The sequence below is a fragment of the Triticum urartu genome, chromosome 5A (genome assembly GCF_056163025.1).
Source record: "Triticum urartu cultivar PI428250 chromosome 5A, HENAU_Tu73, whole genome shotgun sequence".
Classification (NCBI taxonomy): domain Eukaryota; kingdom Viridiplantae; phylum Streptophyta; class Magnoliopsida; order Poales; family Poaceae; genus Triticum; species Triticum urartu.
In genome coordinates this window covers 48750520-48822608 of record NC_141877.1, presented here as the reverse complement: position 1 = coordinate 48822608, position 72089 = coordinate 48750520, and the positions used below count along the sequence as shown (strand labels likewise).

Genomic DNA, 72089 nt, shown 5'->3' with positions numbered 1-72089 from the left:
CAGTGTCAAAGCTTGCATCAACGTAACCATTTACGATGAGCTCTTTGTCACCTCCATATACAAGAAACATATCCTTAGTCCTTTTCAGGTATTTCAGGATGTTCTTGACCGCTGTCCAGTGATCCACTCCTGGATTACTTTGGTACCTCCCTGCTAGACTTATAGCAAGGCACACATCAGGTCTGGTACACAGCATTGCATACATGATAGAGCCTATGGCTGAAGCATAGGGAACATCTTTCATTTTCTCTCTATCTTCTGCGGTGGTTGGACATTGAGTCTTACTCAACTTCACACCTTGTAACACAGGCAAGAACCCTTTCTTTGCTTGATCCATTTTGAACTTCTTCAAAACCTTGTCAAGGTATGTGCTTTGTGAAAGTCCAATTAAGCGTCTTGATCTATCTCTATAGATCTTAATGCCCAATATGAAGCAGCCTCACCGAGGTCTTTCATTGAAAAACTCTTATTCAAGTATCCCTTTATGCTATCCAGAAATTCTATATAATTTCCAATCAATAATATGTCATCCACATATAATATCAGAAATGCTACAGAGCTCCCACTCACTTTCTTGTAAATACAGGCTTCTCCAAAAGTCTGTACAAAACCAAATGCTTTGATCACACTATCAAAGCGTTTATTCCAACTCCGAGAGGCTTGCACCAGTCCATAAATGGATCGCTGGAGCTTGCACACTTTGTTAGCTCCCTTTGGATCGACAAAACCTTCTGGTTGCATCATATACAACTCTTCTTCTAGAAATCCATTCAGGAATGCAGTTTTGACATCCATTTGCCAAATTTCATAATCATAAAATGTGGCAATTGCTAACATGATTCGGACAGACTTAAGCATCACTACGGGTGAGAAGGTCTCATCGTAGTCAATCCCTTGAACTTGTCGAAAACCTTTTGCAACAAGTCGACCTTTATAGATAGTAACATTACCGTCAGCGTCAGTCTTCTTCTTGAAGATCCATTTATTCTCAATTGCTTGCCGATCAACGGGCAAGTCAACCAAAGTCCACACTTTGTTCTCATACATGGATCCCATCTCAGATTTCATGGCTTCTAGCCATTTTGCGGAATCTGGGCTCACCATCGCTTCTTCATAGTTCGCAGGTTCATCATGATCTAGTAGCATGACTTCCAGAACAGGATTACCGTACCACTCTGGTGCGGATCTTACTGTGGTTGATCTACGAGGTTCGGTAGTAACTTGATCTGAAGTTTCATGATCATTATCATTAGCTTCCTCACTAATTGGTGTAGGTGTCACAGAAAACGGTTTCTGTGATGTACTACTTTCCAATAAGGGAGCAGGTACAGTTACCTCATCAAGTTCTACTTTTCTCCCACTCACTTCTTTCGAGAGAAACTCCTTCTCTAGAAAAACTCTGAATTTAGCAACAAAAGTCTTGCCTTCGGATCTGTGATAAAAGGTGTACCCAATAGTCTCCTTTGGGTATCCTATGAAGACAAATTTCTCCGATTTGGGTTCGAGCTTATCAGGTTGAAGCTTTTTCACATAAGCATTGCAGCCCCAAACTTTCAGAAACAACAACTTTGGTTTCTTGCCAAACCATGGTTCATAAGGCGTCGTCTCAATGGATTTCGATGGTGTCCTATTTAACGTGAATGGAGCCGTCTCTAAAGCATAACCCCAAAACGATAACGGTAAATCAGTAAGAGACATCATAGATCGCACCATATCTAATAAAGTACGATTACGACGTTCAAACACACCATTACGCTGTGGTGTTCCGGGTGGCGTGAGTTGCGAAACTATTCCACGTTGTTTCAAATGTAGACCAAACTCGTAACTCAAATATTCTCCTCCACGATCAGATCGTAGAAACTTTATTTTCTTGTTACGATGATTTTCAACTTCACACTGAAATTCTTTGAACTTTTCAAATGTTTCAGACTTATGTTTCATTAAGTAGATATACCCATATCTGCTTAAATCATCTATGAAGGTGAGAAAATAACGATATCCGCCACGAGCCTCAACATTCATTGGACCACATACATCTGTATGTATGATTTCCAACAAATCCGTTGCTCTCTCCATAGTACCGGAGAATGGTGTTTTAGTCATCTTACCCATGAGGCACGGTTCGCAAGTACCAAGTGATTCATAATCAAGTGGTTCCAAAAGTCCATCAGTATGGAGTTTCTTCATGCGCTTTACACCGATATGACCTAAACGGCAGTGCCACAAATAAGTTGCACTATCATTATCAACTCTGCATCTTTTGATTTCAACATTATGAATATGTGTATCACTACTATCGAGATTCATCAAAAATAGACCACTCTTCAAGGGTGCATGACCATAAAAGATATTACTCATATAAATAGAACAACCATTATTCTTTGATTTAAATGAATAACCGTCTCGCATCAAACAAGATCCAGATATAATGTTCATGCTCAACGCTGGTACCAAATAACAATTATTTAGGTCTAATACTAATCCTGAAGGTAGATGTAGAGGTAGCGTGCCGACCGCGATCACATCGACTTTGGAACCATTTCCCACGCGCATCATCACCTCGTCCTTAGCCAATCTCCGCTTAATCCGTAGCCCCTGTTTCGAGTTGAAAATGTTAGCAACAGAACCAGTATCAAATACCCAGGTGCTACTGCGAGCATTAGTAAGGTACACATCAATAACATGTATATCACATATACCTTTGTTCACTTTGCCATCCTTCTTATCCGCCAAATACTTGGGGCAGTTCCGCTTCTAGTGACCAGTCTGCTTGCAGTAGAAGCACTCAGTCTTAGGCTTAGGTCCAGACTTGGGTTTCTTCTCCTGAGCAGCAACTTGTTTGCTGTTCTTCTTGAAGTTCCCTTTCTTCTTCCCTTTGCCCTTTTTCTTGAAACTGGTGGTCTTATTGACCATCAACACTTGATGCTCCTTCTTGATTTCTACCTCCGCGGCTTTTAGCATTGCGAAGAGCTCAGGAATAGTCTTATTCATCCCTTGCATATTATAGTTCATCATGAAGCTTTTGTAGCTTGGTGGCAGTGATTGAAGAACTCTGTCAATGACACTATCAACAGGAAGATTAACCCCAATTGAGTCAAGTGATTATGATACCCAGACATTTTGAGTATATGTTCACTGACAGAACTATTCTCCTCCATCTTGCAGCTATAGAACTTATTGGAGACTTCATATCTCTCAATCCAGGCATTTGCTTGAAATATTAACTTCAACTCCTGGAACATCTCATATGCTCCATGATGTTCAAAACGTCGTTGAAGACCCGGTTCTAAGCCGTAAAGCATGGCACACTGAACTATCGAGTAGTCATCAGCTTTGCTCTGCCAGACGTTCATAACATCTGGTGTTGCTCCTGTAGGAGGCTTGGCACTTAGCGGTGCTTCCAGGACATAATTCTTCTGTGAAGCAATGAGGATAATCCTCAAGTTACAGACTCAGTCCGTGTAATTGCTACCATCATATTTCAACTTTGCTTTCTCAAGGAACGCATTAAAATTCAACGGAACAACAGCACGAGCCATCTATCTACAATTAAACATAGACAAGAAAGATACTATCAGGTACTAAGTTCATGATAAATTTAAGTTCAATTAATCATATTACTTAAGAACTCCTAGTTAGAAAGATATCCCTCTAATCCTCTAAGTGATCACGTGATCCAAATCAACTAAACCATGTCCGATCATCACGTGAGATGGAGTAGTATCAATGGTGAACATCAATATGTTGATCATATCTACTATATGATTCACGCTCGACCTTTCGGTCTTCGTGTTCCGAGGCCATATCTGTTATATGCTAGGCTCGTCAAGTTAAACCTGAGTATTCTGCGTGTGCAACTGTTTTGCACCCGTTGTATTTGAACGTAGAGCCTATCACACCCGATCATCACGTGGTGTCTCAGCACGAAGAACTTTCGCAATGGTGCATACTCAGGGAGAACACTTATACTTTGATAATTTAGTGACGGATCATCTTATAATGCTACCGTCAATCAAAGCAAGATAAGATGCATAAAAGATAAACATCACATGCAATCAATATAAGTGATATGATATGGCCATCATCATCTTGTGCTTGTGATCTCCATCTTCGAAGCACCGTCATGATCACCATCGTCACCGGCGCGACACCTTGATCACCATCGTAGCATCATTGTCGTCTCGCCAATCTTATGCTTCCACGACTATCGCTATCGCTTAGTGATGAAGTAAAGCATTACAGCGCAATTGCATTACATACAATAAAGCGACAACCATATGGCTCCTGCCAGTTGTCGATAACTCGGTTACAAAACATGATCATCTCATACAATAAAATTTAGCATCATGTGTTGACCATATCACATCACAACATGCCCTGCAAAAACAAGTTAGACGTCCTCTACTTTGTTGTTGCAAGTTTTACGTGGCTGCTACGGGCTTAGCAAGAACCGTTCTTACCTACGCATCAAAACCACAACGATAGTTTGTCAAGTTGGTGCTGTTTTAACCTTCGCAAGGACCGGGCGTAGCCACACTTGGTTCAACTAAAGTTGGAGAAACTGACACCCGCCAGCCACCTGTGTGCAAAGCACGTCGGTAGAACCAGTCTCGCGTAAGCGTACGCGTAATGTCGGTCCGGGCCGCTTCATCCAACAATACCACCGAACCAAAGTATGACATGCTGGTAAGCAGTATGACTTATATCACCCACAACTCACTTGTGTTCTACTCGTGCACAACATCAACGCATAAAACCTAGGCTCTGATACCACTGTTGGGGAACGTGGTAATTTCAAAAAAATTCCTACGCACACGCAAGATCATGGTGATGCATGGCAACGAGAGGGGAGAGTGTTCTCTACGTACCCTCATAGACCGGAAGTGGAAGCGTTGTCACAATGCGGTTGATGTAGTCGTACGTCTTCACGGCCCGACCGATCAAGCACCGAAACTATGGCACCTCCGAGTTCTAGCACACGTTCAGCTCAATGACGATCCCCGGACTCCGATCCAGCAGAATGTCGGGGAAGAGTTCCGTCAGCACGACGGCATGGTGACGATCTTGATGTTCTACCATCGCAGGGCTTCGCCTAAGCACCGCTACAATATTATCGAGGATCATGGTGGAGGAGGGCACCGCACACGGCTAATAGATCTCAAGGATCAATTGTTGTGTCTAGAGGTGCCCCCCTGCCCTCGTATATAAAGGAGCAAGGGGGAGGGGCGGCCGGCCAGGAGGAGGCGCGCCAGGGAGGAGTCCTACTCCTACCGGGAGTAGGACTCCCTCCTTTCCTTGTCCAACTAGGGGAGGGGGAAGGAAGGGAGAGAGGAGAGAAAGGAAAGGGGGGCGCCGCACCTCCCTCCTTGTCCAATTCGGACTAGAGGGGGAGGGGGCACGCAGCCTGCCCTGGCCGCCCCTCCTCTGCTCCACTTTGGGCCCATGAGGCCCATTAACCCCCGGGGGGTTCCGGTAACCCCCGGTACTCCGTTTTATATCCGATAACTCCTGGAACCATTCCTATGTCTGAATATAGTCGTCCAATATATCAATCTTTATGTCTCGACTATTTCGAGACTCCTCGTTATGTCTGTGATCACATCCGGGACTCCGAACAACCTTCGGTACATCAAAATATATAAACTCATAATGAAACTATCATCATAACGTTAAGCATGCGGACCCTACGGGTTCGAGAACAATGTAGACATGACCGAGACACGTCTCCTGTCAATAACCATTAGCGGAACCTGGATGCTCATATTGGCTCCTACATATTCTACGAAGATCTTTTATCGGTCAGACCGCATAACAACATACATTGTTCCCTTTGTCATCGGTATGTTACTTGCCCGAGATTTGATCGTCGGTATCTCAATACCTAGTTCAATTTCATTACCGGCAAGTCTCTTTACTCGTTCCGTAATACATCATCCCGCAACTAACTTATTAGTTGCAATGCTTGCAAGGCTTATGTGATGTGCATTACCGAGAGGGCCTAGAGATACCTCTCCGACAATCGGAGTGACAAATCCTAATCTCGAAATACGCCAACCCAACAAGTACCTTCGGAGACACCTGTAGAGCACCTTTATAATCACCCAGTTACGTTCTGACGTTTGGTAGCACACAAAGTGTTCCTCCGGTAAACGGGAGTTGCATAATCTCATAGTCATAGGAACATGTATAAGTCATGAAGAAAGCAATAGCAACAAACTAAACGATCAAGTGCTAAGCTAACGAAATGGGTCAAGTCAATCACATCATTCTCCTAATGATGTGATCCCGTAATCAAATGACAACTCATGTCTATGGTTAGGAAACATAACCATCTTCGATCAACGAGCTAGTCAAGTAGAGGCATACTAGTGACACTATGTTTGTCTATGTATTCACACATGTATTATGTTTCCGGTTAATACAATTCTAGCATGAATAATAAACATTTATCATGATATAAGGAAATAAATAATAACTTTATTATTGCCTCTAGGGCATATTTCCTTCACAAATGTAGGCTTCCAATATATCAATCTTTATGTCTCGACCATTTCAAGACTCCTCGTCATTTCCGTGATCTCATCCGGGACTCCGAACTACCTTCGGTACATCAAAACATATAAACTCATAAAACCGATCGTCACAGAACTTTAAGCGTGCGGATCCTACAGGTTCCAGAACTATGTAGACATGACCGAGACACGTCTCCGGTCAATAAGCAATAGCGGAACATGGATGCTCATATTGGTTCCTACATATTCTACCAAGATTTTTATCGGTCAAACTGCACAACACTATACATTGTTCTCTTTGTCATCGGTATGTTACTTGCCTGAGATTCGATCGTCGGTATCCAATACCTAGTTAAATCTCGTTACCAGCAAGTCTCTTTACTCGTTCCGTAATACATCATCCCGTAACTAACTCATTAGTTATCATGCTTGCATGGCTTATAGTGATGTGTATTACCGAGAGGGCCCAGAGATACCTCTCCGACAATCGGAGTGACAAATCCTAATCTTGATCTATGCCAACTCAACAAGTACCATCGTAGACACCTGTAGAGCACCTTTATAATCACCCAGTTACGTTGTGACGTTTGGTAGCACACAAAGTGTTCCTCCGGTATTCGGGAGTTGCATAATCTCATAGTCATAAGAACATGTATAAGTCATGAAGAAAGCAATAGCAGTAAACAAATGATCAAGTGCTAAGCTAACGGAATGGGTCAAGTCAATCACATCATTCTCCTAATGATGTGATCCCATTGATCAAGTAACAACTCATGTCTATGGTTAGGAAACTTAACCATCTCTGATCAATGAGCTAGTCAAGTAGAGGCATACTAGTGACACTATGTTTGTCTACGTATTCACACATGTATTATGTTTCCGGTTAATACAATTCTAGCATGAATAATAAAAATTTATAATGAAATAAGGAAATAAATAATAACTTTATTATTGCCTCTAGGGCATATTTCCTTCAATACTGACTTCACCTCCTATGAGACCTGTGTTACCGGACCCTTGGATTCATCCCCGGCCACAGGCTCCGAACTGCTTGCCTCCGTGCCTATCGAATCTGACTGGGCACCGATTATGGAGTTTACCTCCGCGGATATCTTTCAGCACTCGCCCTTGGGCGACGTGCTAAACTCATTGAGGTCTCTCTCCTTGTCAGGAGACCCTTGGCGGAACTATGTCCGGCTTGAGTGGGAAGCAGACGACGAAATTCATTCCCCACCCACCACCCACTTAATAGCCACTGTCAACGACTTAACCGGCATGCTTGATTTCGACTCCGAGGACATCGACGATATGGACGACGATGCAGGAGAAGAACAGGAACCACCGCCCATAGGGCGCTGGACAGCCACCTCATCATATGATATATATACATGGTGGACACCCCCACAGAAAGCAATGGCAATAAGGCAACAAAGGATAATCCCCTCGAGAAGCAATCTAAGCACTGGCGTCATCGACGCCGCTCTAAACCCCGCCATAGCAAAAGCAGCGATACCAGCACAAGAGACAATAACACCGCGGACAGTGCCGAAGACGAATAAAATCCCCTCCAGCCAGGCTTCGAGCGGGAGGATGGGCATACGAGCCCTAAGGAACATGTGACAGACAGAGAATCAGGGGATGACAACTACATGCCCCTCTCTGAAGACGAAGCGAGCCTCGGCGACGAAGAATTCATCATGCCTGAGGATCCCGTCGAGCAGGAGCGCTTCAAGCGCTGGCTTATAGCCATAGCAAAAAGCCTAAAGAAAAAGCAGCAGCAGCTTCAAGCTGATCAAGATCTGCTAGCGGATAGATGGACCGAGGTCCTGGCAGCCGAGGAACACGAACCCGAGCGCCCAAACAAAAGTTACCCAAAGCGCAGGTTGCTACCCCAACTTGAGGAGGAAGCATTAAAGTCTACACTACCAGCGTATGATGCAGCTGACCGGCCACCTCATGGCCGAGACAAAGCGGCATATCAGCCCGAAGTCCAGCCCGCACCCCGTCGCCAATCAAACAAAAACACCAAGGCACGGGGCTACACGCAGGACCTGCGAGACGTATTGGAAAACAAAGCAGGACATACAAGATCGATCTACGGTTCACGGGGGCGTGCCCCAACGCGTGACGATGACCATCACGCCGGGTATACTAAAAGCAAATCCGGCCGGGCCGAATACGGCAGACAAGACTCGTACGAACTGCGTCATGATATAGCTCGGCATAGAGGCGCCGCACACCCCTTATGCTTTGCCGACGAAGTAATGGATCAGGAATTCCCATAACGGTTTAAACCCGTAAACATTGAATCATATGATGGTACAACAGACCCCGCGGTATGGATTGAAGATTTCCTCCTCCACATCCACATGGCCTACGGTGACGATCTACATGCCATCAAGTACCTCCCACTTAAACTCAAAGGACCGGCTCGGCATTGGCTGAATAGCCTGCCGGCAAACTCCATTGGCAGTTGGGAGTACTTGGAAGACGCATTCCTTGACAACTTCCAGGGCACTTATGTGCGACCACCGGATGCTTATGACTTCAGTCACATAACCCAACAGCCTGGGGAGTCAGCCAGGAAATTCTGGACTCGGTTTCTAACTAAAAAGAACCAAATCATCGACTGTCCGGATGCCGAAGCCTTAGCGGCATTTAAACATAACATCCGTGACGAGTGGCTCGCCCGACACCTCGGCCAAGAAAAGCCGAAGTCCATGGCGGCCCTCACGACACTCATGACCCACTTTTGTGCGGGCGAGGATAGCTGGCTGGCTCGCAGCAACAACACATCTAAAAATCTTGGCAATTCAGATGCCAGAGATAGCAACGGCAAGCCACATCGTAACAGACACAAGAGCCGCAACAACGGTGACAACGCCGAAGACACGGCAGTCAATGCCAGATTCAGTGGCTCTAAATCCGATCAGCGGAAAAAGTCGTTCAAAAGATGCAATCCGGGCCCGTCCAGTTTGGACCACATACTTGATCGTTCGTGCCAAATTCACGGCACCCCCGATAAACCAGCCAACCACACCAACAGAGAATGCTGGGTGTTCAAACAGGCCGGCAAGTTGAATGCCGAAAACAAGGAAAAAGGGCTGCGACGTGGAGGAGGAGCCCCGGTCGCCAAACACAGGAGGACAGAAGAAATTTCCTCCGCAAGTGAAAACAGTGAACATGATATACGCAACCCATATTCCCAAGCGGGAACGGAAGCTTGCACTAAGGGACGTCTATGCGATGGAGCCAGTCCCCCAAAGTTCAACCCATGGTCTTCTTGTTCGATCACTTTCGATCACAGGGACCATCCTACCAATATCCGTCATGGCGGTTCTGCTGCATTGGTCCTTGACCCCATTATCGACGAATTTCACCTCACTCGAGTCCTTATGGATGGTGGCAGTAGCCTAAACCTGCTCTATCAGGATACAGTGCACAAAATGGGTATCGACCCCTCAAGGATCAAACCCACAAAAACCACCTTTAAAGGTGTCATACCAGGTGTAGAGGCTTGTTGCACGGGCTCAATCACACTGGAAGTGGTCTTCGGATCCCCGGACAACTTCCGAAGCGAGGAGTTGATCTTCGATATCGTCCCCTTTTGCAGTGGCTATCACACACTGCTCGGACGAACCGCATTCGCTAGATTCAATGCGGTACCGCATTATGCATACCTCAAGCTCAAAATGTCAGGACCTCGCGGGGTTATAAAAGTTAATGGAAACACAGAACGCTCGCTCCGTACGGGGGAGCACACTGCGGCCCTCGCAGCAGAAGTACAAAGTAGCCTTCTGAGGCAAACCGCCAATTCGGTGATAAAGCCCCCGGACACCTTCAAGCGAGTCCGGAGTACCCTGCAACAGGATCGCCCGGCATGTTCTGAGCTCGCCTAGCAATCCGGCCTCCGTCCCAGTCCTAGTCAAGCGGCGAATTTGCGCCGTGCGTCCATAATTACGCACTCAAAATACCATGGGCATAGGCGGAGGCACGGCTATGGCACGGCCCACAATGCGTCTCAACCGCCTCAGGACAAGTATACCTTTACCATTTTCTTCCTTTCAGGACCCTATTCTCTGAAGGCCCTCTCCGATACCCTGATTATCGGACCCATCACGGGAAGGAAACGCCAAGGAAGCAAGAAGCTCTAACATACAAGGGAATCCCCAGGTGGTCTCTGATAACGATCGCTATACCTGTTTTACATACCCACACACAGACTGCCCTTGTATAGGACATGTCAAATAGTCCTATTTTTGCTTATTGCACTACTTGTATACATACGCTTCGACGTATCATTTAAATAAATAGCGTTAGCTTATTATTGCTTTTTTTCTTCTTTCCTGTCAGCTCATTTACGGCAAATTGCAACCGTACATTCTGGTACGTCCAGGGCTTCAGTGTACCCCATAACACGGCAAGAAAAAGTCCGAACACTTTCGACAGTGCGGCATCCCGAACTTATGGCATTATATGCATCAGCTCCGAATCATGTCTTGGGTCAATAGTTGGGTTTGCCCGGCTCCCATGTTTTGGTACCTTACGTTCCCCTATATCGGCTAAGGTAGCACTGGGAGAACTACTGTGATTGTGTCCCGCTTTTTTCGAACGAACACCTCAGTAGAGAAAGCCGAAAACTGACTGTCATGATGCGGCGAGAGCTGGTCGCTGTTCGAAAGGTCTCAAATCCTTAAAGATTTTTTCCGCTTCGGGCGAGGAATCGGCCTTGTCCGATTTAGGCGTATATAGTGCCACAAGTTTGGCCTTCCGAATACTAGGGGCTTTGCCAAAATTTAAAATTGTAGACTTCTATGGCTAAGTGAGAGTGATAAAACTGTATAGTCCGATTGCCTTGTTCGCTGCGCTAAACACCTTCTTAAAAGGACCAGTTTTTTTTGGATAAAGAGTGTTTAAGATTTCTCCCGAACACCTCAGTACTAGTTACATGGGGGCAGAAGCCGACGACTAGCCAACTCTCAGATTTTATAAACAGCCGCACATAATATTTTAAATCGACAAGCGTTATATAGCACACATGAACTCGTTTTCATATTACAGGATCACATGAGTACATTCATTCAAATATTACATCCTTAGCAGATTCCTCCGCCACAAGGCGGTCACCCTTCAGGACACTATCATAATACTTTTTGGGGTGGCGATGCTCCTTGCCCTCCGGTGGCCCCTCCTTCACCAGCTTTTCGGCGTCCATCTTCGCCCAGTGCACTTTCGAACGGGCAAAGTCCCTACGCGCACCTTCAATGCAGACGGACCGCTTTATGACTTCAAGCTGTGGGCAGGCATTCACAAGCCGCTTTACCAGGCCGAAGTAGCTGCCAGGAAGGGGCTCGCCAGGCCACATCCGGACTATGAGACCCTTCATGGCCAGTTCGGCCGCCTTGTGAAGCTCGACCAGTTGCTTCAGCTGGTCGCTCAAGGGCATCGGATGTTTGGTCCCAGTATATTGAGACCAGAACACCTTTTCTGTCGAGCTCCCTTCCTCGGCCCGGTAGAACTCCGCGGCATCCGATACGCTGCTAGGTAGATCTGCGAACGCTCCCGGAGAGCTCCGAATTCGGGTAAGTAAAAGGAAAGTTTCCTTCACATGCTTGCTTTGCATAATGAATGCCTTACCCGCCGCTATCTTCTTGACCGCCGGAATCTCCTGGAGGGCCTTTTGAGCTTCGACCTTGGCATTTTGTGCGTTCTTGAGGGCCTTCGCAAGCTCGGACCCCTGCGTCTTAGAGTCACGCTCCAAGGACTCGTATTTTTTGACGAAATCCTGGAGCTCTTGCTGAACCTCGCCGACTCGGGCCTCTTGCTTCTCGCACTCGATGCGCTCCTGGGCCACTCTATCTTCGGCCTCGGACAACGCCTTCTTCAGGGCCGCCACTTCGGTCGTGGCCCCTAGAAAAATTCATGATGATCCCATGATCTACTAACCACCCTTTTTTTCTTTATCAATATACATACGGGGTATCACTTACCTTTGTTCTCTCCAAGATGCCTCTTGGTAAGGCCGAGCTCTTCCTCAGACCGCTCAAGGTCCCACTTCAGTCCGGAGACCTCCACGGTACGAGCGGCAGCGGCCAGCAGCGAAGCCTGCCTATTCACATAGACATATTCTGATTAGACTCCTATGATTATTATTTGATCCTCTGTTCGGCCTTACTTTGCGAACACCAAACAGAGTATCAGGGGCTACTTTCTATACTGTGATATTTTCTCATAATTTGATTACTTACCTCAAAACCTATTAGGAGGCTGGCACAGGCTTCGGTCAGTCCGCTTTTGACGGACCGAACCTTCTCAACCACCGCACTCATGATAGTGTGGTGCTCTTCGTCAATGGAAGCGCCGCGAAGCGCTTCTAGCAAGTTGTCCGATGCCTCTGGATGGACAAAGGCCATCGGCACAGACGGCTCGCCCCCCGTAGCGAGGGGTCGCCTGACAAAATCCGGAACAACTAGAGGTTCCGGCGCAGTATCCGGCTGGGGGCCAAACTTGCTGCGGCCCCCGACATTAGAGCCCACGGGAGTCTTGCCCCCCATGCGCCCAGTCGGAGCCCTTTGAGACAACACCTCGATGTCGTCCGTAGGCCGGGGGAGGTGGCTGTTGGGAGTGAATCACTGTTCATCGCCGACTGTCCCAAAGACTCATCCAAAGAGGATACATCGATATGGGCTTTGGATGGGCTGCATGATCATGTTTGACATGATAAGAAGTAATAAAACAAAACATACTAGAACTATTATAGTATCCGGATACTTACGACTTCGCCAGGGGCTTGTCCCTGGGCAACCACTCCTCGTCGCTGTAAGCGGCTGTTGTGGAGCAGTCCGGAAGGAGGGTCTTTCCCTTCTTGGACCCTTCGGCCTCCCCAGAATGGATGGGCAGGGGAAGAAGAAGGCGTGGGTGAAAAAGAGGAGTCCTTGTCCCTTTATAAAGGCAGTAGAAACTGTGCGCCTCCCTACTTGCCCCATAAAATTGCTTATTCCCCAAGCGCCGCGATTGATGGCGCGGTTGGGTTACCCATATCCGTATTGATGAGAATCTCGTGATAAGGGGAACACGATCTCTGCTTCGACAAGATGTGCCAATAAAACTGCCTCGCAACACGTGCAGTGGCAGGCAGGGAAAACAGTTCGTCATGACTTGGCCACGGCAGGACGTCACGTTATAAGAAGTTGTCAGTAGATTGGATTGGTGGAATAATATACTCTCTACGGTGGTATGTGGAATTTATTTTGCAGAGCCGGACACGATCCTTGTGTTCAAAATCTTCTATGGAGTATTCGGAGAAGGAATCCGCCTTGCAATGCCGAAGACAATCTGCGCGCCGGACTCATCGACATTGAAGCCTGGTTCAGGGGCTACTGAGGGAGTCCTGGATTACGGGGTCCTCGGACAACTGGACTATATACTTTGGTCGGACTGTTGGACTATGAAGATACAAGATTGAAGACTTCGTCCCGTGTCCGGGTAGGACTCTCCTTTGCGTGGAAAGCAAGCTTGGCAATTCGGATATGTAGATCTCCTCCCTTGTAACCGACTCTGTGTAACCCTAGCCCCCTCCGGTGTCTATATAAACCAGAGGGTTTAGTCCGTAGGACAACAGCAATCATAATCATAGGCTAGCTTCTAGGGTTTAGCCTCTACGATCTCGTGGTAGATCAACTCTTGTAATACTCATATCATCAAGATCAATCAAGCAGGAAGTAGGGTATTACCTCCATCGAGAGGGCCCGAACCTAGGTAACCATTGTGTCCCCCACCTCCTGTTACCATCAGCCTTAGACGCATAGTTCGGGACCCCCTACCCGAGATCCGCCGGTTTTGACACCGACAGAGGCCTCGGTATCATGTGCTCTAAGCGCATGAATATTTCCCTCCTTTCCCGCTGGCTTTGGCGCATTTCGCAAGGGCATGGCGGCCTATGGTTGGACATCATCCGGAACAAGTACCTACTTGGGCAGCCACTGGACTTCTGTCAAAGGTCCGGCGGCTCCCATTTTTGGCAGTCGGTCATCCAACTGCTACCCGTCCTCCGCATCAGAACGTCCATCTCGGTTGGATCGGAGACGGCGACTTTGTTCTGGTTCGACCGTTGGGCGGGTGACTCCCCCTTCGCGGCTCGCTTCCCCGACTTCTTCTTCATCGCTATCGCCCCCACGATCTCTATTGAGAGGGCCCTTATTGACTTAGGGCGCCTCGCCTTTCGGAGGCTGCCGCTTGGCAGGAGCTGCTTGACTGCATCGCCCTCCACGAGCCGGTTGTGGATGCTGGCCCGGATGAGGTCCGGTGGCGTCTTGAACCTTCGAGCCAATTCTCCACCAAGTCCCTCTATCTAGCCATCGCCTCCTCGTCCACCCCGCCCCCTTTCGGCGGTGTGGTCCATCCGCTTGCCAATGAAAATACGGATATTCATGTGGCAATGGATCCACGGACGGCTCCCGTCTGGGGTAGAGGTACGCAAGCGCAACGGCCCTGGATCTGGCCTCTGCCCGCTGTGTGGTACCCCCGAAGATTCCAATCACATCTTCTTCTCTTGTGTGTCCGCTCAATTCATTTGGAGCTGCTTTAGAGAGGTGGTGGGTGGTGATTGGTGCCACACCAACTTCCCCGACCTCTTCGCCGAACTCCAGAACTCCCCCTGCCCTCTCGCCACATTAGGTGGCTCGAGATTGGGGCACTCACGTGGACCCTCTGGACGATCCACAATAAGCTTGTGATTCAGCACGTCCCTCTCCGGCGGGCTACTAACGCTCTATTCAAATTGTCTGGTTTCTTGTAGCTCTGGCGGCCACATAGCCGCCCTCAGGATCGGGACGCCATCTCCACCTTCATCGCCGACCTCCGCTCGATGGCCGTCCGCCTATCGCCGCCGCTCCCTCTGCCACCCCCAGAGCCTAATTAGACGCCTGGCGTGTTCGTCGTCGTCGCCGGCTGCGGCCGCCTTTGTTTTGTCGTTTTTTTTGTGCTTGTTGAGTTGTGCCCTCAGCATAACCTTTGTACTCCTTGTTGTGTGACCTGGATGTGTGTGTACTGAACTAGTCCTTGTATGCGTGCTTTTGGCGGTTTGCTTTATTTATAAAACGGGGTGAAAGCTTTTTTCGGTTGAAAGAACTGATTGAATTGTTATTCAAAGTGTTTTTCGCTTTGGTGATTATCTTCTGAAACTGTGGCATGGTTTAGATTGACCCAGTAACCACGTTTTGCTTTGCTTGAATGGAGACTGTTGACCAATCATGCCAACAGTGGTCCGCTGCACAGAAAAATACCTGCCCTGTTACTGGTCAATCCTTGCACAATGTGCTCATGAGGAAGCCAAATTATTAGCCGCTGTTAATGACGTGCCTGATAAGCTGCTGGAATGCTTCATGGCTCCTGCTCGACCATCTACCAAAATCTCCAGAGGCGCTGGACATGATCTGTGACAAGGCTGTGGAATTAGTTAATATCGTCACGGAGGAAGATGAGGGTGGAATGGTGACCTCTCAGGGCATCCACTTTGCCATCTCCTTGATCTTCATCATTACTGAGAAGGATGTGGGTAAGCTGAAGGTGAAGAATGTGGAGGATTTCAAGGAGCGGCTGTGGGAGCTTTCGTCGAAGAGAATACCGATGCAGACTATGTTTCATGTGGAAGAAATAACCAAGATTCTGTCAGAGATGTTTCCAGCTCCAGTGACGCAGTTACAGAACCAGTAGTAATCCAGTGGAAGCCGTCTCCGGCCACATGAATAGACAAGTCTTGCACTGTTTTTCTGTATAGTTGTTTGTGTATGTGTTCCAGACAGCTTTTTACTGCTGTTTGCTTACATTTTGGTAGTGGTTTCATTTGTTGACTGTGACCACGTAGAGGAACTTGTTTTTACTGTGCCTCTTGAGAAATATACGAGTCTTTCTATGCATCCTACAGATAGCGAATCATCTAGCTACCCTATGTAGACATTTAATTCTTTCCCTGGTAATGAACATGGAAATTTTGGTACCTGATTATAGTATAGTTTTGAACAATGATTGTTTGTTTAAGTATATTTCCTTCGTGAGTGCTGCAACCACGGAGAGCCAATGCTATGCAGTCTGTCGGGCCAAAGATCTACTCCATCTCGGTTTTTTTTGTTTTTGTTGTTGTTGAAAGTTGCTATTCAAGTTTTGGAAAGTTGAAAGTTGCACAAATTATGAAAGTTGCTCCTTACTCATCGAAAATTTGAAGGAGAAGAAGGGGGCGATTACTTTCTGATAGGAATATATGGCTGCAATGCTTTTGAAAGATGTTATCAGTAGTACAAAGTTTGATTGAACCCAAAAGGACATTTGCATTTATTTATTTTCTTCTGCTGAAGAAAATAGTGCACGGCCAATTCGTTTCCACGGTCTTTGACAAGAGCTTCAAAGTGCTCAAAAAACCCACAACAGTGCTCCATGAAGAGAAAAAACATGCCCAAGTATGGATTCAGGCACACTTGTTGATAAACTAAAGATTCACTTAACCATATAAATATACTTGCTACAGTCAAACGACATATATTCACTTGGTACAAAATACTAACAAACAGATCGATAACCATGGGGCTAACAAAATGCAGTAGCAAGCATGATGCAACCTTTTCCAAAAGCATGATGCCTAAACAACAGGATCAATATCATCCTGATTTATCAAAGAAATTGGCAAACTAATCGTCTTAGTCCGCTGTGAAGCAACGGAAAATGTCTATAATTGCATACCCAACGTATAACTCTCAAGTTTCACCAGCACTGAATCTCTCTGCAAAACCCTCCCAAAACCACATTCTTCCATTCCATCTAGAAACCCCAGAGAATAAAAACAAAAATAAGACATGAACAGCATTTCAATCTAACAGTACATTTATAGAATCAAGGAAATTCACTTAGCCACAGTCCATGGACACGGCGCACTCAAAGATTTCAGTCAGAGATCACTTTAATTAGACAGCTGAAGCAATTGATTTAATTAGTTTCACTTACCCACGGTCCACGGGCACGGAGCACTCAAAGATTTCAGTCAGAGATCACTTTTTCCGAACTTAACAAGCAAAGGAAAAACGAGGTTCTAAGAAAGGAGCTCCTGGCTGATAATCCTGTGGCGTTCGCCAACCTGAACAACTTGGACGGTCCAGTGAAAATGGACATGGCGGCTGCCAACCTGCGGTCGCTAGCTGAACCAGTTCGATTCAGACACCTTGGACCAAGCAAACAATTACGAAGATGTGTAGAGTTATATGAGAGGTCATCAATCTTTAAGCGATAGCATTGAAATATTGCAGAGCTAGCTAAACTCTGCACATAATGATGCACCAAGAAACAAGGCACATCCCAGCAGTATATACAGATTACAGAACTTAGACTGTTCAAACACATGATAAATCAATGATAAACATTGCAGAGTTGGACATCATGACAAAGGCTGCATGCAAGGCTCCACCACATCTAGCTGAACTGTAGAGGGAACTTTCCCCTTGATGTATCTTTCGATTACCAAGGCTGCTTTATGGGCTTCCATGGGTCCGATCGAGCAGGAGCATTTAGCAGATTGATCATCTGAACACCTGAAACTATCATTGGTGGTGCTCAATGTAAGGCACTCGAGCGATGCTGAATTTTCCAGAATATGGGACGTCAACTCAACCACGCTCTTTGAACAGGGGAACCTACAGATGCTCACTCTCCGGAGCTTGTCATGGCGGTATCCTGGAATCTGCCTTAGATGCGAGGGGTCTTCAGAAAGCAATTCATCTATGGATTGTAGTAGCTGTATCGGTACCTGGAGATAGAAATATTGGTTTAAATACTTGAATTAATGATTTGGCCACCGAAACTTGTTATATTTGTAGAATGAGTGCATCCAAAAATATATTTGCATGGTGAACAGTGACTTACACGCAGTTTGAATGTCTCCAAGGACGGAGCAGCACCAAGAAAATAAACCAGAGAAAGACAATCGCAAAACCCATTAACATAAATGCTCAATTATTTCAGATAGAGGAACTTGGAAGGCGAGAGCATCAGCGTTGTATTGACCACCTGCATAAAGATAACACATGTTAATAACATTCCGAAGTATCACTACTGCTCTATGCATAATAATCAGTCACAAGAGGTTTTGGAATATACCTCACACCATGAATATATGCTAAGAGTTTCAAGATTCGGTGCAATGGACGGAAGCTCATCAAGTGCATATCTGAGGAAGAGGTAACATAGCACGTCTAATTTCTTCAATCGCAGTGACTCCCCAAGTAAGAACTCAACTCGGTCACCTATAAAGTGAAAACTATTAATATTTGGAGCTTTGTTCTCTATCGTCTGCAATCTGTGGCATTCTAACACCTGCAGGTAGCTGAGTCGCTGCAGCCGGGAAGGTATCTTTAGGTAAGTTATCTGGTAGCATCTCCTGAGTTTCAACTGCTCCAAAGCAACACAGCTGGGAAGAAGGCACCCTAAATGGAGCCCCGTAATTCGCACACAGTCAAGATGCAACACTGTCAGGTTTCCCAAGCAACCAAGGCTAACTGTAGGACGGAAGACACAGTTAACAAGCTGAAGATACCAGATCGAGCTTCCATTCCCATTGGATAGAACGGGGCATGGGAAGTAGACTGGCTCATTCTCACGCATCACAAGGGTGAGTTTTTCAATGCCCGGTGTAACCACTTTCTGAAGCCACCTATGGAGATATTCATAGGCTTCATAAGCCTTGAGCTTGCCGCAGGAGCAATCAATCTCAAATGTCTTCACGCCAATGCCTGAGTGTTGTTCCAAAACCTGATCAACTTTGTGGGTGAAATGCATGTCATCCCGTGATAAGCCTATTGTTTGACTATTAAATATGAGGTTGGGATAGTAGCATCTCCACGAACGTCGAAAGGCAAGAGACACACAGGCAGCACGGGCAGCATCTAATGTATATGACACCAAATGTCCTGCACGCACAAGAATGGGAGAAGAGTTAACACATTAGAATCGTAAAATCAAACGCTTACCCTCATCGGTGCGAAGGGCAGTGTGTAGTACTGTAGCGTTCTACAAAACTTTCTCCCCAGGAGTGTTATAAGTCGATAATATCGGTTGATATGCATTTATGTAAATGAAGATGCAGGGGAGATATTTTATTGCAGAACAGCATGCCATCATGCGTCAATGTAACAAAGAAACGCATCAAAACATACAAATTATGCATAGGTTCCCTTCTTGCTATGGAGATATTTAGAAAATTGGAATGCTTGTTGATTTGAAAAGTATCGAGGAAGAACCTTAAGAAAATACAGATGCGACTTGCGACTGCTGGTAAGTTAACAAGATAGAATAACAAGGGGGTAGGCTAGTGAGTACTGACAGACAATTTTAGTCTGCAGAGATAATACTGGAACAGTTTTAGTTGGGATAGAACAGAACTAGTAATGCAGCAGGGCTGCAGGAGATTGCAGCAGAAAAAGAAGTTTAATTTCAGTTAGCTACCAATAGGCTGTAACCCAATTTGTGCAGCATATGTTTATTATCCAACGGAATCCATGATGTACCTCTGGAAGTACGGTCCCTGAATACGCCCTTACTTGCCATCGTGATAATGATCATCATCTTCTTGGCAAGGTGGCCCGGTTCTTATGGCCATTGAAGTGAGCCTTTTATTCCAGCTTATACATACATACATCGATCTAAAAGGGCACCAATTCACCGGCTCAACAACTATATATAGGATAAGAGTCGGTTTACCACGGATCTGGATTTGGCGTTCCGGCTGCATGAGATCCAGCTGCCCCATGGCACCACTGCTATGAGCAATCAAGGGCACCAAAAGGAGTCGAGCTCCGCTGTTTTTCCTCTTATTATTCTTCCTCTTTCTCCCCGTCGATCTCTCTATCTACCTCTGTTGACGCGGATATCGCGCTGACCTTCGCCCTGTGGAGACCCGGGATCGGACGAATCGTTCCCATGGGCAGCGGGGACGAAGAACGATTTTCGGTCGCTAGCTTTTTTTTAGGGATAAAGCACACTTTATTGATCATAAACCACAATTTGTGGGATACAATTTGCATGGGGGTGAACAAGCTAAATATGACGCCCCTGCTGAAGAGTAAGAGAAGATCTAGCTATATTATGAGCATCGCTATTCGACGCTCGGCCTTCGAAAACAAAGATACAATTAAAAACAGAAGCTCGTGAGCTTATTTCTGATATGATCGCTCCATACTTGCCCTTATAACCCTTGTTGATATCATTAATCACCTGCTTGGAGTCTGACACTATGACAAAATTTCGAATCTGCAGGTCTTCGGCCAAAGACAGCGCCTCCCGACACGCAATAGCTTCCAATATTGCTGCATCCGCGACCCCTGGAATCACCAAGGCAGAGCTGCCCAAGTAGTTTCCTTCACCATCTCTACATATAGCTGCTGCTGACCCACCCCTGTTGAACTGCGCCACACCAGCGTCAACATGAATCTTGGCAAAGCCTGCCGGCGGCGCCTTCGGCCGTGCTCTAGGCGCAGCGTTTGGTTGACTTGTAACCCCTGTGTTGTCTATCGGCTTGCGGGCTTCCAGGCACTGAAGCTCGCTTATAAATCTCAGAACGAAGTCATGGGTGGAGTAAGGGCTTTGGAAAATTCCCTCATGGATAGCTTGACGTCTAGCTCACCAAATTGCCCATAGTGTTACTGACAGCTTGACAAAGGATACATGCGATAATAGCTCCATCATGGTAAAAAGCTAAAGTTTGGCGTTAGGCTCAGTCGAAGCACTTAGGTTTTCAACTATCTCTTCCTCTGATAAGGCCCAGACACATCTCGTTGAGGTACACTGTAACAATGAGTGTCTCCAAGAATTCGGTCGCTAGCCTATATAAGAAAAAGTCATTGGGCCAAAAAAAGCCCAGATTGGAGCACACACGTAGCAGGCTTTTCTTGTTCTTGCTGCAAATATCATGTAGAGGGTGTTTTTTTTTACATGATGACCACTAGGCGCCAGCGCGCCGGCCGAACTGTTTCAGCCGATCGCACGCTAGCCATCGGATCGGCTCGTCCTGAGTCGTTGGATCCTTATCCACTCAAGTCATCTTCTTCTCTCACGGCCGCACACGCTCTCTGGTGGCCGTCCGCGTTGCCTGTCCCCATCCTCGCCGGCCGTCCTCTTTGCTGGTCCACGCCCTCGCCGGCCGTCCTCGTCGCTGGTTCTCACCCTTGCCGTCCGTCCTCCTCGCCGCCACTCGCCTTTCTCATCGGTTCCGGCAGGGCACCGTCGCAGCATCCAGTCGTTCGTCGTCCTCGTAGCAAAGTCTGCCATTTGTAGAACGCCTGATGCTTCCATCCTTGCAGCAACTAGTCACCGTCGTCCATCGCAGCACCACCATGCCATCGGCCGTAGCTCCTGGCATTGCCGCTCATATATCGTTAGCAGACGGCACCAGTTTTTGAAGATTCACGGTGGAAGCTTTTTCTACACCGGTTGAAGCTTTTTGTTGTATGATTGAAGCTTTTACCGATTCCGAGCAAAGCTTTTCTTCACAAGGAATGAAGCTTTTCTTCACACAGGTTGAAGCTTTTCTCCACATTTGAAGCTTTTTCTCTACGCTGGTTGTAGCTTTTTTTCCATGGTTAAAGCTTTTTTCTATGCCGGTTGAACCTTTTTCTATGCTGGCTGTAGCAATCGCGGCGCCATCCCATGTCGTCGCCCCAACACCACTCCACTGATGTAGCAAAAAAATCCATAGTTCCATCTTCTAGTTTGCTGGTTGCAGCAAAGGAGATTGCCGGTTGTAGCTCCTCCTGCTACAGGTTCCAGCAAAGACGCCGGCAGCTTGTAGCACCCACGGTGGCCGGTTCCAACATTTTGTGACGGCGGGTTGTAGCAGCCATAGGGGCCGGCTCCAGCACCGGTGTTTGACAGTTCCAGCATCGACGGGGCGGGAAGGTAGCACTAACGGTGGGCGTTCCAGCACCTCCATGGCTGGATGTAGCTTCTGCAGGAGGCGCTGCCAGCAAAACCTCCCCATTGACGCCGTCGCAGCTCGTCCATGGCACAAAAAAATCCCCTTCCTAGATGGCTCGAATCCGGCCATGGCCTGCGCCCATCAGATGAATCCGGCCATGGAGCTTGCAGCAGCAAGGCAGCGCTGCATGGTGCTCTATTTTGGGCGGTCCTCGCCGTGGTTTGCTGCGGGGAGGAGGAAGAAGCATGGCGCGAGCGTAGAAAAGAGAACAGAGATGGGAAGCAGACGGTGGAGAAAGAAGTGGGGCCCTGGTGCGTGGCGGGCATGCGTGCGACCGGCGGAATGTTTTAGCCGGCGCACCGGCCACAAACGTTTCCCTTTTAGAATTACTCAAAAAAGTCTATTCATATGTTTTTTTGCAGTGAAAAAAGACTATTAATTTCAGAAAGTAGAAAACGTGAGGGGACAAATCGAGCACAAAATTGACATGCTACATACAAGAAAATGCCACATGGCTACATGAAAAACTTCATCATGGCTAAAAAGCAAAGAAAAGTCGTGTTTCTTTCTTCTAACACGCATGGAATATCTTTGAAAACGGGCCTAATATTTGTGGCAATGTATTTTTCTGTGTGCATGATTTTGCTGGCAAAACCAGGTAGTGGACCAAGGCAAATCCATATTTTTTCTGTTATGCTTTTTATGCATTGGCAAATTTACTTTTTTAAAAAGGATTATGCTCATTCAAAAAAAGGATTGCAAAATTACAAAAAAGGTCATTGTTCTTTGATAACTAGGTGGAAATTTTGTATTTTTCGACAGGAACATGACAAAAATGGGAAAGTTGTTTTCTCAAAAAATATGGTACCATTTAAATAAATTAATATTTTTCCATGTGCACATGGCAGATTTATAAACTACATGGTCTAAATAATAAAAGTACCATGGTCTAATTAATAGATTTGCCGTGGTCTACGAGAATTTCCTGTGGGTCCAGGTAAAAACTAAAGTTTCCATGCTATGAAAATAAAGTTGGCATGTCTTTGAAAATAAAAAAATTCATGGTCTAGGAAATAAATTTAACATGGTCTAGTAAGAAAGATGCCATGCTATGAAAATAAAGTTGCCATGTATTTGAAAAATAAAATTACCATAGTCTAGGAAATAACTTTAACATGGTCCAGTAAGAAACTAAGATGCCATGGGTGGCATGTATTTGAAAGTAAAATTGTCATGCTCTAGCAATGAGAAATTGGCACGGTATATGAAAAGAAAAAAATCTCTAGTTCAAGGGAAAATGTAGAAAAAATTATGTCATGACAAGTCTAGAATTTTTGTTTCCCTCATGGAAAACTTCAGATTCTTTTTAATTTTTAATTTCTAAAAAAACATGTCAAAAAAATATTCTAACAACATTTCTGATAATGCTCACATGGTGATTTTCAAGAATTGTCTTGGCAAAAACTCATATTCGGAAATTTCCATGTAAAAAATAAGATGAAAATTAATAAAAAATTATGAACAAAATTGCCATGATATATGCATATTAAAATTGCCATGTTTGTTATAAAATTTGCCATCTATGAAAAATGACACAAGTTATGAAAAAAATTGCCATGTCAGATGCACATTAAAATTTGGCATGGTATTTTAATTTGAATTGCCATCTTTTGTGTAAGAAATTTTCCATGAATGTGAAATAACACAAAAAATGGCCAAAGTTGCCATGGCAGCTCCAAATTAAAATTATCCATGGGATTTTTATACAATAATATGTGCTTATGCTATAACATTACGATGTATTATGCATTATAGTTGATCTAAAAGTGAATAGTGCATACAAGCTAACGTGAGGTGCTTCAGTTTGTCTTAAGAAAGGGCCTCATGAGTCCATGGCTTGGGTCTATCAGAAGTCCGTTGTAAGTAATCGCAAGAGATGGTCGACAATAGTGTGATCTGGATACTCACGTCTAGAATGATTTTGTAGCATTTCCACTAGACTTATATTCACATAAATCCAAATGAAGTTGCATCAAAAAACAAATCGTATATAACTGAAAGATTTATCTCCACCATCTTATTTATCTTTACATGCAACATATCCACATCATCAAGTAGGTCCACAAATAATTGATTCACACTAACTCATTTATCTTAACATGTAACTATGCCAACTCACCATGCCACGATGCATGCCCCACTAATTTAATCAGATCAACATGCAACTAATGTTGTTGCTCGGGCCAGGTAGCCCAGTTCGGGCTGGGAATGTTTCCCATCAAATGTTTTCATTTGTGGGGAGGGATCCCTCCTAGCGAAAGAAGTGGTCGTTCCATATGCCCCAGAATCTGACGTTCGGACGTTATCGAGCTCCAATAGTTAAGTTACTCCCACTATGACTAGCCTGACGGCTTGTGTGCTCTCTTCTCGGGGCCCATGTCAGTGGCTGCGCTTGGGTGGGCGTGGTATGGGAGGACGCGGTGAACACTGACCTGAACATTAGCTCATCACAAAGTGCGGCACATATTCTAGCTAGATCTTGTGAGTCCTCTAGTGACTCTATTTTTCATGTAACCCTGGATTGTATCCGGGAGACACTCTCTCTTGATTATACTTGATCAATAAAGCGCGATATTCCTCAAAAAAAAACTTCACCTTATTTTAGAAGTTAAAAAATTGGATTATCTCTTCGGTGGTGGTTGCATAGTGTTTGTTTGTGTGGATTGCATATAGTTGAATTTTTTAGTGACACCAATTATAACGTTTATCTAGAGGATGTTTGTAGTCGTCTTGTGTTGAGTGCTTGATTGCTTCTTACGGTTGTACAGGTAAATCTTTATCTAGCAGTGCAGCAAGGAGCAAGCTTTGGTTTCCTAGAAAAAAAGACAAAGGAGATGACAAATTGAAATCAACAAACCAAAAAAATATCATCTATTGTCTTGTTGTGTCTTATCAGAATTTAAGGTAAAAGTAGCGGCCGAGGCGAAGCTGTCTTCGAAGCCTAAACATACTATCGACCTCCCAATAGAAAATTTAGGAAATTAGAATATACATCATACAACTTTATCTGACTATAGCTCAGCTATCACATTTCAAAATAACGAGGGCAAAGGTGGACCTACAATGAACTGCAAAACAAAGCATAAATCGTTTCCAAATTGCAAGGTATAGCTGCCCTAGAATTGTCAATCATCTTCGGGGGCACTTGCAGCGCTTAGATCCACACTGAGATCAACCGTCTGATAAAAATGGCATATTAATTAGAATAAGCAAGTATAGATATAATATCAAGAACGAGATAAACAAATGTAAGGTTACCCTACCTAGCACTAAATTGTTTCCTAAACTAGATTATACCCGCCCACTGCTGTGGGATCGGTTGCAATATATTTTGATGAGATTTTGTTTTATTAAATAAATGAATTTTGATTAATAACATATGAACTAATTGTATCTGATTATTGTATAACTGAAAAATACTTATTAAATATAAGAAGCATAATATAATGAAGAACTTGTTCCATGCATGTTATGGTGTCCCAGTGATGATGTAGCATGTGAGGTGATGTGGGATGCTTGCATGTATAGATAAATATAAGCAGTCTAGATCAACTAATACTGGAGAAAAATTCCATGCATGTTGAGGTGAGTCTTTGATGATGTGGCATGTTTGGCAAGGTGGCATACATGCATGTTAAGATAAATAGAAGTAGTGGGGATCAACTACTAAGGTATATATAAGATAAGATTCCTCATTGTTGTGATTCAGGTATGTCTGATTTTTGCACCACTTAGGCTCATTTGGTTGTGAGGGAAATAACACGCAGGACAAACAAACCAAGGGTGAAAATTGTTTTGGTCACTCAAGAACCATTTTCCTTTTCTTTTTTCGGATGGTCACTCAAGAACCCGGGGGGAGAAAACCACGTCAAAGACCCATTCCATGTCATCATTTCGCACAAAAGAGAGAAGACGACCACCAGCTGGGACAACTTGTCCTCAACAATTGGCGAAGCATGGGCATCTCCAACCTGATGGTGCAGTTCACCGTCGCCATGACCAAGCTCGCCGGAGTCTCCTGCGTTGGAGCTGATCCAAAGAAACTTTCATCACATCCTCCGGAATCTTACTAACCACCCCGATCTGGACATGACATCATGGAAAAACAGTCGGGGAAGACACCAGAGGAGGAGCCTTCCCCTGGAACATAGGCTGATGCCGCTGGTAGCCGCCGACAGATAATATGCTCCAGGAGAGTGAATTGCAGAAAACATCGACATTGAAGGCTAGGGTTGCAGGAACCACAGTTCTACATTTTGTGCCAAAAAACACAAATTATGAGTTTTTTTTTTGCAAAAAACACTAGTTATCGGTTTTGGGCTATTTGATGACAATTACGACAGATGAAGCCCACAAAAGGTGATGTGGCATAACTGTTCATGAGGACAGCGTTAAGCATATGGATTTTCTAGATTTACAAAAGGGGCCCTGTGGTTTTATAGGGACACCCTTCAATCAAAGAGCAAAAAAGCAATCCACTCCAGCAGCCAAGAGCAGCAGCACGCCGACAATGGGCCTCGTCGCCGGTCGCCGCAGCCCAAGGGCATCCTCAAGGTGCTGTCACGGACGCCGAGCAAGGGCGGCAGAGGCTCTGAGGGACGACCCCTCACAACGAGGCGCACACCCCGACCTCGGCGCTCGGCCTGGAGGTGGCGCCCTCTGCGAGGCCGGCCGCATGTCAAGGCAGTGTTGCAGGTCGCCATGGCTGCCGAGGCCCTGCACGCATCACTCCGTTGCCTCTCGCTCGCTGGTGGACCGGCAGTGCCCTCCTCGGCGGCTGCTGTAGGTGTGAAGGGGGCTGGGTTGGCGGCGCCTGCTCCTGGATCTCGGGGGTGTCCATGGCGGCGGCACACGTGGAAGAAGAGAGGGAGCTCAGGGAGGGAAGAAGAGAGATGGGAGAGGAAGGAGTGGAGGAGGAGTCTGGTGGCACATTGGCGCGGGTTGCCATGTCGCCCCGCCGCCCGGAACAGCAGCTTGTTCGCCGGAGTTGAAGCAACAACTGCCACGGGAGCTGGCCGGTGCGTTCAGCGGATCCAGTGCCGGTCGGAGTGTTGGAGGCCTGATGTGGCTGGATCCGGCTCTGGACACGACAACAATGGCTCGGGGAGGAAGGGCCAGCGACATGAGTGCATGGGTGCCTGCCGGCGGCGGGGTCAGTGTTGGAGCGGGCCTGCAAGCGTGCAGGGGGTGAGGGGTGCTGTTTTGTAGAGTTTGTTTTAGGTAGGAGATTTTGGCAAAAAGGACATGTAACGACGTCTAGCCTGTGAATAGTTATGCCACGTCAGCTTTTGTGGGCTCCATCTGTCATAATCGTCATCAAATGGCCCAAAACCGAGAACTAGTGTTTTTTGCAAAAAAAAATGCTCGGAATTAGTGTCTTTTGGCATAAAACTGTAGAACTGTGGTTCTTTAATGTCGACGTTTTCTGCAATTCATCCGCTCCAGGAAGACATTGCACGTGTAGACATCAACGGTGCCAGCAAAAAAGAGGGAGGCAAAGCAGATTCGACTGGAATGTAAAATTGATGGGTCACGGCTCGAGAGCCAAAGATGAGGAATTTTCGACCGAGTTACCGACACATAAAAATCTTCCCCGGTAAATGATGTGGGGATTGGACCAATCAAAACCCCATATAGTCTGCCTCCAATTGGACCAAATGTTGCGGATTGGGTCTTCCAAATCAAATGAGCCCTTAGTAGTAGTAGTGGAAATCATTTAGGGCTGTTTAGGCCTACTTGAGCCCTCTCCCCAAAAGTAGCAATTACTAGTTCCTATGACCTGCCCTAAAAAAAACTAGTTCCTACGACCGCTAAAACAAAGAACTCGCTCCTAAGAAATGTAGTGCAAAAGAAACCTTAGATTTGTATAGCACAGCAAGGAATCATGATAGAAGTTTAGACAAAACACATTTTTTAATATAATACAGTGATATTATTTTTATGTAATGTGATAAAAAATTTTTAGTACTCCCTTCAATCCAAATTAATTGACGCACACTTAGTACAACTTTTTACTAAAGTTGTACTAGGTGCGCGCCAATTAATTTGGATTGGAGTAATACAATTTCATACGCTGCTCTAATGCAGAAATTGCGCCAAGGTTTCCATTTAAAAATGTACCTTTCCGGTGATCTTTGTATACAGCGAAAGAACATCCATCACGGTAGACTCAAAGTGTGTTGTGGCATCATAACTCTGAACAAAATTAAATTGAGATAGATTGAAATATTCTTGAAGATGCCTTTTCATTTGCTAAATATTGAAAACCAGAACATTGTTACTTCATCTATAACTTACCATTGATATAAAACAATTGTCCGAAGAAGGGTCATTAGTAGGTTCATATCTGTCGTATGTGTCGAAAAACAACTCGTCAACTGGCCCAAGAAGATCGATTCCTGGCTTCAGTTCTGCCTCTGGATTGTCACTCTCTGCTTGTGCTGACACAAACGCTATGAATTTTCCCTTCGACGCAACATTGTGAGAGTAGGAACAGCAGAAAACATACCTGGTGATGATTCAAAAAATAAAAGTTAGGTGACATGACGAAGTAATAATAGATAAAAAGGGCAATAATGCATGGAATACTTGCATGTCTGATCTGCGGCCAAGTTGCTTTTGTGGTATTATGATCTGTACTGAGTGAGATTCAGCAGTATTTGGGATCGGGTGGCTCATGATAGCAATTGCACGAAAAACCTTTCCAACCTTTTTAACCTGTTATTAGAGCAGATAATTCTCATCAGTTGCAAAATTTCTTCATATGCCCCATGTTTCCTTTGTTTAACTTTACTGTACATGTTTATGCACAGTGACTTTGATTGGTATAAAATTTCTGTCATAAATAATTTGTACCGTTGTTGAAACAGTATGACGGAAAGTATAGCATAATGTTAGTGACATTGGAGATTATCTTCGGGACAATACTCCATATCTGTTTGTTCAAATAATGAAGACGAGTGGCTTTTACCTTCTCAGGTACGTAAGACGGATCACAAACAACTTTCTTGCCTTTTGCTGTCTCCCCTTCAGATGTAACTCCACGAACTTTCCCTTCATCATCAAATTCGACCTGAAAATACATATTGTTTGACCAGTTACATATTTACGATTGAAATGACATGAGTGAACATACGACATAAATATTCATTGTGGTGCTTCAATGCTTTGCTTGAAGTTTACACAAATTCACGTAGAAAAAAAATCTACTTTTCCATGCAATGGTTGATTGTTACAGAAATTCATCTTAATCGGTGTTGGGCTGTATGAGTGTGTGGCCCAAAAGCCCATTCTAGTGTACATATGTATTCATATCTGTAACTAGCAATTGAAGAAAATAGAATCAAGAGAATTCCATGCGCTCTTCATGGCACCAGAGCACTGGTAATAATGATGGACGGACCCTAGCTGGTGGTGGTTTGGAGCCGACGCCCGGAGGCGATGACAGCAGAGCAATTGGCCACTGCTGTAGCAAAGGAACGGAAGCTCAGGCAGGTGCTGCGAGCTGTGAGTGCCCTAGTCATGTGCGGAGCGGGTTAAGGACATGGGTATACAGATGTACACCCATTATTTGGTGAAGAAGAGCTCATGACTCTAAATTAATCCTATACTTAATTAGTTAAAACACTAGCTTTAAAAAATGTACACCCAAAACAAAATTTCTGCCTCCACCAATGGCGCTAGTGGCATCAATAGAAGGAGGATGTCCGGCTGTTTGTTGATGTGCTGCCTGTTTGGGTGGATAGGTGTGGAGCTGCTTGCTGTATACTAGAAGAAAAAGGGTGCTTGCTGCTTGTTGTGCATGGAAGCAGAGGAAAGGTGTCCAGGAAAGAAACACAACATGTGATTGCACCAAGAAGCAGAGAAGAAAAGTACCGCTCTAGTGAACAATGGGGGACATGACTTGGTCCTGCTTGGCCTCCTCTGTTATCTCACGGGTGAAGATCCACACTTGGAAGAGGGAGGAGGTCGCCTCGAGATCAACAGTGGAGGAGCTAACAGTGACCTTGGTCTTGTTAAGGGGAAGGCCATGGTGAACACCGACGGGGAGGTCTTGCAAAGGTGTCTGTAATGTAGTCGCAGAGCTCGGTCCTGATGACGTCGGCAGTGACCTCCACCGACGGGGGTGGGTCCTACTAGTCCGGCACCACCGAGATAGCAGCCAGGTGCATACGAGGGGTATCACCTCCGACACAATGTCGAAGTAATAAAACCCGCCATCCACCCCATAGCCTAGAAACTCCTGGACCATGGAGCACTGCGGCCCGCAATGTCGCGATTCAAGCACAACTGCGCCTCCCAAGCAAGAGGAGCGGACTGGTGTCACCTGCTCTGTGCCACTTGCCACAAGGGAGCTCACCGGTGGCGGGGTGTAGGCAGGACAACTTGTGGGCTTCCCCCAAACCACCGCCCGACTTCTTGGATGGCGCATACGGGCCGGCATGCGGCGGAGTACCAGGAGACCGTGGGTTACCCCAGTTGCCAGTCAAGGGCCTCGCTACAGGAAGCATGTTGGTCAATGGAACCCCGATGAACCTCCTGAGGCGAACGCGCCACACGGCACGAGTGGAACTCATCCCGACCGGTCCAGTCTTCAGGACCAAAAGGGAGCCACCGCTTTGTTTGAGCGCTCGAAATTGCTTCCCTCCCGAGCAAGGGAGCCCTGCTCATGACCGGAGACACACCCTCATGTTGGGTGAGCTCGCCTTCCCAATGAAGCACGCCTGGGGATCCGGGGAGAGGGGAGTAAGGTCCGGCCACACAGGCTAGTTATAGGTAGGACGGGGAGGAGTGAGGTCGATGGAGCATTGCACAATGGCAAGCTCCGAGGAGAGGGGGCAAGGTCCGGCCATGCAGGCTGGTTATAGGTAGGACGGGGAAGAGCGAGGTCGAAGGAGCATGGCGCAATGGCAAGTGGTAGGCGGCCAGCGGTCGTCTCCACCCAGCGGGGCAAGGTGCCTGTCATATTCACCCATATGGCCACCATCCAAGCCAAGGGGAGGTCCACTTGAAGGGGCGGGCGGGCGAGCGAGAAGGGTCTGCGCCATCAAGCGAGCGCTTTGGCCGAAATCCTATGTCGTCGGCCTCCCGAACCATCATGGCGGCGACGTACAAATGGAGAAGGGCCTAGGGAGGGCTGGATCAACGAACTACACGTGCCAACAGCCGGATGGACGAGACGTCCTAGGTGCGCTAGTCCGATATGGGCTGACCTGCTACGCATGCCACAGTTGACCCAAGATGGCCAAGGGTAGCCCCGATGTGCACCACGTCCCTCACAGACATCTGCAATGGCGGCGGCAGCGCCACACACGGGTGTACCAGCCTGGTGGGGCGTGCACTGTCCGGCGGGCAGAGGAGCCCTGAGCGACACAGGAAGTAGACAAGGCCCGTCGGCACCACCGCAGACATCGGCGACCCTCTCGCACCCCACAGGAGGGGTGGAAGCGAAGATGTGACATTTTGGCTAGAGAGGATCCCAAGCATGACGAGTCGAGGTTAGGACTGGGGTACGGCGATTGGTTGGAGTGTCGGCAGGACTTGTGCCTAGGAACCTTCTTGACCATTGCAAGGAAGTTGTCGAGCGTCATCGGAGTGAGGGATGCATGGATCTACATGTCTGACCCAACTGTGTCCTCGTCCTTAGCAACGTCATCCCACCAGAAAAGGGGTGTGTCCTGGGTGCCAGGACGGCGGCGTGGACACATGGGCGAATGGGGAAAATAGCCCGACTATCGAGGTGACGCCTGAGGTGGCCATGGAGCCGGAGCCCCTATCACCTCCACACCGCCCTCTCCCAAAGTTCAAAATTCTCCCCTCATCAAGGTGTATATTGCCCTCTTCCCCCAGTCCAAGAGGGGCGGACGGAGCTGCCTACTTAGTGCCACCCACTACAAGGGAGCTCAACGATGGCAGGGTGTAGGCAGGAGACCTTGCTGGCTGCCAATCTCGGAATCAGTGGGTAAGATGGTGGCTATCAGCGAGTGGTGTATGCCGAGGGAGGGTCCAGTGCGTATTCGGGGGCTATGCCCGGACCCCTCCAAGCTCGACGGCCTCGTTTTGTATGTTCTACTTTGGCACTACATAGGTTTGACTTAGGACAAAACTAGAACTTCAATTAATTTGAGGCAGAGGGAGTACTGTATAAGTGCTTGAACGGACTAGAACTTTGTTTGGTTCTACCAACAAGATGTTATCTTACGCCCTTGACAGTGCCATGTGGTCGGTTACAACATTTCCATTCTGAAGCTATAATAAACATCATTATTCCTGTGTTGTGCACCTTAAAACCCTAAAATTTAGTTTTATGTTGTACCATATTCATGCAACATTTGGTGTAACCATCACCATGCCCAAATCACCAGAGAAATAATATGTGAAATGCTACTTTTCTAACATATTTTTGTACCTTGCACTCTGGCTTATTCAACATGTATGTCCCACCATATACAGCACTAAGCCGTGCGAACCCCTGTACCAAACAAAAGAAATTACAAAATCAAATACATCGGACATATATAATTGCTGGAATCAGACAAGAAAAGAGAGTAAATAAAAGCATTGACCTGTGGCAGCTCCCCTAAACCATAAAGAGGATAAATATATGGCGAGCCTCCTTGAAAACGAGCCACTGATTCTGCATAAAGCTGCAAAGATAAAGTAAGTTTAGGTAACAATTAATATACTGTGAGAAACAAAGAGATGACCTAACACCATGAACTAATATATACAATGAAGCATTAACATGGAGTATTTTGAACTAACATCAAGTCTAGAGTTCTCAAAATTATTGTTAGGCTAGACGTGACTTAGGTGACTGACATATGTTCCATAGTGGTGATTCCCTACGACTACGTGACTAGCATGGTGATTCCTTGCATGTAGGAATCCCAGTTTGGCATTCTTTCAAGTTTGTACTATCTATATGTCCCATAATTCTTGTTGTGGTTTTAGTTCAACTAAAACCATGACAAGAATTATGGAGCGGAGGGAGTACACACTAAAGTGTTCACTTATCTGGGCAGGAATTTGGAAGCTCGTTATACTATCAGGGCCAATTTCCAGCTAAGCTGGTTTAAAAGTTCTCATCAGCAGTTAAAATACATGAAAATTATGAGCTTTGTATCTGATATTGATATTAATTTTAGAAGGTATCTAAGATATCATTGAATGCTTTTGCTGTCAGAAAAACTTGCCTTCATCCGCTTCACAATTTCAATTGCTGGTTCTGAAAGATAAATATCGTCCTTATGAAGAGCGACCGCGTGACCAATGAAGTCTATTGTATTATCATCCAAACCGTATTTTCTGAAACACGAAATTGCAACAGATGAATCACGTTAAATTGAATCATAATCAACGGCTAGCACTTGAGATTCCAAAAACATATAAAATGGTTATGAATAGAATATCAGAACAGTACCTTTAAACATGGGCAACGGAAATTAGATTATGATATGCGAACAATAATGTGTCAATTTATAAGTTCTAAACAAAGTTGTCCTAATTTTATCCCTCTCTACATAGAGATCTGCAGAAAAAAAATGACCTAATAATAAAATATAGAAGATATCAGAACTTGAAACAAAATTTATTTTCAAAACATGATGTTTTCAGGGATGTTTTTTCCTATGGCATTGATAACCAAGGCAACAATCGAGTCATACCATCTACTATACTTTTATTCAATTAAAAAGAAAATATAAATGGCAGCAGTAAAGATAGGTACACACGAGATAAGTTGTTTACTGGTCATCTTTGTAAGGTCCAGCCCCTTGTGAGTACTTGGGTCATTTTCCTTGTAATCTTGAACATAAAGGAAGAATTTCCCTGCTCTTCGCTTCTCAAACAATCCCATCAATGGAGACTTGAGAGCTTCCATATCAGTTGAGGGAACTTTGTGGATCTGGGAACAAGATAGTGGGTATAGAAGAAATGTTTTAGATGGCAATGTCTTGATTATATATATGATGGAGTGTGCGTGCATAAGAAAGAGCACTGAACCTTTCCCTTGTTGAAAACGTAGCTTCCATCCACAGCTTTAAAGGATAAATACTTGGTAACACCAGTATGAATGAGTACACGGACCAAAGCACCATTTGCCATCATAAACTAGCCAAAATGACACTGTTATGTTAGTAAGGAGGTGAGGTCACAGTCATCGTTTATTGGTTCAAAAGAGCAATATTAATATTTGTTATTCAAGTTGTCTACTGATACTGATATAAGTGAACTGTACTGTATTATCTTTCGTTTCAACAAGCAATTGCCAGCCAAATGATGTCCAGTACATACTGGATATCTCTACCAGACATGCTGAAACACACTGTTCGCTGTTCCATAATTATTTTCTTGGTTTTAGTTCAAATTTCATTGAACTAAAACCGCGACAATAATTTTGGAGCGGAGGGAGAGTGTTGGCTTATCAATTTTGCGGGCCTTCGCGTTGCATCCCTACTGTTCCTGGAGTTTCCGAAAGGAGCTACATGGAGTGGAATAGGAACAGACCTTTGGAACCATGTCTACATTGTAGTCTCTGCTGGCTCCTATACTTGCAGGGGGTGTCTCGTCGCCCTTGAACCTCTTCCATAGCTGTGAACGAGAGCATAATGGAAAATTGTTTCAGAGAATCCCATTGGATCACAAGACACAGGTAGGTAATTCCTGGTTTACCGTCTCTGCTAAAATATACCGCCAACTCTAGCAAAATTTCTGTGGTCACAAAGCGTGACAAACTATACTGAACAGAGAGAGTGAAGACCTGTCACCTGGTTGAGATTGAGCGATGTGGAGTCTCCACCATAATAGTCATTCCTGTCCATGTGTAGCACCTGATGACACACAAAATTAAGGCATTCTTTTAGCATTTTTCCAGAAAACCGTCTATTATTCATTAAAATTAACGCAAATTCGAGATCTCTCTCAGCCAATGTAAAGCCCTTTTCTGATACAGTTTTGCCTGCTACTACAGCTACATGATCATTCTATCGGATCGCTACACGATTACCAATTCTCAAAAGAAAATGTGCAAGAACAACCCAAGGCCCCGCGCACCCCATGGCTTGAGGTGCTGCCGCCGCATGTCTGCTGTGAGGGGAAGGTACGGCGCCAGTCATTCTCGGATCGGCGGCATGGGTGGATCCAGTTCGAATAAACGAAGTTGGATCGGAACGGCATGCAAGAACTGAGAATCTGGACGCGAGATCTCCGATCAACAGAGATGAGAAGAGATCAGGGGAAGAGGATGATACTGCCTCACCTTGAGGCGGTCGACGGAGAGGAGGCCGCTGAGGATGCACTCCTTGAGCCCCGTCCCCAGCACGATCACGTCGTACTCCTCATCCATCGCGCGCGGCGTCGATCTTTCTCCGTCCCGATCGAGAGGTGAGCGGGCAAGAGACAGACAGGTGTGATGTGATGGATCTCCGACGCCTCGAGTCCTTCAGGGAGAAGGAACGACAAGTCCGCGCGCGTGCCTACGCGAGGAAGAAAGATCGGTCTAGGGGGCTTTCCGGGCCGCAGGTTTGGTGAGGTTTGCTCTTCCGTTGCCTTGCGTTTCGCTCGTCCAACCACACTGAGTTAAGTGCAACAACCCACCATACTTTTTTTCGAGGGGAACAACCCACCATACTAAAGGCAAGGTTATCTAAAAACACGGATATACTACTCCCTCCTTCCATCTATATAGGGTCCAATCCGTTTTTTAAGACCATCTTTGACTATTCACAAAATTAATACTACATGAGATGTATAGTGTGAAAATTATATCATTGAAAGCTCCTTTTATATACGAATTTAACGGTATAATCTCTACTCCTAATGAAGCAGTTGGTAGTCTCGCTTCCAGGGTTTTTTTCGTCCCACCTCCCATGGTTTTCTTGGTACCTCGTCCCACCTCACACCGAGCCGTCACGAACCGAAAAACCGTGTACCGAAGCCCCCACCCACCACACGCACTCCAGGGCCTAACCTCCGATCGCACCCAAGACAATCCAGCGAAGAAAAACCTACGAAAATTAACCAGCGAAAAAAAACCTAATGGAGGAGTTGGTAGTCCGGTACGGTTTATTTTCAGCACTTTCCTAATGACAAAGGATCATGGATCTAACTTTCCTACCTTAGCCAAATCAACGAATCTCTCTCATTAATGCAATTTGCTTTAGGAAACAAGTAATAGATTCTTTCCTACCTTAGCCTCCCATTAATGCAATTTGCTTTAGGAAACAAATAATAAATTCTTTCCTACCTTAGTCAAATCAACGGATCTCTCTTATTAATGCAATTTTCTTTAGGAAACAAATAATAGATTCTTTCCTACCTTAGCCAAATCAACGGATCTCTCCCATTAATGCAATTTGCTTTAGGAAACAAATAATAGATTCTTTCCTACCTTAGCCAAATCAACGGATCTCTCTCATTAATGCAATTTGCTTTAGGAAACAAATAATAGATTTTCAGAAAACAAATAATCTCTAATCTCTATCTCTAATCTCTAATTCTCTAATAATAGTAATAATAATAATACCTAAAAGAAACGCAGTGTTCCGTTTTCCTTCTTACTTCGTCGAGCCTCCCTCTCGTGCGCTGTTGGTTTTCCCTGCGTACGTTCCACCCCAAACGTGATTCGTCCTTCTTAATTACGTGGTCCCACCCCCATGTGATCCGGCAAAAGAAGCAGCATAACCGTCATACCCACGCACGCAAGCAACGAAAAATCCACGCAAGCCGTATCTCCTCCTCCCTGTTCAAACCCTAGCCGCCCCTTCCCAGTTGACGCCGCTAGCGAGTAGCGCATAGCACATGCACCAGTGTGGCCCTTCCGCGGTCCCGCTTGACCTCGCAATGAAACAGCTCGTCGGCATCGACGACGAGCCGGTGCGTCCGGTGTTTATTCCTGTGGATGGGTCAAGCAGGACAGGGGGCGGTGGATCCGGGACATAGCCATGAAGTTTGCTTCGATGCGCGCCCAGTATTGTCTCAAGTGCATGGGTCGATCTTGGACAGCGGGCGATGGATCAAGGACGTACATAGCAGCTTTCACCTATGCAAACGGCTGACTACTCAACCTCCTCTCGGCGGTGGCAGCGGCCAGGTCTGGTTAGCTACCATTTATCTTTAATACATGCCATGAAAGGCGATCAAGAGGAGCAATCATAAGCAGCGAGGTGTTCCAGGGCTACGAGCGTCAGTACTGCGACTCTGCATCTCCGAGGTCTTCGCCAAGATCGCCATCCTCTCTTCCCATGCCTATTTCTATTCGTTGTTGTTGGTTTCGTCTTACATGGTGAGATCTAAGCAGAGAAGATGAAGCAGAGGCTCTCTGAGATCCAGTCCGACGTGCAGGATATTGAATCGCTGGTAAATACTAGATTGTGTTTTATGATTTGATCATCCATTCCACTGCCTTACATACTGCCTTTGGGACACTATAAGAACTAGGCATGTGATTTTGGCAGGTGGAGGATTCATTTTGGATGTAGGTGAATGTGTGATTTCTGAAAGCTCTGTATATTAACTTTATGATCTGCTCTTGATTTCCTTCTTGGGTACTAGATTTGAAGATTAGCGAGCTACACCATCTAAAAATCTGGCTGCTGATCCGGGTACATTGCTACTCGCCCTTGCGTTCAATTGAAGTTTTCTGAGATAAACTCTTTTGAAACTTCAAAACGAGTAGTCCTCGTATTTTGAGGTCGCCACTTGCATATTGTTCATCTTTCTGTAAATTTTGTTCCATTATTTTTGCACTCTATCTGCCAATTTGATTGCATGGTATAGGGTGCGATGGTGGCGTGGGCGCCGCACGGGGTAGGAGCAGTGCCCTGCACAGGCCGGCCCATGCCGGGAGCTAGCACCGCGCCAACGCCTCCATGAACGCCGCCATGACGCGTTGCATGGTGTCGCTGTCGGGTGTGGCCCCCAACATCGCGATGTGTGCTCAAGCATGTCGTTTGTGGCTTCAAGCCGCCTGGTGGCCACCGTGGCATCGTGGCTAACAAGAGGTTGGTGATGAAGAGCCTGCGCTCGTCCAGGCGGATATGGCGGAGCATCCACGGCGATGTGGACGCGGCTGCAGCCGTGGCCGGATGGAGAAGCCTTAGGTCATGGTAGATTATCTACTGATGGCATAATCCTCTAGAGCTACAATAGCCAGAAAGATGCCTTGCCATGGGGAAGCCTCACTGCTGGAAGCGCCACCAGTGATCTGATTTGAAGAGTCCAACAAGAGGTCAATGGAATTCTCATCTCCAATATGTTCGCATTCTAACATGTCCTTGTTGATTCAGCTGTTATATTGTGTCACAGTTCACTTGTTTTTCACCTTTTTTCATACTACTATGCACTGGAATGTCCATGTTTGCTAATTTGCAGATTGAATTGTTCTGATAAAATATGCTAACATATGTCACTTCTTTCTGAAAGGTATCTGGAACTCTTAACTGCATTGCTCCAGTGATAACTTTTTCTTATTGTTGCCATTTTGTGTTCCAGTCAAGATTTTCTTATTTCACAGACATTAGAAGTCTAGAACTGGGATAAAAATAAATAAAGTTTGGAATAAGCTAGAATCTTAATAATCTCCAATATTTGCTCCACATGTGTGGAATCAATCATCCAGATATATATATATACTCGGATTGATGCAGCCATGCCCAATAAGAATCTTCATGTAAATAAATCGAAGGATTCTCTACTGATGAATAGGGAGCTGCACCAAACATCATATGGTCTTTTCATTTTCGTGGTAAGACTGGACTGACCTCAAGACTTAAGTATCTCGGAACCATGCTTTTCCTGTGTAGTTTTCAACATGCTATTACATGGTCTATTAAGTGCGTGTGAAGATTCTTGAATTTACCCTGACATTATGGAACCTTTGTGCTGAAACAATTAAATATGTTAATCTATAATGATAGCAATGAAGACACGCAGTTCCGTTATCAATACAGTGCAGATGGTCATGTGGCCATTATGGCCTACCTTCAGTATTGTGGTTAACATTGACATGATTAATGTAATCTTCAAAACGACATGTTCCATTTTCCCTATGTATTTTTTTGTTTGGATGCCCTACTACTGTTTTATTGACTGCAGGCAATCTATTTTGTATGGTATGATTTTGTTTGTTGGAGAGATAGTAGCTGCCCCTTTTCCACTTGTTAGTAAGTTTTGTAGCAGACTTCTTAATTGATATTATAGACGTTCTAAGGTAGACGTGGTATTTTCAGTTAGACTGATTTCTTGTATTTTATCCACTGTTATAGGAGTTTGTTACCTTTGTTTTTTGATCGAAAATTAAAATGTGCATGCATTGTCGAAGTTTGTGAAGTAGAATTAATAACCTTCTGGTTATTGATCAATATATATATCTTGGATGTCCCATAGCAACGCAAGGGCATTCAGCTATCCTTGAAAAAAAAGAACTATGAAACTACTCAAGAACCTGCCAGGTCAAGCCTCTCCCTCCGCTGTTTGGCACTGCCTACGCCGTCTCCCCCGAATACCGCGACAGGGAAGATCCGGTCCATCGAGAGAGACCGATGCTATCGACCATTGATGTCGCATGGGAGATCTGCGACAGTGGAAACATGCCCCCCTTCGCGCCAACGGCGCCTCGAGGTCACTGACACGGGTGAACCAGCGATCTGCCGCTGCCATCCCGAGCTACTTTGCCAAAGTCATGGGCATGGGCTACTGGCCTTCCAGGTACTCGACCGTCGGGCTTATCGAATTGGGCCGCCACGGTGCTACTGGCCGCCGCCGGTCTCACTATAGATGCATCATGTGCCGTCGGCCATGCCAGCATCGCCGCCTACGTTTCCCAAATCAGTTACCCGTATGGTCCGTGCATACCCGGAGACGTTGGTGCGTTCACACTTCTCATGGATCTTTTTATTAGCCTAATAGTGTTGGGATCTCGAAATTTTGTTGTAGGTGAAGAAGGGATTCCTATCTCGAAATTCTGTTGTAGGTGAAGCGCCTCCTGTAGGCCATGGAGATGACCAGGGATGCATTGGGAGGCGGGCGACGTAAAGCGCCGGAAAGGAGTATTGTATTATGTATGGTCCTCCTTTGCTTTTTGGAGGGTTGTATAGATGTTTTGATACATAAGATATAATTTCAGGTTCTACATACATATTGGTTTGAGATGTTTTCATGTTTTATCATTTCAATGAATAATGCAATCTGGATTTGTTTTATCATGCCAATTTGTGGCATTCTGTATGGGCTGGTTGGAGGAATATTATTTTTTGACGCACTATGTGTGAACATGTTGAAGGGGCATGACCATCAACGAGCTTGTGGCAGAAGTTTGAATGTGAGTAGCTCCTATCTTTTGTGTACTTATTTTCTGTCTATCAATCAAAGGGTAGAATGATTACACGTGCAGTTATTTTGGTGTGAGCTTTAACAAGGGATGCCGATTGTTATGTTGAAGAGGCTAAAATCTTCCTCGGTAAGTGATGTGCATTATGCATCTGATAAAAAAAAGAGGCTTTAGGGAGTTGATTGTATCCATAAGAGGTGGTCCTGATATTAGGCTTGCTATAACATGTCATATTTAATACGTAATGTTCTTTACCAATCAAATGTTCACGTTTTAGATTATAAAGAATGATGACCTCAAAGACAAAGAGCTCCAAGAACTCGGTTCTGAAACTTTTGGTTAGTCTGAGTAATGAAATGTGACCCTACTGGAAGTTCGACCTCATTTCAGTTCTTCTCTTTTCCATTTAATTATCATTTCATTCCAAGCTAACTGGAACACATACCTATATCTTTCAATGCAAGACTACACGAGGACTGTGGTCTATGGGATATCAAGCTCCTTCAAATAATCCGCACCAGTTCTTCTGGAGAATAATGTGTATACATGGTCTACAATGGAGTTTACAAGATAGATTCACTTACTCAAAGATTCAGCCTAACATTTTCCATAAGGATTATGTATGTTATACCAACTCTCAGTAATCTATACTACTAATGCCTTAGTTGGTAGTCTCGCCTCACTCCACCTCATCCCACCACTCCTATCTTTTGCCCACCTTTGACATCATCACATCACAGTATTGGGCTGGCCCATTAACGTGTATGTGAACGCAATCCATCGCCTGCCCTCCTTGCGATAATCCCGACGTCCTCGCGATGCCGTCCTCTTCTCCCTGATCTCCTCTACCAGCGTGCCTTCCTTGCGATCCTCCCAACGTGTCCTTGCGTCGCCGTCCTCTTCTCCCCAAACTCCTCTACCAGGGGACTCCTCTATGACCTAGGCGGAGCGAACATTGTACGCAGGTTTTTTTTGGCTTTCATCGGTTCGTTCTTGTAACACCCCGGATATAATTTTCCCAATTTGTACTCCAACTCTTCCCGTTTCCGGCGTTAAGTTATATTTATTTCTCGGGTTCGGGTCTTTGTATCCGTGTGTTGTTTTCGTTGTCATGCATCTCATATCATGTCATCATGTGCATTGCATTTGCATACGTGTTCGTCTCATGCATTCGAGCATTTTCCCCGTTGTCCGTTTTGCATTCCGGCGCTTCGTTCTCCTCCGGTGGTCATTTCTAGCTTTCTTTCGTGTGTGGGGATTAAACATTTCCGGATTGGACCGAGACTTGCCAAGTGGCCTTGGTTTACTACCGGTAGACCGCCTGTCAAGTTTCGTATCATTTGGACTTCGTTTGATACTCCAACGGTTAACCGAGGGACCGAAAAGGCCTCGTGTGTGTTGCAGCCCAACACCCCTCCAATTTGGCCCAAAACCCACCAAACTCTGCTCCTTGATCTAGAGCGTTCGATCACGATCGCGTGGCCGAAAACCGCACCTCATTTGGACTCTCCTAGCTCCCCCTATGCCTATATATACACCCCCATTCCAAATTCGCGGTCCCTCTCCCCCCTAACCCTAAAAAATCCCAGATCCGCCGCCACCGGACGTGTCCGGGCGGAGCCGGACAACGTCCGCCGCCACCGCCGCCAGCCAGGACGCGCCACGTGGCGCCCGGCGCCCGCCGCCGCCGCGGCCCGCAGGGGCCCGAGGCCGGCCCTCCCTCGCCGCCTCCAGGGCCGACCTCGCCCGCACCCCGCCGCCACCTCCTCGCACCCGCGCCTGCCCGGCCGGAGCTCGCCGCCCGCTGGAGCTCGCCGCCCGCCGCCGACGAGCCGCACGCCGCCGCCTCGGCTGCCGAGCACCCCGACACCGGCCACCGCCTCCCTGACGCCGGCCACCGCCTCCCCGATGCCGGCGGCCTCGGATTCGATCAGCTACAGTGCCCGGTCGCGCCTCGGTTCGCGTGCCCGCCGAAGAACCCTAGATCTGGTTGTTTTTTTCTCCAAGTCCCCAGGATTTTCAGTCCAAGTTGCTCTGTTCGAGGCTCTGTAACTTTGCATCCGTAGCTCCGATTTGGGCATATAGCATATCAAAATGTTCATCTCAGAGACTACATCATTTCATTCCATTGCATCATTTTCATTTGAGCTCATCTTGATGCCCAAAATGCTGTTAGAAGAGGGCTACTTGAGTTAATTGTCAGATCTGCTAGTTCATCTTAGACTTTTGTCATTTTTGCCATGATTAATGTGTGCATGATATGCCCGTGAGTTCTTCATATGTTTTGTTAAGCATTTTGTTATCTTTCCAGAGGTGCAACCCATGTATTTTTAGGATGTGTGGTGACTTGTGCAAGCTTGCAAAGTGGTGCACTTGCTAATTCTGTTTTCAGGGACTTAGTGATTTCACTAAGTCCTGGGATTGTTTAGTTCATGATGCCATATGTTCTTGTTGTTTCCTAGTGATCCGTGCCTCTTTTGAGGATGATCACTAAAGGAGTTTTGTTAATCTTGTAGTGCTATATCCACCCATGTCTTTGTTTGCAATTATGGAGCACCCTAGCTTGAGTCAATCGAGCTCTACTTTTGCTTCATGGTGAATCTGGGCAGATCGTCAACTTGTTTGCGATTTTGCCGATGTTATTATAATTGATCCGTGCATGCTATGCTATTGTTATTGTCATTTCTAGCTTGTATTTTGTGCCTTCTTTATGGGTGTATGCTTGTCTTGCCATGACTTGCACCGTGGTGAGTGCATCGAGCTCGTAAACATGCCTTCGTGAGTTATGTTTCAGCATGTCCCAGTTTTCACCAAGTCTGAAAAATGATTATGTTTTTGCTATGATCGTGTGCTTGTTAGTATTTTTTTGTGATCCCTTTTGGCTCAAGGTCACTAAGGGACTTTTGTTAAGCTTGTTGAGTAGCTCCATGCCATGTCTTTCTTTGTCATGTTCAGGTCCTGTAGCATGTTGTTTTGTTGCTCCGAAGAGGGCTATATGATCTGAAATTCCATACAAGTGTTAATTTCACTAAGTCTGAGATCTGTTTTACCATTTGCGTTTTTGCCATGCTTGTTTGAACCTGTTAATGGATGAATTGGCCGTGGCTCAGTGCTAGACTTTTGTTAAGCATCTTGTGTGCATCCCTGCCATGTATTTTGATGTCATGTTTGGGTGCTGTAGCATGTTCATCTCGTTGCATTTATATGCCTACTTGCTGTAAATCGCAAACCGGTGTCAATTTTGAAACGCTTGCCATTTCCAAACCATAACTCCGATTCCGGCGTTCTTTATATCGTTTTCAAGCGATTTCATCTCATCTTTCCAGTGGCACCCTTGGAATTCCAAGTTGAGGCCAGGTCATGCATTTCCTGTCATATCTTACTTTTTGCATCCCGCATCGCATCCCGCATAGCATATCATCATTTCATCATATTGCTTGGTCTTGCACGTGGTTGATTGTATCCTTGTTGCTTGTTTGTCTTGTTTGGGTAGAGCCGGGAGACGAGTTCGCTAACGAGGAGCCCGTTGAGTTTGCTTGTGAGGATCCAGTCAACTCTGACAACTGTGCAGGCAAGATGATCATACCCTCGAAATCACTACTATCTTTGCTATGCTAGTTTGCTCGCTCTTTTGCTATGCCATTGCTACGATGCCTACCACTTGCTTGCAAACCTCCCAAATTTCCATGCCAAACCTCTAATCCACCATTGTCCTAGCAAACCATTGATTGGCTATGTTACCGCTTTGCTCAGCCCCTCTTATAGCGTTGCTAGTTGCAGGTGAAGATTGGAGGCCGCTCCTTGTTGGAACATTAATTTACTTGTTGGGATATCATCATATTGCTATGTTATCTTAATGCATCTATATACTTGGTAAAGGGTGGAAGGCTCGGCCTCCCGCCTAGTGTTTTGTTCTACTCTTGCCGCCCTAGTTTCCGTCATATCGGTGTTATATTCCTGGATTTTTGCCTTCCTTACGCGGTTGGGTTATAATGGGAACCCCTTGACTGTCCGCCTTGAATAAAACTCCTCCAGCAATGCCCAACCTTGCTTTTACCATTTGCCACCTAGCCCCTTTTTCCCTTGGGTTTCGCGGACTCAAGGGTCATCTTATTTTAAACCCCCCCGGGCCAGTGCTCCTCTGAGTGTTGGTCCAACCTAGAGCACCGTGCGGGGCCGTCCCTTGGCAACTTGGGTTACGTTGAGCCTCCCGTATGCTTAGCTTATCCGGTGTGCCCTGAGAATGAGATATGTGCAGCTCCTATCGGGATTTGTCGGCACTGCGGGGGGTGTTGCTGGACTTGTTTTACCATTGTCGGAGTTGTCTTGTTGTACCGGGATGCCGAGTCTGATCGGAATGTCTCGGGTGGAGGTCTATTCCTTCGTTGACCGTGAGAGCTTGTCATGGGCTAAGTTGGGACTCCCCTGCAGGGATTGAACTTTCGAAAGCCGTGCCCGCGGTTATGGGCAGATGGGAATTTGTTAATATCCGGTTGTAGATAACTTGAACCTTAGTTTAATTAAAATGAATCAACCGAGTGTGTTACCGTGATGGCCTCTTCTCGGCGGAGTCCGGGAAGTGGACACGGTGTTGGAGTAATGTTTGCGCAGGTTGTTCTCTAGTTTCTCGCTCGTGCTTTGCCTCCTCTTCTCGCTCCCTTTTGCGAATAAGTTAGCCACCATACTTGCTAGTCGCTTGCTGCAGCTCCACTCATATTTTACCTTGCCTTACCTATAAGCTTGAATAGTCTTGATCGCGAGGGTGCGAGATTGCTGAGTCCCTGTGGCTCACAGATTACTATTACACCAGATGCAGGGCATGATGATTCCGCTCCAGGAGACGTGTATGAGCTCAAGTGGGAGTTTGACGAAGACTCTCAACGATACTATGTTTCCTTTCCCGATGATGAGTAGTGGTGCCCAGTTGGGGGTGAACGGGACCGTGTCGCATGTTGGTTTCTCTTTCATTTTGGCGCCATAGTCGGGCCATGAGTGTTTGGTTGATGTAATGTTATTTATGTACTTGATTGACGTGGCGAGTGTAAGCCAACTATGTTATCTCCTCTTTATTATTCATATTACATGGGATGTTGTGAAGATTGCCTAACTTGCGACATATGCCTTCAATGCGATTATGTCTCTAAGTCGTGCCTCGACACGTGGGAGCTATAGTCGCATCGAGGGCGTTACAAGTTGGTATCAGAGCCTTCCCCGACCTTAGGAGCCCCATTGCTTGATCGTTTTTAGTGGCCGAGTTGTGTCTAGAAAAATGTTTTGAGTCATTAGGAATTATATATCGGAGAGCTTAGGAATTCTTTTTACTTCCCAGTCTCCTCATCGCTCTGGTAAGGTATCCTGACATAGAGTTTTGACTCTTCTCTTCTCAAATTTCACTAAATTTTTTTTAGGATCACGCGGGTATCTTGGAATCGTTCCGATGGTTTTATGATGAGAATATTGACTTAGTGCCTCCTATCAGGGGTTTAGTGGAAGTGTCCCGGGGAGTTGAGCTCTGAGGTGTTGTCATCATAATTTTATCATTGCAATTCTGGAATACTTGAGATATGTTCGCCGACATCGAAAATCTCTTTTATGCAGTTCGTTGGTGAGATAACCTCGACGCCACCCAGTACTGGGCGGGAGTTCGGGAGTATCGCCATAACTTGTATAACGGATGCTTTTCGAAGGTTGAGGTAGATGGTTTCCAAAGTTTTCTTGGTTATGTGTTGAAGGATGGATACAGCTGGATGTAGGATTTGCTAGTTTGGGTGAGATATTATGCTTCCCCTGTATCCCCAACACCTGATTGCATAACCGGAAAGGTTCGGGAGTTTCTTAGGTGGGAATTCTAGTAGCTCTAGTTCTTCTTCCACGGATATTGGTTTGAGATTGGGATTTCTTACCAATTATTCGTTCTTGATCCGTACCTTGTTGATTTATTTCTCTACCTTAATTCTACGTGGCTTCTCAATTTATGGATATGTGACCATTTCAAGAGGAATGCATTCGTTCATTTTGTTCGGATGTGAAGACTATATGTTGCAATTTTCATTCCGTTGGATTCAGCTTCAATATTTATTTGTCAATGTGCTAATGGTGGTCAACCTCTTCAGGATGGCTCCTCCAACGCGCACGACTCCGAATTCTGATCCGCCACCACCTCCACCTCCTCCAGAGGCATGGCAAGCTGTGATGGCCGCAACCAATGCAAACACACAGTTGATCATGCAAATTCTCCAAGAGCGCAATCAAGGCAGTCAAGGGAATCAAGGCAGCAATCAGAGTCACTTTGCTACACTCAACCAGTTCCTTGCTAATGGGCCAAAGACTTTCAGCAATTGTGTTGAGGCAACCGATGCTGACGATTGGCTTGTGGATCTGTGCAAGCATTTTGAGTGCAGTAACGTCAGGCCTGAGGACTTTGTTAAGTTCGCTTCCTTCCAACTCAAAGATCAAGCTGCAGAATGGTTCCAGCAGTACAAGGACTCCAGAGGTGGACGTGTTATCACTTGGGATGATTTCCGTCGAGATTTCCGAGCTCATCATATTCCTAAGAGCGTGGTTGAAAGCAAGCGTGAGGAATTCCACAATCTGAAGCAAGGATCTTTGTCTGTCTATGACTACAACAAGTTGTTCCAGAAGCTCGCCCGCTTTGCCAAGAAGGACGTCCCTGATGAGAAGAGCATGATATATCAGTTCAGGGGTGATCTCAGAGAAGAAATTCAGCTCGCTCTTGTCCTCTTCGAGCCCTTGAGATACGATGAGTTCTACAACATGGCACTGAAGCAAGAGGCTGCTCAGTTGAGGTGTGATGCTTCCAAGAAGCGAGTCAGAGATATTACTCCTTCTTCCTCTACTCAAGTGGCCAAGCAGCAGAAGTTTTGGCTTCCTCCTCCTCCGTTCCGTCAGCCGTATCAGCAGAAGAGAAAAGGTGGCAGTGGTTCTTCCCACCCACCCAACCCTGGCTTTCAGAACAAGACTTCATCTCAAGCTCCAAGATCGAGTGCTCCGTATCACCGTCCGCTTTCAGAGGTCACGTGCAACAAGTGCCATCATAAGGGTCACTATGCCAACAAGTGTCTCAACCAGAGGCGTCTTCCTCCTCCTCCTCCTGTCAGATCGACAAGTACAGCTGTGGTCAAGCATAACCCCAAGCATGCCAAGGTCAACTTGCTGAATGCAGCTCAGGCAGAGGAATCATCAGATGTCATCATGGGTAACTTTCCAGTTAACTCTTTTCCAGCAAAAGTTCTTTTTGACACTGGTGCATCGCATTGTTTCATGTCAAGATCATTTGTTTCCAAGCATGACTCCGTTTCACAAATGTTGGGTAAACCTATGGGAGTGGTTTCTCCGGCTAAGTCTATGAGGGCTACTTCAATAGTTCCGGATGTTTCTATCATGATGGGTGATTTCAAGTTTCTGGCTTCTCCAATGGTTCTTGGTAACTCGGATATTGATCTTATTCTCGGGATGGATTGGCTTTCTAAGCACAAGGCTCAGCTTGATTGTGCAGCCAGGCAGATTCAATTGACTCATTCGTCTGAGGATGTAATTGTCTTTGCCGCTCGTGATGATACTATCCGTCTGTTTTCTCTCAATGAGAAGGGTGAATTGGATGCCATCTCTCAAATTCTAGTCGTTTGCGAATATCAAGACGTCTTTCCAGAAGAGCTCCCAGGAATGCCTCCGCACCGGCCAGTTGAATTCGTTATTGATCTTGAGCCTGGCACGGAACCTGTGTGCAAACGTCCTTACAAGCTCGGACCTGAAGAGTTGAAGGAGCTGAAGAAGCAACTCGATGAGCAAGAAAGAATGGGTCTCATCCGGCCTAGTTCTTCTCTGTGGGGTTGTGGTGTTCTTTTTGTGAAGAAGAAGGATGGAACGGACCGACTTTGTGTTGATTACCGTCCAATGAACAAGAAGACCATCAAGAACAAATACCCACTTCCCAACATCAATGAGCTGTTCGAACAACTCAAAGGTGCCCAAGTATTCTCCAAGCTTGATCTCCGTATGGGTTATCACCAGATTCGCATTCGTGAAGAAGATATTCCCAAGACAGCATTCAGAACAAGCTTTGGTTCATATGAATACACTGTCATGTCTTTTGGCCTCGCCAACGCTCCTCCGACGTTCTCTCGCATGATGAACTTCATCTTCAACGCCTACACCAATGACTTCGTTTTGGTCTATCTCGATGACATTCTGGTTTTCTCCAAGAACAAGGAAGATCATGCCAAACACTTGCGTTTGGTGCTTCATAAGCTCAGGGAACATCAGTTCTACGCCAAGTTCTCCAAGTGTGAATTTTGGCTCGATGAGGTTCTTTATCTTGGTCATATCATCTCTTCCAAGGGCATTGCCGTGAATCCTGAGAAGGTGTCTGCAATTGTGAATTGGGAACCTCCTCAGAACGTGAAGCAACTCCGCAGTTTTCTCGGTCTCGCAAGCTATTGCCGAAGATTCGTTGAAAACTTTTCTAAGATCGCGAAGCCTCTCTCAAATCTTCTTCAGAAGCACGTCAAGTACGTTTGGTCTCCGGATTGTGATATTGCTTTCAACACTTTGAAAGAGAAATTGATCACTTCTCCAGTTCTGACTCTGCCTGATGAATCCAAGCCGTACGAGGTCTTTTGTGATGCCTCTCTCCAAGGTCTTGGCGCAGTATTGATGCAAGAGAAGAAAGTTGTTGCTTATACATCTCGCCAGTTGAAGCCTAATGAGAAGAACTACCCCACTCATGATCTCGAGTTGGCGGCAGTTGTGCATGCTCTTTTGACTTGGAGACATCTTCTCTTGGGAAGAAAAGTGGACATTTTCACTGATCACAAGAGTCTCAAGTACATCTTCACTCAGCCTAATCTCAACCTCAGGCAAACTCGATGGGTCGAAATGACTCAAGAGTATAATCCGAGTATTGAGTACACTCCAGGCAAGGCTAATGTGATTGCTGACGCTTTGAGCAGAAAGGCCTACTGCAACAGTCTGATTCTCAAGCCTTATCAACCCGAGCTTTGTGAAGCTTTCCGCAAACTTAACCTGCAAGTTGTTCCTCAAGGTTTCCTCGCCAACCTTCAAGTCTCTCCTACCTTAGAAGACCAGATTCGCCAAGCCCAGCTTCTTGATGCTCTGGTGAAAAAGGTGAAGATTGGGATTGCCAAGAGTCAGTCCAAGTACAAGTGCTACCGCCTTGATGACAAGGACACTCTCTTCTTCGAGGATCGTATTGTTGTACCCAAAGGTGACCTCCGTAAAGTGATCATGAACGAGGCTCACAATTCTCTCCTCTCCATCCACCCTGGGAGCATGAAGATGTATCAGGACCTCAAGCAAGCTTATTGGTGGACTCGAATGAAGCGCGAGATCGCTCAATTCGTGAATGAATGTGATGTATGCAGAAGAGTGAAGGCAGAACACCAAAGGCCAGCTGGTCTCCTCCAACCTCTTGCCATTCCAGAATGGAAGTTTGACCACATTGAAATGGACTTCGTGACTGGGTTTCCAAAGTCCAAGCGTGGCAATGATGCTATATTCGTTGTCATCGACAAACTCACCAAAGTGGCTCACTTTCTGCCTATCAAAGAGTCGATCACTGCAGCTCAATTGGCGGAACTCTATACCTCTCGTATTGTCTCTCTGCACGGTATTCCTCAAGTGATCTCTTCAGACCGTGGCAGCATCTTTACCTCGAAGTTTTGGGATTCTTTTCAGAAGGCCATGGGCACCAACATCTGCTTCAGCACAGCTTTCCATCCTCAAACAAGCGGTCAAGTCGAGCGTGTCAACCAGATTCTTGAAGATATGCTCAAGGCTTGTGTGATCTCCTTCGGCATGAAGTGGGAGGATTGTCTTCCTTATGTTGAATTCTCCTACAACAACAGTTTTCAAGAAAGTTTGGGCAAGGCCCCTTTTGAAATTCTGTATGGCAGGAAGTGCTGTACCCCTCTCAACTGGTCTGAAACCGGTGAACGTCAGCTTTTGGGTAATGACTTAATCACAGAAGCAGAAGAAATGTGCAAAGTCATTCCTGATAACCTCAAAGCAGCCCAATCCCGTCAGAAGAGCTACTATGATAGTCAGCACCGTGATTTGGCTTTCGAGATCGGAGATCATGTTTACCTCCGTGTCTCTCCTATGAAAGGTACTCGTCGCTTCGGTATCAAAGGGAAGCTTGCCCCTAGATACGTGGGACCTTTCAAGATTGTCAGCAAGAGAGGCGACCTCGCCTATCTACTCGAGCTTCCTTCAAACTTTGCAAATGTTCATGATGTGTTCCATGTCTCTCAGCTTCGAAAGTGCTTCAAGACTCCTGACCGCACCGTCAACTTCGAGAACATTGAGCTCCAAGAAGATCTCTCTTATCATGAGCACCCAGTTGCTATTCTTGAAGAGACTGAACGCAAGACTCGCAACAAGTCAATCAAATTTCTCAAAGTCAAGTGGTCACACCATTCCGACCGTGAAGCTACCTGGGAACGTGAGGATCACATCCGTTTTGAGTACCCGGCGTTCTTTCAGTCCTAGATCTCGGGAAGAGATCCTTTCGTAGTGGTGGAGTGTTGTAACACCCCGGATATAATTTTCCCAATTTGTACTCCAACTCTTGCCATTTCCGGCGTTATGTTATATTTATTTCTCGGGTTCGGGTCTTTGTCTCTGTGTGTTGTTTTCATTGTCATGCATCTCATATCATGTCATCATGTGCATTGCATTTGCATACATGTTCGTCTCATGCATTCGAGCATTTTCCCCGTTGTCCGTTTTGCATTCCGATGCTTCGTTCTCCTCCGATGGTCATTTCTAGCTTTCTTTCGTGTGTGGGGATTAAACATTTCCGGATTGGACCGAGACTTGCCAAGTGGCCTTGGTTTACCACCGGTAGACCGCCTGTCAAGTTTCGTATCATTTGGACTTCGTTTGATACTCCAACGGTTAACCGAGGGACCGAAAAGGCCTCGTGTGTGTTGCAGCCCAACACCCCTCCAATTTGGCCCAAAACCCACCAAACTCTACTCCTTGATCTAGAGCGTTCGATCATGATTGCGTGGCCGAAAACCGCACCTCATTTGGACTCTCCTAGCTCCCCCTATGCCTATATATACACCCCCATTCCAAATTCGCGGTTCCTCTCCCCCTAACCCTAAAAAATCCCAGATCCGCCGCCGCCGGACGTGTCCGGGAGGAGCCGGACAACGTCCGCCGCCACCGCCGCCAGCCAGGACGTGCCACGTGGCGCCCGGCGCCCGCCGCCGCCGCGGCCTGCAGGGGCCCGAGGCCGGCCCTCCCGCGCCGCCTCCCGGGCCGACCTCGCCCGCACCCCGCCGCCACCTCCTCGCGCCCGCGCCTGCCCGGCCGGAGCTCGCCGCCCGCCGTCAACGAGCCGCACGCCGCCGCCTCGGCTGCCGAGCACCCCGACGCCGGCCACCGCCTCCCCGACGCCGGCGGCCTCGGATTCGATCAGCTACAGTGCCCGGTCGCGCCTCGGTTCGCGTGCCCGCCGAAGAACCCTAGATCTGGTTTTTTTCTCTAAGTCCCCAGGATTTTCAGTCCAAGTTGCTCTGTTCGAGGCTCCGTAACTTTGCGTCCGTAGCTCCGATTTGGGCATATAGCATATCAAAATGTTCATCTCAGAGACTAAATCATTTCATTCCATTGCATCATTTTCATTTGAGCTCATCTTGATGCCCGAAATGCTGTTAGAAGAGGGCTACTGGAGTTAATTGTCAGATCTGCTAGTTCATCTTAGACTTTTGTCATTTTTGCCATGATTAATGTGTGTATGATATGCCCGTGAGTTCTTCATATGTTTTGTTAAGCATTTTGTTATCTTTCCAGAGGTGCAACCCATGTATTTTTAGGATGTGTGTGGTGACTTGTGCACGCTTGCAAAGTGGTGCACTTGCTAATTCTGTTTTCAGGGACTTAGTGATTTCACTAAGTCCTGGGATTGTTTAGTTCATGATGCCATATGTTCTTACTGTTTCCTAGTGATCCGTGCCTCTTTTGAGGATGATCACTAAAGGAGTTTTGTTAATCTTGTAGTGCTATATCCACCCATGTCTTTGTTTGCAATTATGGAGCACCCTAGCTTGAGTCAATCGAGCTCTACTTTTGCTTCGTGGTGAATCTGGGCAGATCGTCAACTTGTTTGCGATTTTGCCGATGTTATTATAATTGATCCGTGCATGCTATGCTATTGTTCTTGTAATCTCTAGCTTGTATTTTGTGCCTTCTTTATGGGTGTATGCTTGTCTTGCCATGACTTGCACCGTGGTGAGTGCATCGAGCTCGTAAACATGCCTTCGTGAGTTATGTTTCAGCATGTCCCAATTTTCACCAAGTCTGAAAACTGATTATGTTTTTGCTATGATCGTGTGCTTGTTAGTATTTTTTTGTGATCCCTTTTGGCTCAAGGTCACTAAGGGACTTTTGTTAAGCTTGTTGGGTAGCTCCATGCCATGTCTTTCTTTGTCATGTTCAGGTCCTGTAGCATGTTGTTTTGTTGCTCCGAAGAGGGCTATATGATCTGAAATTCCAGACAAGTGTTAATTTCACTAAGTCTGAGATCTGTTTTACCATTTGCGTTTTTGCCATGCTTGTTTGAACCTGTTAATGGATGAATTGGCCGTGGCTCAGTGCTAGACTTTTGTTAAGCATCTTGTGTGCATCCCTGCCATGTATTTTGATGTCATGTTTGGGTGCTGTAGCATGTTCATCTCGTTGCATTTAGATGCCTACTTGCTGTAAATCGCAGACCGGTGTCAATTTTGAAACGCTTGCCATTTCCAAACCGTAACTCCGATTCCGGCGTTCTTTATATCGTTTTCAAGCGATTTCATCTCATCTTTTCAGTGGCACCCTTGGAATTCCAAGTTGAGGCCAGGTTCATGCATTTCCTGTCATATCTTACTTTTTGCATCCCGCATCGCATCCCGCACAGCATATCATCATTTCATCATATTGCTTGGTCTTGCACGTGGTTGATTGTATCTTTGTTGCTTGTTTGTCTTGTTTGGGTAGAGCCGGAAGACGAGTTCGCTAACAAGGAGCCCGTTGAGTTTGCTTGTGAGGATCCAGTCAACTCTGACAACTGTGCAGGCAAGATGATCATACCCTCGAAATCACTACTATCTTTGCTATGCTAGTTTGCTCGCTTTTTTGCTATGCCATTGCTACGATGCCTACCACTTGCTTGCAAACCTCCCAAATTTCCATGTCAAACCTCTAACCCACCATTGTCCTAGCAAACCATTGATTGGCTATGTTACCGCTTTGCTCAGCCCCTCTTATAGCGTTGCTAGTTGCAGGTGAAGATTGGAAGCCGCTCCTTGTTGGAACATTAATTTACTTGTTGGGATATCATCATATTGCTATGTTATCTTAATGCATCTATATACTTGGTAAAGGGTGGAAGGCTCGGCCTCTCGCCTAGTGTTTTGTTCCACTCTTGCCGCCCTAGTTTCCGTCATATCGGTGTTATGTTCCCGGATTTTTGTGTTCCTTACGTGGTTGGGTTATAACGGGAACCCCTTGACTGTCCGCCTTGAATAAAACTCCTCCAGCAATGCCCAACCTTGGTTTTACCATTTGTCACCTAGCCCCTTTTTCCCTTGGGTTTCGCGGACTCAAGGGTCATCTTATTTTAAACCCCCCCGGGCCAGTGCTCCTCTGAGTGTTGGTCCAACCTAGAGCACCGTGCGGGGCCGTCCCTTGGCAACTTGGGTTACGTTGAGCCTCCCGTACGCTTAGCTTATCCGGTGTGCCCTGAGAACGACATATGTGCAGCTCCTATCGGGATTTGTCGGCACAGCGGGTGGTGTTGCTGGACTTGTTTTACCATTGTCGGAGTTGTCTTGTTGTACCGGGATGCCGAGACTGATCGGAATGTCTCGGGTGGAGGTCTATTCCTTCGTTGACCGTGAGAGCTTCTCATGGGCTAAGTTGGGACTCCCCTGCAGGGATTGAACTTTCGAAAGCCGTGCCCGCGGTTATGGGCAGATGGGAATTTGTTAATGTCCAGTTGTAGATAACTTGAACCTTAGTTTAATTAAAATGAATCAACCGAGTGTGTTACCGTGATGGCCTCTTCTCGGCGGAGTCCGGGAAGTGGACACGGTGTTGGAGTAATGTTTGCGCAGGTTGTTCTCTAGTTTCTCGCTCGTGCTTTGCCTCCTCTTCTCGCTCCCTTTTGCGAATAAGTTAGCCACCATACTTGCTAGTCGCTTGCTGCAGCTCCACTCATATTTTACCTTGCCTTACCTATAAGCTTGAATAGTCTTGATCGCGAGGGTGCGAGATTGCTGAGTCCCTGTGGCTCACAGATTACTATTACACCAGATGCAGGGCATGATGATTCCGCTCCAGGAGACGCGTATGAGCTCAAGTGGGAGTTCGACGAAGACTCTCAACGATACTATGTTTCCTTTCCCGATGATCAGTAGTGGTGCCCAGTTGGGGGTGAACGGGACCGTGTGCATGTTGGGTTCTCTTTCATTTTGGCGCCGTAGTTGGGCCATGAGTGTTTGGTTGATGTAATGTTATTTATGTACTTGATTGACGTGGCGAGTGTAAGCCAACTATGTTATCTCCTCTTTATTATTCATATTACATGGGATGTTGTGAAGATTGCCTAACTTGCGACATATGCCTTCAATGCGATTATGTCTCTAAGTCGTGCCTCGACACGTGGGAGCTATAGTCGCATCGAGGGCGTTACACTACCCCTCCTCCATGACTCCCTCGCCATCGATTTTTTTCGACGTCTAAATGCAATCCCTCCGTGGGGGAGTATGGTGTGAAGGAGAGAGGCCGCGATGACGAAGGTGAGGTGGGCGTCATCCCGTTTTAAAGGAGAGGGCTCCAGCGAGAAATGTCTCACTACGGCGAAAACCAAGCGGAAGGGGAGGGTCCGACAGGAAAATATAAGGGTGTGTCATGGGATGGAGTTTTTATGTTGGGTATGCATGTTGGAGATAACAGGGTTCATAGTTTAGACATTTTTCTCTCCAATATGGTCTGGATTTGTGGGAGCCTGGATTGTCGCATTGTTACATTTTTTATACAGTGTATCATAAAGTGTATCATACATATAGTGAAAACAAATCCCCTTTATTATATACAGTATAGCCCTCCAATATGGCCATGTTTATGTTACACTAGATCGCGGGAACGTGCCGTCGACCTTGAGGTTGGTGTATGAGAGAGAAATAAGCTTCAATATCAATAATTTGTCTGATTCATTTATATACAGTATAGCCCGTAGCAACACACGGGCGTTTTACTAGTTTGTACTAGATAATACCCCGCGCATTGCTGTGGGAACTAGTTATAATATATTTGGTGAGATTTGATTTTTTTTGGACTATGGAAATTTGATTGGTAATATGAGAAGTAAAAACTAAAGATACATATGACTTATTTTATTTAATTATTGTGATTATATGTGGACATGTTGAGACAAATATATTAGTGAAATAATCCATTTGGTTATATAGGATATGATGGTGCACCGTGTGTTGCTGTGGTATTCTTAGCTGACATTAAGGGTCATATTTTAAAAAAGGAATATAAGACCAATCTGGCACTAACAATTCCAAGAACAACGATGTGACATGCATGGACAGAGTATATATCAACCTTCAATTTTATTGGATTATCAATGCTTGATTGCCCAGAGGTTATCTTGGTTATCTAAGAGTGTCAACCGTGAGAAAATGCACTGAGTAGGTTTGAGGAGAAAAGGGGGATGTTGAGGATAGTGTCTCATCATATTTGCAACTCGCAAGTAGATATTAGCATAGGACATTTATAAAGCTCAAAACTAAAAAAATACATGGTCAGGCATTTTTTTCCATTGCATTGCTTAATGTCACCGCATGGCCCTGACAAAATGCAGCTTAGGGCATCTCCAGCCGCGCCCCCAACAGGCCCCCCAGGTCACTTTTTCGACGCCGGCGCCGAAAAAACGGCCCAGTCGCGTCCCCAGGACGCCGAAAATCGCCGGTTCGGACCTTTTTTCCGCCCGGCGGTCATAGGCCGACCCCGGCGCGCTGGGGAGCAGTTGGGGGCTCCGGCGCTAGGGAAAAGCGCGCCTGGCCCACACCGATAGGGGAAAAGTCAAGGTTTTCTTCCCCCGACTCGCCTCGCACCCCCCCGCGCCCTCGGCCACCACTAGCTATATCCCGCGACGGCCGCCGCCCTACTCCGGTAGATAGCCATTCCCCGTCGGAAAATAGCAGCGCTTCGCCGCGGCAGCCCCTCCCACAGCAGCTGGGCGTTTCCGGCCGCGGAGGCATGGTTTAACGGCAGGTACACGCCCACCGAGCGCAAGGTGTTCGGCGTTTTGCCTGTCTCGGCGATGGACTCGGATGAGGAGGAAGAGCTCGCCGCGCTGCTGGAGGAGGAAGCCGCGGCCGACATCCAGGAAGAAGAGCATCTCATGGTGCTCGCCGCCCTCGCCCAGCTGCTGGCGAGCAATGAAAAGCCGCGGCGAGGTGGCTCGGCGCCGGGGCAGGTGAAAGCAAAGAACCGGCATCGTCTCCAAGGCTACTGCATGCTCTACTCCGACTACTTCGCCGATGCTCCACTTCATGGCGAGAGAACATTTCGGCGCCATTATCGGATGAGCCGAAAACTCTTCCTCAGGATTGTGAATTCCATCTGGGAGTTCGACAACTACTTCAAGTGCAAGATGGATTGCACTGGCGCTCTTGGATTCACCTCCATCCAGAAGTGCACGACAGCGATGAGGATGCTTGCATATGGAGCTCCCGGTGATTCACTCAACGACTATGGGCGCATGGCCGAGTCCACCAGCATAGAGTGTTTCTACAAGTTCTGTCGGGCAGTGGTGGCAGTGTTTGGGCCACAATACTTGAGAACACCCAATGCGGAAGACACTGCTCGGATCCTAGCCCAGAATGCAGCAAGAGGATTTCCTGGGATGCTTGGAAGCATTGACTGCATGCATTGGAAATGGAAGAACTGCCCATTTGGTTGGCAGGGGATGTACAAAGGCGCCAAAGGCGGTTGCACTGTGGTGCTTGAGGCGGTAGCCACACAGGACCTCTGGATTTGGCACTCCTTCTTTGGTATGCCAGGAACTCACAATGACATCAACGTGCTGCAGTGCTCTCCTGTTTTTGCCAAGCTCGTTGAGGGCCATTCTCCTCCGGTGAACTTCGAGATCAATGGGCACCAATACAACAAGGGGTACTATCTAGCTGACGGCATCTATCCGAGATGGTCGACATTTGTGAAGACGATCTCAAACCCTGTGGCAGGAGGCAAGAACGCTTGGTTTGCGAAGCTTCAGGAGGCTTGCAGGAAGGATGTCGAGCGGGCATTTGGTGTGCTCCAATCTCGATTTGCTGTTGTTCGGTACCCCGCTCAGACCTGGTCCAAAGATCAAATGTGAGAGATTATGACTTGTTGTGTCATCTTGCACAACATGATCATCGAGAGCGAGTAAGAAGACCCAGTGTTTGACACTGAACCATACTACAGGCAGGGTCCTCTAGCCGAAGTTGATCACCAGCTACCGGCAACTTGGACTGCCTATCTCAATATGCGTCAGGAGATCCGAGACCCACAGGTGCATCATCAACTGCAGAAAGATCTGATTGAGCACCTATGGAGGCTCAAGAGGGACGCCGTGTGATGAAATACGAGTTTTTATTTGTTGAACTATATAATTTGTATTGAACTATTTGTTGTTGTACTATTTTGTAGAAGTATTTGATTTTTCTGTGATGAAATATGTGATAAGAAATAATTGTGTTGATAATTGAACGCCGAGACACGGCGAAATCACGCCGAATATGGGCATATTCTCGCCCATATGGGCCCTTTATTCGCCGAAATTGGGCTGCAAAGTGGGCCAATTTCGACGCCTGGGGGCGGCGACTGGGCACAAAACCGCCCCCAGCGCCGAGTGTATCGCCGGCTCGCCCCCAGGGGGCGATTTTTATGCGTCCTGGGGGGGCCAACGGCTGGAGATGCCCTTAGACACCTTAACTCACAACCTTGGTCAAAATCAGACAAATCAGTATGACATTGCAAAGCCTGGGTATGAAAATTTCGCTATTCATATGTTTGAAAATAAGCTCCGACATGTAGCATCGACCAGTTCATAGTTGCTGGTAAAGCCCGTTTGAGTTTCATCTTTTTACAACTAACAATGATGAGAGCTATGAAATAGAGCAATGAGAAGTTATACATAGATAAATGTTGATATCGAAATTATCCATGTAGTTAAAAATGACAATCACATGCAAGCACCTAACCAATAATCATAGAAGATGTATTATTTTTACACACTTCTAGTTAAGCGGCTGATTTTATTTTGAAGCAAGGGCAGATAGCATAGTAGAATTGTCTCTACAGAATATTCATGAGAAGAACAGACTAAATCATGCAAACCAATAGAAGTATTTTCATGTGGCAATGATTCTGACCGTCAAGAGAGTAGTCTTGGATGCCTTTGCTGAACTTAATTAATCTTCTTCATCATCCATTCTCCCCTGTTTAATTAACAAACTGTTGGGAGATCGACAAATAATAGATATGAAGATATCGGTCAGTGGAGTGCTTATTGTTGCTAGAAGTACAGACCCAAACTTTTCTAAACAAAACCCAATTCACATATATGTATAAAATGGAGCAAAACAGATCATTCAATCCTAATATGTCATGGTTAATTGGTTACTAATTCAAGATCAAGTGCAACAATAGCATTATTGACCTTTAGATTCGATAATGAAAAAATAATTAGGAAAAGAGTCATGCCTTACCCATCTAACATGCACACATAACACATTGATGTGGATAGGGAGGAGTTCAGTTTGCACAGTGCAACAAAATCTCACGGACTCAAGGTGGTGCTAGCGATGTTGTGAAAAGATAAAAGCCATGAGTAAGGAAAGTAGTTTGGTGTGTACATGCGAGCAGATCCCAGTTGCAAATAGGCCCTCTTCTTCCTCTGCCACCGCACACCATGCTGAACGGCTTGCCGTGCTCCAGGGTGGAGGAAAAGGAAGAGGTACTGAGGGATGTACGGCGGGCAGGGGCCAAGATTCTTGGTGGCGCCGCGACGGGGGTGTGTGGACGATCGTTGGTGGTCTGCCGTGCCAAGCGAAGCCCATGCGGGAGCCAGCGATGCACTATGGGCATGCAACGGTTCGTCCAGACACGGTGCGAGGGCACAACATCCAACCCCATCTTGGCATCGAGGTTGCTCGCGCCGGAGATCGGTGCCCACAACGGCAACTGGGAAGATGTGATGCGCCGGGAAGTGAGAGACGATGCGTCGGAAAGTGCCGCCAGTTATAAAAGGGATGTGCCATTTGTTAGGAATAGGAAACGATGGATTTATTCGGTGGCCAGTACTGCAACGCATCAAGTAGTAAATCCCAAGGAAACGGTGGATTGGTTCAGTGACGTCCGGTCGCTTCAGTGATTTGGTGATGGAATTGTGTGGGCGCCAGCTGTAGGGATTATTGATTATGTGGCTGCAAATTAAAATCAGTTTTTGCTTAGATGGGATGGCTGCTGATGTGGACAGCTTGCATGTTGAGATAAATATGGTAGTGGGGATGAACTTCTTATGTATATAGGATAAGTTGCATGTCATATATTATTGATCTAATATTTGGTCAAAGTTAGCCTCGAAAAATACATTAGGCCCTATATAGATGAAAGGAGGGAGTACAAATTTTTGACTGGTAATGTTTTGGCAGATAGCACCGCATGACGGATTAGACTCGTTTGAGCACGTTTATGGCAGGTGGGTCCCGCCCGTCAGGAGTTGATTTGGCAAATCAAATGCCACATGGATGTGTTTGACCGTTCTACTCTTTCTTCTCCTATCTCTCTCATTCTCCCCCTCTTTTCTAAAAAACAAAAGGCTTAGGCCGACGGTTGATGGGCTCCCGGACAGCAGACCGGCGGGGAGGAGAGCCCGATGTAGCATGCGGGTGTCGTGGTGCCGAAGGAGGTCGCCGGAGAGCACAATGAGGGAGAGGAGTGCCACTGCATGGGAGCGAGACTGGCGCCTTATGAGCTCGAGGAGGTTGTCTGGGTCTCATCACTGGCAAAGGGGGGGGGGGCACCAAGATCTGAGATGGTTGTCAGCGTGGCCAGCTCTGCTCCCTCGTTCTTGTCCCTCCCTTCTTTTCTCTTCCTCGCGCAGCCTCCTCCTTGCACCCACGTGCAAGGCCATGGCGCCGCTCGGCATGACCGGTCATGAGCCCTCGCTTCTTGGCCTCTCTTCCGCGACCTTTTGTGCTTCCCTACTCCTCCTTGGACTACCGCCGCACCTTTCCTCCATCACCTGCGGCCAACCCCGACCCCGATGCCTCCCTTGCCCGAGCATCATGACCAACAACCTTCACCAACTCTGTAGTCGCACGTTCGTCCGACGGCAGCTTCATCAAGCCGACTACAACCAGCTACTTGCAAGGACACATGCAGGCTGACGTCGTCGTCCCCAACTGTCGCTACCAGCGCACACAATGAGTTTGACGTAGTGCACCTGAGAGGGGAAGAAAGTAGAAATAGTCGACGCGTCTATGTGGCATGTTTTTTGCCGAATAAGCTCATGGCGGGCAAGACCCACTTGTCAGTGCGTATATGTGGCACTTCTTGCTAAATAAGCTCCTGACGAGCGAGGCCCATCTGTCATAAACACGCTCAAACGAGTCTAATCCATAAATTAGTGTTATCTGCCAAAAAGTTACCGTAGACTGGAACAAAACAGGAAACAGGGGTCACCCTGCCCTAGGCCGTGATGGTGGTTGAATGGCTCTCCCGGAGAGCCATTGAGCAGGATTCTAGAGGAAGTAGTTGTAAGGGCAAGGGCAATTAGGTCTCGTAACGCCGACTAAAACCCAAATGTTTGAGAACATCCAATAGGTAATCCCGGTTGAGAGAATTAAAAACTTTGGCAACATCAAGCTTCGGAAATATGACTTGCTTTCTATCATGGTGCATGCTCTGCATGGTGTTTTGCACGTATAAAAAAGTTGTCCTCAATACATCTCCTTTTCAGAAAAGCGCTTTTTAATTATTACAATCATTCATTATAAAAATAGCCACACAGGGCGAAACACTATTACATAAAACACCATCAGACCTGCTATTAAAACAAAATTTAGCAATCTCATGTGTCACCCTATTAGCAACAAATGTACAATCAGTTTCCAAAATAACCGATATGTAAAGTGTAATACCAATGTATAGAGCATGTACAATGGTTGATAAGATAGTCTTATCTTAAATCTTGCATGTAATTTAGAGAAAAAAAAATATGTCTATAATGGATCATATCTTAACCTTATCTTAAATAACTAGCTATTCCTAAAAATATGGTGAGACAAATTGTGCTAAGAGATCATCTTTTGTCTTCTCTTAAATAAGACAAGACAAGCCTTTTTTTTATGATTTCTCTCTCATCCACCTCATCATTTATCCTACGTGGCATTGCTAAGATAGAACCATTGTACATGCCCTAACCTGGCAGCACTATGGTAAGACTGATGGGGCGGTAGTCCACTCGTCCTCTGGCCACAGATCATGCCCGCTTCAATCTCTAGTTGCGCCGTTGTTGGGAGCAGATTGATGCGTTCATGCCTAAAGCCGGGCAAATCAAACCTACCGACCATGGCGACCACTACAACCTAAATCATGTACTAACTGCTAGACTGCTACCGCAGCTTGTTAATGTATTGTCTCTCTCTACACACACACAACGGGGACACAAAATATTCTAATAGATTAATTTACCTGCTTAATAAACACCTGGTTGGTATTACGTACTTTTTTTACTCCATCCGGTCCTTTTTAGTTCGCATATGAGATTTGTCTAAAGTCAAGCCTCGTAAAGTTTGACCAACTTTATAGAAAAAAATACCAACATTCACAATATGAAATCAATATTAGTAGATGTGTCATGACTTAAAATTTCATATTGTATAACTTTAGCATGGTAGATGTTGATATTTTTTTATATAAATATGGTCAAACTTTATGAAGTTTGACTTAAGACAATTCGTATATGCAGAGTAAAAAGGACCAGAGAGGGTACTTACCAATTACCAAAGAGGACATAACTTTATTTCATAAAAATAAATAAGAGGTGGGCTTTTTCAGAGTAAACTATTAAAAAAATCAGAGATGGGTGGAAAAATTCAAAAGGGGAAGGAGAATGAGGAGGGACAACGTATGTTATGCTTTTTAAGCGATAATAATTCCAAATTTATGGGCAGCCTCTAACTCAACATAGGGATAACCCTGCCCTGTTTTAGTTGCCACCCGTTTGTCCTCTGAATTCCAGAGCTGGGCTAGTTTCGTTTAGTTAAATTCTTGCCATTAATTCCTAATCAGCCTGTACAACTCCCGTAGACTCTTTGTATGTCTTGTAGTATTACACTTTTTTAAGTAGGACAGAAGAGATTACATTGGACTTAGGTCCTTGTCACCACTAATTCCCTAATTACCCTTTAAGTAGCAAAAGAGTTCGTGTGTTGCAATGGAAGAAAAAAATACTACATGGCCCTAATACAATAACAATGATTGAAGATCCAACGGGTCCACATGCATCTCATCTGTGTTGCCTCTTATCCTCCTTCCCACCCTCGTCGATGATGGCCTCAGTGCTCACATAATCACAATCTGTTTGAATGTTGAATGTGGTCAACGTCAATGTGTCTCTCTCTCCACATAAGATGAGAAATCTTCTTTCTTTTCTCACCTGGAGGATAGAGGTTTTTGGCAACATGATGTGTGGCTATAGATGGTTTCTCTCATCTTCAAACCGATTTTTACTAAGGTGTTGATTTCTAATCTGGATCTACACCGGTACGAAAGAAAGACGAATCATGCTTTGTTGATTAAGGTTGCACCCTAAATAGCATTTAAAAAATGTTTAACAGGTAAAACAACATCATATTCATATTCTATATATTTTCTAATCAATTTTCATATATAAAATGTAAAAATTGGAGTTAGAACTTAAAAGATATGGATATTTTTAAAAATCATTTCAACTCACTTAAAATAGGACTGCCATTTGATTAAATATATATTAGGGGGGTTTCTGGAAAAGGAAAAACATTTTATGGACTCATTTCAAACATGATCGCGGGTTGATTAACCAAAAATCAGGGATTTCTCTACAAAAAAGAGCTAACCATTTTTTCTCACTCAAAGTAGGACCACGAATTGATTTCATAAAACAAGAGAGGCTTTTCTATAAAAAACGCAAGGGACCGGCAGAAACACTTCTCCCTTTATTAATGAATAGGTACACACATATATATGCAACCACCACCGCCACCGGTTACTCTCGCTTTCTGATGTCTACTACGCAACTTTATCCTTGTAGACGTTGTTGAACCTCAAAGTGCAGAGTTTTGTAGGACAACATCAAATTTTCCTCAAATGGATGACCTAAGGTTTATCAATCTGTGGGAGGCGTAGGATGAAGATGGTCTCTCTCAAACAACTCTGCAACCAAATAACAAAGAGTCTCTTGTGTCCCCAACACACCCTATACAATTGTAAGTTGTATAGGTGCACTAGTTCTGCGAAGAGATGGTGATACAAGTGCAATATGGATAGTAGATATAGGTTTTTATAATCTGAAAATATAAAAACAGTAAGGTAGCAAATGGTAAAAGTGAGCAAAAACGGTATTGCCACTAGTGCAGAACCGGGCAATAGCACCGGTTCGTAAGGCCCTTTAGTGCCGGTTCGGTAACCGGCACTAAATTGTGGGCACTAAAGGCCCCCCCTTTAGTACCGGTTCAGCACGAACCGATGCTAAAGGGCAACCACGTGGCACGAGCCAGCTCCGTGGGCACGTAGGACATTAGTACCGGTTGGTAACACCAACCGGTACTAAATGTTTGGGTGTGTTTTGGTTTTATTTTTTATTTTTATTTTAATTTTGTGTTTTCAATTTAATTTAGTGATTGTTTTACATTATAATGAGTTGTTAAATCATTAGGTGAATGTACCGCAGATTAGTTTGACTGGATGTGTGGATCCTAGCTAAGTCATCAAGTATATATCATATCCATATTATATATACTTGATCACCTACTTAAGTGATCGAGGTAATATGGATATGGAATATACTTGATCACTTAGCTAGAATCCATTCAGTTGAAACTAATATGCAGTTTCTTTCATAAATGATATAATAACTCATCATCATCATCATTAAAAACTCTTGCATCATATATATCATCACCAACGGTTTTCATAGCAAAGATATCGTCGAGTTCAACATGGTAATGATATTATAAGCTTTCATAACACCACAAAAGCAAATCACTCTTTGAGATTAAGTTCAGGATGAAGAACACGGACATGAGAGGACAAGTACTAAGAGCATGAACTAGCTAATTAATCACTCCTGCTGCTCTCTCTCAGGTAAAATAGCATAGAACATGTATAGCTTTGCTGATTCATCATATTGGAGCATGCAGATGAACCTGTCTCCTAATCGTAGGTTTGCGCTTCTGATTGCTGCCCCCTAGTACTTCTCTGTGATCATTCACAATTTTGCTCTAGTCTTTTACTATTAAGCATTCCTCGCTATTAGAAATCCTGAGTGCACTAAAGTGCATTGTAGGATATCTTGGCCGTAAGCTAACAATATTCATGGTACCTTTAGTCTCGATCCAATCAGGCACAACATTCATCGGGAGTCCCTGTTGAAGAACATCGTATAGTAACATACTTAGCAATGAAGTTTAGCTTAAATAAATAATGTATGCAAAAGATGCACTAAGGAGAAATAGTAGAAATCTTACCATCTTTCCTAAATATATGTGACCGTAGTTCAGTACGAACACTATTGGTCGCACGTTTTGAGTACTAACATTTCTAAGTGCAGGAAAGAAATTTGTCTTGACAGCATCAAGATCTTCAAGCCATGAAACATAATGACTTGTCTCCTCGCAGTTTAGCTCAGCCCCGCGACAGTGGACGGTCCTGTCTACCAAGTGCCGGACATGTTTGCTTGATTGGAAGTAAGCTGTCAATATAAATTGAGATCTATTAATTATTCAACTGGTTCAAATAATCTCATATCGAAGACATAAATATGGTTGAGAAACTCACATAATGGTAGAACTAGAGGCGTCTGCACATCGACCCAGATGTCTCTATTACCTTCAATATCATCTTCCGGATGAATATCAAAGGTGATAACCATATCAGGCTCAAATGCATAAGCTTTGCATAGTGCTTGCCATGTTTTGCATTCAAAATAGGTGTATGTGTCTGCATTGTATAATTTGACATTGAAGGTATAACCATGCTCGGTCTTCAAGTAAAATCTTTTTACCTCCATAGTTTCGTTTGGACTGAAACCTATCTTATCCAAGACAAAAATTCTTGCATGGCAGGGGATATGCTAGTAGAATAGTGAAAAATTAAAATTAAAAGTTGAAGCAAATGAAGCATAAGTCATGCTTAATTACGAAAAAAGACTTGTTGTTGTGACTTACTGTATCCACTTCGAAGTTCTCATCCAGCTTGATGCTGAAGCGTCTATCATCAACTAGAAAATTTCTGCCGCACAGGCCGCGCTGGTCTTCACAGTATTCACACATAATAAAATCGTGTTCGTCGTCAGACGACATTCCTATGTTCATAGGTGAAACATTAAATACATATTAGTTCTATTAATTCAACTAATCCTGTTAATTCAACTAGTTCAACTAATTAATTGAACTAATTCAACTAAGCACTTACGAAAAATATACCTAATTAATTGAACTAATTCAAGTAACTAGTTCAACTAATTAATTCAACTAATTCAACTAAACTAGTTCTATTAATTTTCTTACTAAAAATAAGGTAGCTAGTTCTATATAATAAAATGTTAATTAGATAATGAAATCTCATATAACTAAACTAAATATATATCTAACATATAATTTATATCTAATTCATCTAACATTTGACATTAATATCTAACATATGTTCATATATAGGTGAAACATTAAACATTTATTAGTTCTATTAATTCAACTAAATAAACTAGTTCTATTAATTTAACTAAGCATTTACTAAAAATAAACTAATTCTATTAATTTCTTACTAAAATAAAGTAGGTAGTTCTATATAGTAATATTTTGATTAGATCATCAAATCTCATATACCTAAATTTTCTTACTAAAAATAAACTTGTTCTATTAATTTTCATACTAAAAATAAACTAGTTATATTAATTCAACTAGTTCAAATCTCATATATATACCTAATTAATATCTAGCTATACTAATTCAACTAGTTCAACTTGTTCTAATTCATGTAAAATTGACATTAATATTTAACATCTTTTCCATATAATTCATCTAACATTAACATTCTAATATTATTATCTACGTAATATATCTAACATTAATTTAAACAACGGAAAATAGAAAATAAGTAAAAACAATGTGTGTGTGTGTACGAGCGGGGGGCAGCGGCGTACGGGCGACGACGGGTGATGCGACGGGGATGGGCGGCGGCGACGGGCGGCGGGGGCGACGGCAGTGACGGCGACGACGGGTGGCGGGGGCGATGGCGGTGACGGCGACGACGGGTGGCAGGGGCGACGGCGGTGATGGCGACGACGGGCGGCGGGGGCGGCGAGGGCGGCGCGCGATGGGCGACGGGCGCGGCGAAGAAGTTGGATCAAGAAGAAGTGGCGGTCGATGAAACTGATTTTTTCGTAAGTGCCATATATATAGGAGGCACCAACCGGTACTAAAGGCCAATTTTCGCCAGGACAAGGGGCGGGTGATGAAGCTATGTACCTAGGGTAGGGTCATGGACCTGTCCTAACTGCCCTACCCAAGGACATCTCTAGAAGAAATCACCTTTCAATCGACTTGGAGGTGTTCCACTCAACAGACTCAAAGACACTCGACCAAGAAGCAATCACTCGACCAAGATCCAACCACTCGACGGCCAGGAGACCTAAAGTCACTCCGCACGCTAACGGTCGGTCATTAAGTAGCTTTTATGGTCATCATAACACTTTATTAAGGGCATTACCAGTAACGCCCGACCTTAATGTATTTGAAACCCTGCATAACTGAGGGCCGGAGGGGTCTGGCGAACTCTATATAAGCCACCCTCCCCCTCGGTGTAAAGGGTTCGCACCCCTGTAATTCACACACACATAATCCAGTCAACTGCCTCCGGGCTCCGAGACGTAGGGCTATTACTTCCTCCGAGAAGGGCCTGAACTCGTAAACCTCGTGTGCTTACAACTACTCCATAGCTAAGATCTTGCCTCTCCATACCTACCCCCCTACATTACTGTCAGACTTAGAACCATGACAGTTGGCGCCCACCGTGGGGCAGGTGTTTTAGCGAGTTGTTGGAGGAGTTGCGATCTTTTCCGATCCAAATCATCATGGTTTCTGGCAGAGTTTTGGTGGAGGGCCGCAAGATCCGTCTCGGCGCACACACGTTCATCGCCGACGACTCCGCTTGGCTCCAGGAGGCTCCGCTCAACGTGGACGCACTCCCTGTCCGCGGAGCAACGCACTGTCGTGCGTGCGTCCGCGGCATCCTCTTGCGGCAACCGTCGACCCATTATCGGTCGGCCCCTGTGTTGTCCTCCCTCCCTGTTTCCTGCCGGCGCAAGCGCTCCGGTCGGTCGAGACTTCAGCGGTGGGTGAGACATGCGGTGGCACGCGAGTCGGCCACCCCTCAAGTCGCGGCAATCGAGCCCAACGAATCCCTCTACGGCCTGTTCGACCTGTCGACTGGCTCTCTAGAGACCGCATCCGAGTGCGACAGCAGTGATCCGGCGACGGAGGTTCTGTTGGTCGATGGACCGCCTAGTCCTCCCGGGTTTCCCCGCACAGACGGAGGCGCAGGTGGAGGCGACCCGTCGCGTCCCCATGAGGAATATCTCCCCGAGCCTCTCACGTCGCTGCAGAGAGAAGAACTTCGTCGCCGGAACATGGATGCACTGCACGCTCCTATCGTTGGAGAAACTCCCGAGGCTCGTGCCTTGCAGGACGCGCGCCTGGCAAACTTGGCTGAGCGCACTCGACTGGAGAACCTCCAGCGAGAACTCGACGAGCGTGCGCGACAACGGGTTCCAGAATCCAGTCGACGTCAGCTCTTTCTGCCCCCGCAGGTATATCGAACTCCGATTCAGAATTTAGCAGCTGCAGCCCGTATAGCAGAGTCGATTCAGCCTTCCCAGTCAGAGGCTGGCAGAGGCTTGCTGCAGATCAGAGCGTTACTCCGGGAAGCAGGAGACCAGAATTCCGCTGTTTCTCAGTCGCGGAACAGGATTCATAGCAGATCCGTTGCTGCAGACACAGTCCAGTCGGCTCATAGCCCAAGATCGCCCCCGAGGCGTGAGGGACGTGGGGACCGGCGTAATCAGTGCGGGAACCGTGAGCAGTATGATCACCGATTCGATCGTGACGATCGACGTCGAGTGCCCACCCCTCCCCCGAGGACTGGATCGTATGTGCCTCGACAGCAGGATGACAGGCGCCCTCATAGTGTTGGGTGAAGGATTCCAGTCGACCCCAGGGAACCAGGCTTTGATGCGAGATCCAAGAAGGTCACGACAGAGATGCACCTACCAGCAGCAGAGTACATGTTTCGGGGCCAGAGTGCTTCAGTAGAGCCATCAGGGTCGCTGTGATTCCTCCCAACTTCAGGTTGGCGACTGGAGTCAGTAAGTTCACTAGTGAGTCCAAGCCTGATACTTGGCTTGAAGACTACCGAGTGGCCGTCCAGATTGGCGGTGGCAATGATGAAGTGGCCATGAAGCACCTTCCTCTCATGTTGGAGGGCTCGGCCAGAGCGTGGCTGAATCAGTTAGCACCCAGCAGCATTTACACTTGGGAAGATCTTGCCCGAGTGTTTGTCACCACATTTGAAGGAACATGCAAGCGACCGGCAGGGCTGACGGAACTGCGGTCTTGCGTGCAGAAGCCGAATGAAACTTTGAGGGATTACATCCAGAGATGGATCACGTTACATCACACGGTAGAGAATGTGCCTGACCACCAAGCAGTCTGGGCCTTCAAAGAAGGCGTCAAGTATAGAGAACTGAATCTGAAATTCGGTCGAACCGGAGATATGTCTCTGAATCGAATGATGGAGATTGCCACCAAGTACGCTAATGGTGAAGATGAGGATCGACTCCGGAGTGGCAAGCACAAGTCAGTCGCCCAAGAAACAGGAGGAGGAAATTCCAATCGGAAACAGAAGCGGAAAGCCGAGCTAGCTGCTCCTGGGGAAGCCTTGGCTGTAACTCAAGGAACATTTAAGGGGAAACCCAAAGGGCCTTGGAACCCCAAGAAAGTTAAAGACCAAGACGGAAATGATGTGTTGGATTTGCCATGTCACATCCACACCAAGAAAGATGAAGAGGGTAAGTTCATTTACCCGAAACATACCACTCGACAGTGTCGGCTCTTGATCCAGCAGTTCCAGGGCAAACAGCCCAAAGATAAGGAAAAGGAGTCAGACAAAGTTGAGGACAAGGAAGACAGTGATGATGGATACCCCCAGGTCAATTCCACCCTGATGATTTTTGCTGATGTTGAAAGCAAAAGTCGACTGAAAGTTATCAACTGTGAGGTGAATATGGTTGCTCCGGTGACACCCAGTTATCTGAAGTGGTCTCAAACTGCCATCACATTCGACCAGTCCGATCACCCAACGCACATTGCCACCCCTGGGAGGCAAGCTTTGGTGGTCGACCCAGTTGTTGAAGGCACTCAACTGACCAAAGTCTTGATGGATGGTGGCAGTGGTTTGAACATACTGTATGCTGAGAAATTGAAAGGGATGGGCATTTCGATGTCCAGACTCAGTACCAGCAACATGAGTTTCCATGGAGTCATTCCTGGGAAGAAGGCTGGGTCACTCGGCCAGATTGCTCTTGATGTGGTTTTCGGTGATTCCAAGAATTACCGCAAAGAAAAGTTGACGTTCGAAGTTGTGGATTTCCAGAGTGCTTATCACGCTATTTTGGGTAGGCCGGCTTATGCACGCTTCATGGCTCGACCATGTTATGTGTATCTCAAATTGAAGATGCCTGGTCCCAAAGGTGTGATCACTGTTACGGGCAATCGGAAGAAAGCAGAAGAGTGTTTTCAGAAAGGCTCAAAGATCGCTGATGCTCAGATGGCAGTGGTGGAGCTGCAGGAATACCAGAAGACTGCAGACCCGAGTGATTTCTTGCGAGCCAAGAAGCCCGCTACAGAATCAGCTTTTCAGTCGTCTGGTGAAACGAAGCCGGTTCACATTCACCCGACCGATCCCAGTGCCGCTCCGACTCATATCTCAATGACACTCGACTCCAAATAGGAAGAAGCGCTCATCCAGTTCCTCCGTGAGAACTGGGACATTTTCGCATGGAAGCCTTCTGACATGCCGGGTGTTCCCAGGGGGCTGGCTGAGCACCGCCTACGAGTCGACTCGAAAGTGAAACCTGTCAAAGAACATCTCCGACGGTCCGCCATCCAGAAGAGAAAGGCTATTGGTGAGGAGGTGGCTCGGCTCTTAGCAGCGGAGTTCATCCGAGAGATTTACCACTCCGAGTGGCTCGCCAATGTTGTCATGGTCCCCAAGAAGGACAAGTCACTTCGCATGTGCATTGACTTTAAACATATCAATCGGGCCTGCCCGAAAGATCATTTTCCTCTCCCTCGCATCGACCAGATAGTCGACTCGACTGCGGGATGTGAGCGACTGTCTTTTCTAGATGCCTATTTCGGGTACCATCAGATCCGTCTGTATGGGCCTGACGAGATCAAAACAGCTTTCATCACTCCATTCGGGTGCTTCTGTTATGTTACCATGCCATTCGGCCTCAAGAATGCCGGAGCCACATTCATGAGGATGATTCAGAAGTGTTTGCTCACTCAAATCAGTCGGAATGTGGAAGCATACATGGATGATATTGTGGTCAAGTCACGGAATGGTTCCGACCTGCTGACTGACCTTGTTGAAACCTTTGCCAACCTCAGGAGGTATGATATCAAGCTTAACCCATCAAAGTGCACATTCGGAGTTCCTGGCGGAAAGTTACTCGGTTTTCTCGTTTCTGAACGGGGAATCGACGCCAATCCAGAAAAAGTTAGTACTATACTCCGAATGAAAAGTCCTGTGTGAGTGCACGATGTCCAGAAGCTTACTGTTTTCTTGGCCGCTTTAAGTCGATTCATCTCTCGTCTCGGTGAGAAGGCAT

General features: G+C 46.0%; 1 protein-coding gene and 1 pseudogene across 1 annotated transcript; both read right to left on the bottom strand.

Annotated features, from left to right (window-relative positions):
* Nucleotides 1–17934: 17934 nt before the first annotated feature.
* LOC147967937 (uncharacterized) lies at nucleotides 17935–22527 on the bottom strand (annotated as a pseudogene).
* A 2839-nt stretch (nucleotides 22528–25366) lies between these two features.
* On the bottom strand, nucleotides 25367–36087 carry LOC147967936 (guanosine nucleotide diphosphate dissociation inhibitor 2-like). Its single transcript, XM_087525446.1, has 13 exons — nucleotides 35783–36087; nucleotides 35292–35354; nucleotides 35032–35115; nucleotides 34528–34635; nucleotides 34257–34429; nucleotides 33720–33831; nucleotides 33090–33170; nucleotides 32933–32995; nucleotides 29495–29596; nucleotides 29117–29241; nucleotides 28822–29032; nucleotides 28645–28719; nucleotides 25367–25703 (listed from the first exon to the last, which is right to left on the bottom strand). The coding sequence occupies exons 1-13, from the start codon at nucleotides 35867–35869 to the stop codon at nucleotides 25650–25652; spliced, it is 1338 nt and encodes a 445-aa protein (XP_087381572.1). The 5' UTR covers nucleotides 35870–36087; the 3' UTR covers nucleotides 25367–25649.
* Between the last annotated feature and the right edge of the window lie 36002 nt (nucleotides 36088–72089).

What these genes read in the sequence shown, in the direction of transcription:
- LOC147967936 (XM_087525446.1), bottom strand. Translation starts at nt 35,869, where the DNA reads ATGGATGAGGAGTACGACGTGATCGTGCTGGGGACGGGGCTCAAGGAG. An exon ending in ACGTTTTCAACAAGGGAAAG is followed by an intron (nt 34,430 to 34,527) that starts GTTCAGTGCTCT and finishes TCTTGTTCCCAG; the next exon opens with ATCCACAAAGTTCCCTCAAC. An exon ending in ATACAAAGATCACCGGAAAG is followed by an intron (nt 25,704 to 28,644) that starts GTACATTTTTAA and finishes CATTTTTATCAG; the next exon opens with ACGGTTGATCTCAGTGTGGA.